This window comes from Scardinius erythrophthalmus, assembly GCF_964197995.2.
Source record: "Scardinius erythrophthalmus genome assembly, chromosome: 4".
Lineage (NCBI taxonomy): Eukaryota > Metazoa > Chordata > Actinopteri > Cypriniformes > Leuciscidae > Scardinius > Scardinius erythrophthalmus.
In genome coordinates, this window is record NC_138224.1 from 7904840 (window position 1) to 7976928 (window position 72089).

The window sequence follows — 72089 nt, forward strand, 5'->3', positions numbered from 1 at the left end:
AGTTGGGGGCCATAATATTGTTTATTAATAAACTCTCGAAGGCTACTATTTATGATTTATTAATAAATAGTCTGTCATGCCTTTTCTTCAGTAGCCTATGCTTATTTAGCACACTCTGTTAAAATATCTCACAGACTTAATTATGCTGTCAGTTGCTTTTTCCAGCCCCAATTGTTAAAAGAGAGCCCAAGTTTTACAACAAGCGCAACTCCAGCCCCCCAGTGCCCAATTTGGGGTTCCTAAAAATAAAAATGACAGTCACAACTGTCGCGGCGCTCGGGGTCCATCCAATCCCCTTCCCCGCCGCGCGCTTCGCCCAATCGGGCGCCGGTCTCACTATCTCGGTCAGATTAGAGAATCACCCATCGCGCTGTTGTATATGGTCATGATGACAGCAGCATACCAGGAGATCCTGCAGACTGACGTGTGAGCCCTGCCGGAGGGGTCTCAGATTTTTAAAGCGCCTCATGCTTCATTTAACCATTCAAGTATATACGAAGCCGCGTCTCTTTTCCCGTCTTTCCTTTTATTTCAGAAAAGTTTCATGCGAATCAAGCAGGAACGAACTTTCTTACACGGCGGTCTAAAAAAAAGTGGCGGCTGGAAGAATTTAAAATTTAACGGAAATAGCGGAAATTAATTCGCTCTGCACTCGTTCGTCCTTAAAAAGTGTTTCGAAGCTGGTTCCTGTCCGACAAATAGTCCAATCTCTGCCTTTTTCCGCAAGCGCTCCCAACTTTCTTCCGTTTTCTTTTCTTTTCTTTTCTTTTTTTCCCCCTTTCCCACTCCCCCTCGCGCTGCAAAAGTCTAACAGATTGTCGAATAACGTTAAGAGGGGGGCACGAGAACATCGGGGAAAAAAACATGATGAGCAATCATACATACTACGACCAGCAGCTGCCGCCGCAGTATTACCAGGGCACCGACAACGGCGAGGACGGAGACGAGGAGATGCCGGCCACGGAGAAGGACCTGGCGGAGGATGCGCCCTGGAAGAAGATCCAGCAGAACACCTTCACCAGGTGGTGCAACGAACACCTGAAATGCGTCAACAAAAAGATCAACGACCTGCAGAAGGACCTGAGCGACGGGCTCAAGCTTATCGGGCTCCTGGAAGTTCTCAGCCAGAAGAAAATGTACAGAAAGTACCACGCCAGACCCAATTTCAGGCAGATGAAGCTGGAGAATGTGTCGGTCGCGCTGGAGTTTCTAGAGAGGGAACACATCAGACTAGTTTCTATAGGTAAGTGCTGTTTCGTTGCCAGAGCCGGATTAACGCAAAGGCAAACTAGGCACGTGCCTAGGGCCCGATTGGCGGGATGGGGCCCAGACAGAGGGACAAAAAAATAAAAAATAAAAAATAAATAAATAAATGTACAAATGTCCTATCTACAATTTATTTCAAAATTTATTAATTAACTAAAAATAGTGACGATGTTTATCTTAACCATAGACTGTTACATTACGTCACATTAACGCCAGCCCATGACTGTACAAAAGTCTACATAGGCACGCAAAGAAGCACAGCTCGTAATGCAGGTCATCGATTTTGGAGTGATTGCAATGTATTTTAAATATAAACGTGTGGGCTACTGTAGATCAGCGTCATTTCTGGAAAAATCATTCACCGCTTTGTTAGTCTACGAGTTTAAAAGAGTGCGAGCGTCATTAACGTGCCCAGACGCGACGCTTTGAATTTGCGCGTACAATGAATAACATCGCGTTGGGAGCTGACTAGTAAAAAAGCTACAAAAGTAAAAGATAAGACGTTTGTATTCAAAGTTAAAAAACCAACACACTGCAACATTTTTAAATGTTTCAAATAAAGGATCTCATATCTATGGGTCTATCTTCTATATTCTGCTGATGATTAGATAATACCCTGACATCATAGCCTATACGAATATTAGTTTAGATTTTTTTCCCTGCTCAGTAGCGATCGTATCTTTCTCTTCCACTTGATTTGTGTATAGCATATTTAAGGTAGCAATGCAATATCTGCCCATAACGCAGCTATGAAAACAATTATAAAAGCACGTTTATGTTCATCTACTGAAGTGGTATTCTGGAACTGTGAATAAACTGAATACACCAGCAAAATAACAACAAGAACAATAACATCTTCATTAAACAAAAAAGAGATTACTTTAGATAAAGTTTGATGTAGTAGGCTACCAGTAAAAAGTCTGGACCCATTACTATTTTTATTGTTTTTGAAAGAAGTTTCTTATTATGCTCTACAAGCCTGCATTTATTTGATCAAAAATACAGAAAAAAAAAAAACAGGAATATTCAGCGAGGATGTGTTAAATATATAAAAGTGATAGTGAAGACTTTTTTAAAACAACTTTTTAATAATCAAAAAATCCTGAAAAAAAGTATCACATGTTATAAAATAAATATTAAGCACCATTTCTAACATTTGATAATAAATCAGAATATTATAAAGTTTTCTGAAGGATCACGTGACACTAAATTCAGCTTTGCATCACAGAAATATATTTTAAAGTATAGTAAAATAGAAAACCATTATTTTAAATTGTAATAATATTTCACTATATTATTTTTCTGTATTTTTGATCAAATAAAATCCAGGCTTGATGAGCATAAGAGACTTCTTTCAAAAACATTAAAAATAGTAATTTGTCCAAACTTATGTACTGTGTAAGTAAAAATATACTAAATTTAAAATGAAATGTTGTATAAATAAAAAAGTTAGGAATCATATTTGTTTCAAGTGTTTTTTATTGGGGGTGGGGGGCCTCCAACATGAATTTTGCCTAGGGCCTCCAAATGTCTAGAACCGGCCCTGTTCGTTGCGTATACATTTGCACTCGACGCGGTGGATTCGGTGAGATTTTATGAAAGTAAAAGTTGTTTAAAACAAAACAAACACAAAAAGTTCTGCTAAATATTTAATTAAGTGACTAGCAATGACCATTTGTGCTGTGGGAATGTTATCATAACGGGACGCGCTCGAGCTGCGAACTGTTGCTATGGTTACCTCATCAGTTGAATTTCTTGCTATATGACTAACTTGTAATTAACTTTTTTTCGCTTGTGAAACGCTGTATCAAAATCTTGAAATGAATACTTGCGTATGTGTATAACGAAAGCCTCCTCAACCGCTTGTTTTGACTCAAGCCTTAATTAAAGTTGTCAGACCACACAAACTACCCATAATTAGCCTGGTCATATGGGGGTATGTTTCCATTTTAACTGTAAATATTGATTCTCATTTGTTAGAATTACATTAATTATCATTTTGGAAGCACTGAAGTATTATTAGATTGTCCACACTTATATATTTTTCTAAACAATAGATCAAACAATTTCCCTGAAGAAAATGTCAATGATTTTTTGCCTTTGTGTAATAGTCTAATTTGCACATTGAAGACATTTTTTTTAAACACGTTTCTTTAATAAATATTAGGGATATATAAAGTTGAACAGATTAGTATAGTACTTGTACATTCAAATAGAAAATATGAATAATTTAGGCCTATTATGATATTTCTTTGAATGTAGCCTACATTCAATGTGATTATAATGCAATTATACGATGTTACACTATGTTATACATCAGAGTAACAACAATGATGTTTCAAATAATCAGATCAGATGATGCTGATAATCTCAAATTGTCAGATGAATTAGCCTGGCTGATATATTGTTTAATTTATACAATTGTCAATATGATTCTTTGATGGTTTATGTGATCGGACATCCACTGCTCCTTATCTTCATATTCAACATGAGGCAAAAACAGATCTTTGAACAGCACTTTACTTACTTCCTAATTTTATACCCCTTTGGAGCATAGTCCCAAACCCAGATTAGGAGCTAGTATGGATTTGTGGACCTGCCTCATTTGGAATAGACAAAAAGATAAAAAATGATCATTGATTAGAATGATTCCTTAATGTGTGAAATATGCGTTAAGAAGGTGTTTTTTATAGTATTTTTTGTATAAATGTCTCTGTATTTAGAGATATTCCAGTCATTTTAGTGGTAGATCGGCAGTCTGATATGAAACTAAGGCATCAACATCACTTCTGTAAATTCGGCTGATTTGGGAGAACTTCCATATGACAGTATCCACACTAGAATTCATTATGTTTTATCATAATGCACCAAATATCAAACATATTAGTAAAAAGCATGATAGCTGTTTCTAGATCATCTTGGCTTCTCTTCCCAGAAATGACCCTGGGATCTGTTCCTGGGTCAGTGGTGGTGTTTTTGCAGAGGGAAAAGATCTAGATTGTTCTGGTGTCTAATGGTGGGTGTCGGGGCCTGGGAGCGTTGCATTCTTTCAAAATAACTGGGCATTATGTACAACAGAAAAAGGGCAATGTTCATAAATAAAGACTTGATTTCACCAGTGACAGAGACTGAATGATAGTGGCTTTTATTTGAAAGGACTTGACAAGGACTTGTTAGGTTTGGGGGAAGGAGCCAACAGTCTCACACGCTGGCACATAACTTTCAGCCCATCTGTCATTGGCAATGAGATAGATCTTTCTAGAATGGCACCTGCCTCTCAGAACCCTCCTTACGCAAGAGTGTAGGGTGAAAGAGGTGCAGGAAAAACTCTTGCACTCCCGTCCAAGAAAGTGTGTGTGTGTGTGTGAACCTTGTCACATGGGGTTGGCCTGCTGCCTCTACAGGAAATACCACTCACCTCATTTCGCTATGCACTCACTCACTCATGCAGATGTGTGAGAATATATAGATTTTAGTGCTGTCAAATCGATATATATATATATATATATATATATATTACATGGCTTGGCTGAATTCCAATGTAGAATCCGCTTCGCGTCGGGTTCTCGTTCAGCCTGTCGGGCTTGTTATTCGCTATAACGACCGCCTCTCTATACATTATCCCTTACATATATATATATATATATATATATATATATATATATACAGTATATATATATATATATATATATATATATATATATATTATATATTTACAAACTGTTATGTTAGATGCGACTAATCCCTATTATTTGATTTGACAGCACTAATAGATTTACATACATATATGCAAATGTTATGTCCCTAAAGGGACATGGTGATGAAAAAAAAGTGAGATGGGAGAAAAAATTATATTTCAATGCTTTTACGTTTCAGGGGAATGCAATAGTTTTGCAAGATAATGCAAATGTTGTGGGAGAGAACACAAAGTTTCTCGGGAGGAACACAATACTTTTTGTGACAGAAAGCTAAAGTTTTGCAAGTAAACGCAAAATCATTGAAATATAATATTTCCTCTCGTCCCGTATTTTTTTTCCATCATATCCCCATAGCGGCTCCGTAAAATACAGCTGCATCAGGATCAGTGATCTTTCCATATGAAAAATACAATATATTATTGTCGAAACATAAAATAATGCTGATATAGGAGTTTTGGGTGTATGTGCTGATGTCTCTGGGACAGGGATCTTCAGCGTTTAGCCTCTGAGTGAGTGATTGATAGGTAGACAGCTGCGCACTGGGGTCCATCAGTAACAGGTGCTTTAAATAGTCCTACTGGCCCAGAAGAAAGCCGGGACAGAGGGGGTTGCTGGACGTTATTTGGATAGTAATTGAAAGAAAGAGTGAGTCATGGGATAGTTGATGAGCACATGTTTGACAAAACTTATTGGAATGAGTATCCCCCCTTTCTCTCCCTTTTCTTGCTTAACCTCAGCTGTCAGATTTTCACAGGCTCTGCAAAAAATATGATTAATAGTTATTTTTAGCAATGTTTTTTGGCAGTTAAACCATATTTTATCTGCATAATATTTGCTTTTAAAGCCCTAAAATAAAGATAATTTAATTTATTAGATATTACCTTGTTGTTGTTGTAGATGAGTAAATCTTAGGCATTTCAATTTAATTGTTTTATTTCCATATGATTAAATATTAGTCTGTCGCTGGCCTACAATCGAGTTTGGTATTTATGTTGTTCTCTATTTTTAAGATGGCTTAAGTTTTTTATTTTTTTATTTAACACATAAATGAGAGGTTGACAACTTTAATGTATATTTATATTATATATATCAATTATTAATTAATTAATTCTTTTATTTTTTACTTAAAATCAGTATTGATTTATTTTCTGTTTTATTTATTTAGTAGTAGGTATTAGTAGTATTGTTATACTTATTGTATAACATTTTCCTTTTTGCAATTTTAACAAAATGTTGTCTTCAGCAGTGACAATATAGCTCTCTCTCTCACTCACTCTCTCTCTCTCTCTCTCTCTCTCTCTCTCTCTCTCTCTCTCTCTCTCTCTCTCTCTCTCTCTCTCTCTCTCTCTCTCCACCCCCCCCTCCGCCCCCCCCCTCTGCCCTCTGCCCCCCCCCCCCTCTCTGAAGTAAGTGTGCTGAAAGGGAGTCCCTAATGACATATGCTGTATCCCGGAGGGGAAATTTCCTTTGATTAAAAGTTAAGTTGTCGTAGCATGTTTCCCTGAAGTGCTACGGTGTCTTTATCAGCACAGTGAGTTATTTTTGCCAACGTCATGCTCTGTTTCTCTGCATGTAACACTTTCCTGGCTCATTAAGCAGATCTTTCCTCTGCTGCTCTTCACTGAGAAGTAGCAGTGGGTTTTATCGATTCCACCCCTCTTGTTCACCTCTGACATTGTTTCTGGTGAATGTTGTGTTATAACTTTTCCTAGGCTTATCTCCAGCTTCAGCTCCGTGTAATCTTTGGCCAGAAGAAGGATTTCCATCCAAAATATATGAGAGTCAGGCACGATAGAAATGACTAGGGCTTTCAGTTTATGAACAATAACAAGCAGTCTTTCTGACCCCCTTCTTGTGTCCTCCTGCTTTCCGCGTATAACAGCATCTTTAATTGTTACCATGTGTCAAAGGCTAGTCAGTCCACTGGAATGTTCAAGCAAGGCCAGTGAACACCCCTACACACACACACACACACTCCCTCCAGAGATTTGACATGGGCCGCTGTGGTGCTTTCTCCAATGTGTCCCACTCGGTTTATTAATATCTCTGGTGAAGAAAGCCTAAAATGTGCTGTTTCTACCGTTACATACAGGTGCATCCTGGGTAGGCGGATATCAGGTGTGCGTGTGTGAAACGGTTGTGCAACAGCTTCCTTTGTTCGTGTGTGGGAAACTCAACATACAGTGTTAAACAAGTACAACAGGCCAGTATTTATTTCTTATTGCTTGTATTTGGATTATTAATTGCCAAGGCATTTAGAGGTTAAACAGTTTATTCGAGAATTATCTCATAAGAGTTTATAGTGCTGTGCTGTATTTTAAAACCATTGGATTCTGATGCTGCAATGATTGAATTCGGTTCATGACAGTAAAAGGCCTCACGGTATCTGCAAGGGCTTATTCGGGATATCGCTTGACACTCACTGTGGATTCTTCGGTTACTGTATAAATCCAACACCATCTTCAAACTCCAGGATCATGTGGGAGATCAGAGAATGATGGAAAGCAGGCGAGGGGAAAAAGGGCGAGTCGCTTTTGATTATGAATGTGGTGCTGGAAGGCTAACCGGGACTTCATCTCTGCTGTAAGTGATATCTGAGCCTCTCCAATGTTTTCAGCTGCTCACAGTGGTGTTTGGATAGAGTTACACATTGTAGAACATGCTCATTTGTTTTAGTGCACGTCTGCAATCCAGAATTGACTGGTTGCTTTCCTTAAAAAGATTTCCCTAAAAAATGAAAATCATTTCATCATTTTATCTCCCTCTTGTTGTTCTAAAACTGTATGACTCTTTCACCAAACACCAAAAATGTGTGTGAAAAGATAAGGGTGACAGATATGTGAGCTTTAATAACAAAACAAGATGTTTTGTTTTGGACCCCATTGACTTTGTATGGGCAAAGAAACAGTTCATAAACATTCTAAAAAATGTTTTCCACTGTATTCCACAAAAGAAAATGTCATAGGGGTTTGGAATAACACGAGGATGAGTAAATGATGACAGAATTAAACTTTTTAGATAAACTATCCCTCTAACATGTTATTTACACTACCATTCAAAAGTTTTGTGTGAGATTTTGTTTGAAAGAAATTAATACTTTTATTAAGGATTATTTAAATTAAATTTAAAATTTTAAATTGTTATATATAAAAAAATTGTAATAAATCCTATTCTTACAAACTCTCAATTCAACAAAGAAACTTGGAAAAACACGTATCACAATTTCCACAAACATATTTATCAGCACAGATAATTTCAACATTGATAATAATAAGAAATGTTTATTGAGCAGCATCAGCATATTAGAATGATTTCTGAAGGATCATGTGACACTGAAGACTGTAATGATGCTGAAAATTCAGCTTTGACGTCACTAGAATAAATTACATTTTAAAATATATTGCCATAGAAAAGTTATTTTAAATTGTAATAATATTTCACAACTGTTTTTACTGTATATTTCGCAGCTTGGGTGAGCTTCAGAGACTTGCAAAACCATAAAAAAATCTCACCAACCCCGAAATTTTGAATGACAGTGTAAGTATGCTAATTATTTGAAATACAGATAGATAGAAAAATATATCTAAGTAATTGCCAAATTAAGGATAAAATCTATGGAAACAATATACTCATATACAGGAGCGACAGAGATGTGAATCTGTCTTCAGAGATGCACATCTCTGTCACTCTATCTCTACGGTAACGGTGCGGCTGTCGAGGTTAACAGTAGGGTCAGGGGTCAAGATCATGACTGGTTTGCCGATAACAGCCATCTCACAGGTGTTTAACAACAGCTATAACTTCTGTGCCCTTGGAACTCTGTCTTTTTTACAGTCCGGTGTAAAGCCCGCATATTTTTGGCCAGCGTAAAGCAGTTCTTCTGTATTGTGTTCTCTGTAAGGCTGGGAATCAGACAGCCCAAGTGCACTCTGGGGTGTTTGGTGTCAGCAGTGTCAGGCGCAGAGGGCTATCAGCGGCGTGATGATGTCATCAGCTGCCTGACCCTGGGTTGCCAGATTGCCTCGGACAAGAAAATCCCTCATCGTCCACATGGTCAAATGTCTTCGCCTCCCTCATGTCCTCCATCCCGCACACAGAAATAGACTGACTAAACCCTGAACAGGACTTAAAGAGAGGTTTATAAATGGACAAATGACTAAAAACATTATATATCCCCGGCACTAACAGTTTAAAGTCAATTCGTGTTTTTGTTTATGGAATAATGCAGTATTTATTATAAATGATTTATCCATTTTTTAATTCATGTGCCCTCATAATCTTTAATCAAAATAACCTCCCCTTCCACTTGCAGAGACATCTCTTCTCTTCTCCGATGACTTGTGTTTTCCGGCGTACGTTTGTTTGAGAAGCCGTTTCACTCAGATGTGTGTCATAGTAGGGAAGAAAAGACTGTCGCAACTTCTCGACCTGACTTATAATAAGAGTAATGCTTGCCTTAGCAAATGCCATTAATATTTTCCATCCATTTCATTGTGGTTTAGTGGAAGAGCTCTTCACCATTTGAACTTCCCAACAGGAAACCCAGATGTGAACTTTCTCCCTCATAACTCTGGAAAGGACTTTGTCTTCTCTTTTCCTATGAATGGTGGACTTTTAGTGGATTCCACTAAGAGATACAGACGTCATTCAGAGTTCTTTTCCAAAAGAAGCTTAACAAGGGCAGTAAAAAGCCCTTCTGACTGATATTTGACAACTTTATCACTAGCCTGGACTGTGTCTTGATGTGTTTCTGTTGGACATCAACATAGAAATGGCTGAGACGTGCACAGCTAATGGCATAGGCATGTTACAGGGAGTTAGTTCCTACAGGAGCATAAAGGATTGTGTGCACGTGTGTCTGACTGTCTGTGTTTATAGCAGTTTGACCTGAAGCGCTGACAGGCCCGTCTCTAAGTGTTTTTAACTCTTCTCATTCTTTCTCTCTGCGCTGGAAAAAAAAGTGCTTTTAAAACTTGTAATAATGAAGGCAACCATTTTCTTAAGTTTAATTTAATATTTGTATATCATTTTTAATAATATAATTATTATTATTAAATATTTGTATAGGCTATTTGTTTTACATCACTTTGCCGATGTATTGATTTTAACCAGCTTTGTATTGTTACAAATGTCGTTTGTTAACAATGTACTCTTCAAACATGGAGAAAGAGTACATTTAAATATATTATCAACTATAAAAAGCTGGTTGAAAATTGGAGAAGTTGTACATATATCAGTGTTTCCCACAAGATTTTGCGAGACTAGTAGGTGGACCACTGTCCTTCATTTGTACATTTTAAAGTTAAATGCATCAAATGAGAATACAAAATGAAGAGGTTCAAAAGTCTTTGCATTGACTTTTACCTGGACTTTAAAGTGGACTCAAACCTCTTTTTAGTTGTGAAATAGTGTCTCAGTCTACATTACACTCACACTGGTGTTTTAGGAAGCCAAACAATTAGAAAATAATACTACTATTTATAATCATACTGTAATCATCTGTCCACAATGTTGGAAATTATGCAAATGTGACAATAAAGCGTAACTTTTGCACGTTGAAGTAAATTCTTCATATAGACACTTTTTAGACACATACACAGTGTGCCTGTCAGTGCTTGTTTACAACGTTTGTACTCTTTTAGTTGAACTCTTCTTGGTAAATGCCTTGGACGTTCTTAAGTGAGCCCTGGGGTGACGGAGTCTGTCCTGATTCAGGCGCACTGGAGGGAGACCGGGACAAAGGCTCCTATGTGCCTGTTCTGGATGGAACTTCAACTCCGAAGCTTTGTTGAGGGATTGGGGGGAGGGAGGGTGACTGCATGCTGCAAGCAGACAGCTAGAATATGTGTGTGAGTGTGTGCCGGGAGTATATCGGGGCCTTTAGGCCCATGAGGGGGAAGGCAGATCTTTGAGCACATCAGTTGTTGGTTCAGGATGCCTGTTAGCAGCTGTGACGGCAGCTGACTGGGTTCACTCAGGAGAAGAGATCGGCTGAGTGCACTGATAACTAGAAACAAAATCACTGTCTTTCACACAGAAAGGTCACATACGAGATCTTCCTCCTCCACTAATTAGTCCACCTCTGCTTTTCTTGTTTTCCTTTTTTATCCATATTATCACTCAAAGATAATAATAAAGTCTAGATAATAAAGTCTATAATAATCACTCATAATATAGACTGAAAAGTTGAGGGAATAAGAATGATTTTTTTTTTTTTTTTGGTGGAAGTACCATTGTTTTTTCTACTATGTGAAAAATAAGCCTCTTGGTTTGGGGCTCCTGAGCACTGACAGACTTATTACAGTGTTTTATCACTGGTTTACATTGGAGACAGGGTTTTTTCTGCTCATTGGACTTGAAGAGGAATAACCAAGAGTTTAACATGTAATGCCAGGAATTTTCTTGAGCACCTCTTATGAAACACACTATGAAAATGAACCTCACATTGTTTTCTGTATATACACTAAAGGCTGGAATTCACAACATGACTTTCGCCCAGATTTTTTCCCCCTGTTTGCAGTCTGGACGTGTCAATGCTAGTTATCAAAAGTCAAAGCCAATCTGGAGATTTTTGGCAGTCAGAGTTGACAGATTTCACACAGAATGCATGTTTATCATCCAGTAAGATGATAAACATGCATTTTTGAACACATCTGAATATGCCTACTTCCATACTATATAGTAGACAAACAAAATGTATAAATGTCAAGTAGTATGTCGAATTCACAGTATTCATAAAACAGTGGGTGAAAAGTTCCCAGATGACTACTACTGCTGGCAAGATTCTGAAATGCACATCCGAAGGACACTTTACAATCCCTTGAGGCCACAGGAGAGGATTTGTAAATGGAAATGGCACCATCACATGACAGTGACAACATGGCGGATGTAGTACTGTAGGTTCCTGCTTCATTCATACTACACACATTCATACTAAATAGAATTTTTTTTTTTAACAGTGGCACAAGTTTCAAAACATATGCTGTACTTATTAATATAGTACGTGATTTCGGAAGCAGCAATATTGATTTTATTTGTTGTGCATCTTGGTGCATCTTTCTGTGTGAGTTTGTTGTGTTGTTGTGTGATCTTCAGTCGTTTAGTGTATGTTGCCCAGTTTTTCTTTGTATCCATTGATAAAGTCAGAAGTATACAGTATGATGCATAGTGTTTTAAAATCTGTTCAGATGTTAAAAGTCGTGTAGTGTACTCCAGACTTTAGAGTCAGAAGACGAGATGTAACAAGATTCACTTGGAATTAGTGCACTTTATGATTAAAGATAAAAATCTGTAGAATTCTATGGAATGGATTTAAGTGAAAGTTCTGAGACTGGTCGTGTAAGGTCATGAACATTTAATGAAGCAGTTTATGGTTGGTTGCCTGTTGCTTAACAACTCGTTCTAACAAAAGCATTGCTAATGAAAGTGTAAGGGGTGGTGGATGTTCAGAAGCTTGTGAATGACATTCCTGCCAAATTCTGGGAAATCTGTGAAGCTTATGGTGGAATTCTCCGTGCACTGATTTAAAGGCCCACTGGTGTCATTGTGTTTAATTACACCGTCACAATTTACCCAGCTGTTCTCATGTCTGTGGGATGAATGAGGTTTGTGTGAGTGTTGTTCCTATTGTCCATGGTCTTCAACAGGTTAGACAGGACCATGTGGAAAAACAGCAGAATGCTAATCACCAATGTCCTTTTTTGGACTTTCAAAGACACACCACCTGCTGCAACACATGTGCCGTATCGCTAGATGGTGTGTGTGTGTGTGTGTGTGTGTGTGTGTGTGTTTTGGGAAGATCTTTATCTTCTCTCGTCTTTCTTCAGGCAGAAGTTCTCCTGGATCACTCTTTGACATTTTCACCAAGTGTTGTATATTTTGTCAAGCATTTTGTTCAACAAGTAGGCGCCACGCCTGTAGTCGTTTCAGACCGTTTTCTCAGTTTCCATATCCATGGTGATGTATTAGTGTGTAAAAATGTGTTTATGTTGAAAGGACGTTGATAAATGAACTGCTCTGTCATTGTCCAGACTCGTTGTTTCTATTGGGTTTCAGCGTTTATTTCTTTTTGACCTTGTGTGTTCTGGTGGAGGAAACCAGTTAATGCCTTGCAAAAATCAACAACATTTAGCAACTCGGACAGGGGGTTTCACATCACACACTTTTCATTTTGTACTCTGAAATAAATTATTAGAGATAACGCTGTCAGTTAAAGAATCACGTAAAGTTAGGTTAGAATCCATTAGACTCTAGAGTGGTTTGACATGTTCCAGTAACGGCTTGTTCTTGTTTCAGGAATAAATGTAATTCAGTGACATGGATTCTCATGTCTAAGTGGCACTTATTAGCTTGTTAAGTAAAAGATGTTTCCTGTCGTCATTGGCAGCAGTTGGATTTCTGAAGTAATGTGTGACCACAAAAACAGGAAGTTCTGAATTAAATTGTGCAAATGCATCAGTGTTAGAAGTGAAGTGAAGTGTGGTGTGATACTGTATGTGCAGGGACTAGAGAGATGTATTATATTATATTATAATTATTTTAATCAGTGACATTTATTATGAAAAGTAAGAAATATTTCACAAAAAAAAAATACATAAGTTAAATATTGGAACCCCCTGCAAACCTTGGCTTCAATAGTGATAACTTGAAACATTTGATTATCTCTGCTTTTTCCGAGAGCATTTATGACACTTTTTTTTGGTGTGAGGTTGATGTGCTGTACATGTGCTGAGAGTCAGTCTACTTTGCCTTTGTGTCTGTCATTCAAATGAAATGTTTGCTGCTTGATATGTGTGTGTGTGTGTGTGTGTGTGTGTGTGTGTGTTCTACAGTATCCCTTAACACGCTTCCATTGTTCTTTGGAGATCCTGTGGAAAATGTGAGTGTTGATGCATTTGTCCATGATGTCTTCATTCCCTCCCTCTCTTTTCCTCATTTTCTATCTTTGCCTCTTGGAGAGGCACAGTAATGGAATTATATTTTCTGGCCTCGCTGGAGAACTGTGAACTTGCCCTCTTGGACAATGGACACATGCTCACACAATGTAATCTGAATATTTGGAGTGTCCACAGCTTCAGGATGTGACTTCAGATTGGTCTGTGTTTTGTGTGCGTCTCCTGGAGAAAGTCTGATAACAGGAGCATTATAATTCCACAGCTACTGGGGGAATCCCTGCTCTCTCTCTCTCTCTCTCTCTCTCTCTCTCTCTCTCTCTCTCTCTCTCTCTCTCTCTCTCTCTCTCTCTCTCTCTCTCTCTTTGTCAAACAGACCTCAGCATACAGTATGAACACTGCAGCTGACTAGAATCCAGAACTACTATAAACCCCCTCACTTTTTTTGTATTTATCATCTTCAGCTCATAGAATGTTAATCAGCAGTAAATATTTCACAGTGAAGACAAATGAAACATGACTTACAAGGGGGTCCGTGTGTGTGTGTGTGTGTGTGTGTGTGTGTGTGTGTGTGTGTGTGTGTGTGTGTGTGTGTGTGTGTGTGTGTGTGTGTGTGTGTGTGTGTGTGTGTGTGTGTGTGTGTGTGTGTGTGTGTGTGACCTGCTTAATGTCTGTCAGCTCCCTAAGTGTATTGTATATAACTCATATCTCCACTCTGAAATTCATGTCATGTGCTCTGCTCTATTATCTCTCCTTTCAAGGCCTCCAGGACATTCACTTTGTGACTGTGTGTTGAAATTGTGTTTTGTTATATATAATTGTGTAGTTTTTTTTACTTGGACAGCAGGATTGTACTGTAGAGCCATGCTGCATTGTTTTATATGGCTTTAAGGGAATAAGGGATTTTTTTTTTTGCCTTTGACTATTTTACTGTTTGGTCAATACATACACATTTATTTATCCAGCTTTTTTACAATATTGCAGCTCTTGTCTTTTCTCTTGTTTATTGTATTTTCATTGATTAGTTTGTCTTTACAGTTGTGAAACAAAATATCCCAGAGCCTCATGTATTATACATTCCCTCTTGAAGCGATGTGTGTGTGTGTGTGTGTGGATGTAGGGTTGAATATTTCCTGAGGCAGAATGTCTCTTCCACACAGAAGCCATTGTCTCTGTCTCTTCTGTCCTAGTGATCATGGCAAACTTTCTGTCTCGAGGGAGACTGCGATGTTTATTTGCTCAACAAAGCAACAGCAGACAATCACCTGATGCATCTAAGCTGTAGAAATTTGTCATGGCGTCATTGGCGGATGTTCATATAATTCAAAGGGCAACTCAGAACGACAGAGATCTTATTAGAAATTTAATGAAACAATAAAGTAAATAAAAATAATAGGTAACAAATATGGTACAACTGAAACTGTGAAAACCGCAATCATTGGAAAACAAAATGCTGTACGTTTTTGGCAAATATATCAGAAAAATTAAGTTGTTTTCAGAATTTGCCTGGAAAATTCCAATTCTCCTGACACTGCCAAAAGTTACAGTGGTTATGAGGATCTCCTTTCTGGCAGGAGACTTTATAGCAGAATACTGGTAAGCAATGTGAATATTTTGGCATTTGCATGTACTGTAAAAAATGAGGCGATATGATCAATTAAGAATGTTTTTTCATTACTTTACCTCATCAAAATAGTTTACAGATATTAACTTCATTATTTAAGTTCTACAAGATTCAACTTGGCAAGATGTACATGAAATGAGTTGGGATGACTTGTTCTGCCAAAAAATGTAAAGCAGCAACAGATCTTAAGTTTTTAAGGGCAAATTTCTTTATAGTGTGTTATTAAAGAATACGCTGAGGGGTAAATTCACTAAACAGTTGCATCACGTTATCCAGTTTAACCACCAATCACAGCGCAAAACTTTGTTGCTGCAGCATGCTTTTTCTTTTATAAAGTTGTCATTCTAAGTGCAAACACACATTATTTTATATGTAAATTAGTCTTGTTACAGATCTGCTGCATCTGCCACATCCTTGCATTCAGAACCAACCTGCAAGATGGGAAATTACAGCATGCAAACTGTATTCAGCACTCAATTGTTGGCATTTTTGCAGCGTTTTATTATTATGTTCTCTAACACCAGTCGCTAAAACAACAAGGGCAGCGCGTGCAAATAGCACTATCAGCCGGCGCAATCAGTTTTTAGTGAATTCCCTCCTCTGAAGAACCTCCAAACAATGACAATACGCTCGTTCATCAGTGTAATGAAGCAATTTCTTTAAGTTGAAAGGAGCAGCAATTATCAACAGCTGGATTCAAGATGAATGCATCAGTACTCGCTGCAGTAACATCACTACATGTGTTTTCCCCCTATAGCTTTTGCCAACAGTGGCTTATAAAATGCTTCCAGCATCTGTTTCATTATTTTTTATCTCGTCTTGTTGGTGTGGCTCAGTGGTGGGAGGATGTGAATGATTCAGACTGGCTTTAATCAGGGTTAGGAAAGTGTTTCATTACTCACAGAGACATTTGCTAGAGAAATACTGCATTCACACATTAGATTGTGCTTGTGGAGCACTGCTGCTCTTCCTTATACTTATTATGAGATGTGCTAAGGCAAGCATCTTTTATTATTTCATTATTTTTCATATTTACAGTTAGTTATTTTGAACAATATTTGAAAATATTTAAACACCAGTAGTGTTATTTATACAATTATAGTGTTTATTACTATTTTGAATTTGCCTTTTTTTCTGTTTTCATTTTCATTTTTGTTTAGTATTTTGCTTTAATTTATTTTTTACTTCAGTTTTAGTTTTAGTAATTTCAGTACGTCAACCTAAACTTATTTTTTTAATAAGTCAACATTTCTAATTTTCGTTTTTATCGAACAAGAAATATTTTTAATACTTTTAGTTAACAACAGTAAATGCCACACATTTTTCTTTAGAATCTAGTTATTAAAAGTGATCTAATTTTCAAGCATTTTGAAACATTTTAGTGAAGATTTGAAATTTTCCTATTATAATCATTTACTGTGATTATTAATCCACAAAATGTAGAAAAAAAAACCCGTAATGTGCCAACAAACTGTTGCCTCATTTTTGAGGGAGACAAATGAGAACACTTTTGCTCATTCTCTAAATGATCCCCTGCACTCACCGTAAGCCATCCCTTCTTGACTCTCTGTCCTTAATGGTCTTTTCCCAGGCCCTGATCCCATATTTGTTTTCCTGCCCATTAAGTGATTGTGCAGTACCCTAGCGGGCTGGAATTCCTGGCCCATGTCATCAGCGGTTCCTCAAAATTCCAAGGGTTCGTTTGCAGCCACTGCACTTTATGTTGTCGGAAGGAAACACTTACTTCTGATGTCTTTCATTAAGTGTGTTTAAATCCAGCTGTTTGCTGGTGCTGTACTGTATTTCAGTGAATGTGCTTTACCTTCAGGACTTTGTTTGTTTTTACTAGGGCACACATTGCTGGGTTTTCTCAGGGTTTGAAAAGATTAAAGTCATTGGTATTGGGAATTAAAACAAACACGCTCTATTAGGTGTTAATCTGTAAATTATTTGAGGAAAAGTAGACCAAATAGCTGTCAGTGCTTGTTCAGTGTATGCTTGCACTGTGCCAGCTATGTGTGTGTGTGACCTTTTATGTTGTGTATGTTTTATATTGTCTGATGAGGATCTTTATCCCCTCTGGCATACAACAACAGCCGTCACACACCTGTTTGCGAGTGTTAACAGCTGAGCTGTGTGTTTGTGTGTTTGCTAATATCTGCCTGTATCTGATCATTTTCAGGTACATTCACTCACTCGTGTCTCTCTCTATTTTTTTTTTTACTTCTCTCTCTTGCTCTTTTTTCAGCTTTTTTGGCATAATAAAAAATGATTTTGTATTATTTAAAAAAAAAAAATTATTTATTTTAAAGTCTCTCATGATTATCAAGGCGAACAGTAATATTGTGAAATATTATTACAATTTAAAATGTTTCCTATTTTAATTGATTTAAAAATGTAATTTATTTCTGTGATGTAAAGCTGAATTTTCAGCATCATTACTCCATGTCTTCTGTGCCACATGATCCTTCAGAAATCATTCAGATATGCTGTTTTGCTGCTCTTGTTATTATAAATGTCGGAAACAGTCGTGCTGTGTAAAAGTATATATTTATATATATATTTTTTTTAGCATTCTGTATGAATAGAAAGAACAGAAATTTTGTAACAGTTTAAATGTCTTTCAATTTTGATCAATTTAATGCATCCTTGCTGACCCCAATTTTTTAACTGTAGTGTGTGTATGAATTAGTAAGGAAGTGAAATAGTAATACTGAACTCTGCCTTCCTCTTTGATACTCTTTATTGTTCTCTTATTCTCTGTTTCTATGCTTTCTTACATTGCCAACTGCTTTCTCCCTGTCTCTTTCTGTTGGGCTTGGCGCTGATGCAGCGGAGTGCACACAAATGTCAACATGCATTCCTTTCTAAACATCTAGAGAGCCTAGGAACCCAAAAACATTAAACCCTGTTCTTGAGAGGGGGCCACAGTGAGCGCAACACACTGAACTTGCCAAATTTACTAGAAAATCTCAAAAGTAATATATCAAAGATCAGTGAAGAATTCGATCTGGAACTTGTTTTATTACAGCAAGATGAAAATGAGAGAGAAAAACAGAAAGTGACCTGGCAGTATTATTCGATTGGAGGGATTGGATTACCCCCAGACCGCTGCGCACATTGCAGCATTTAGTGCAGTCAGCTCCATTGGGGGTTGAAGCAAAGTGTAGTCAGATTCAGCGTCCCGATTAAGTTTCATCTGTGTATGTGTGTGTTTTATTTAAACTGACCTCATTCCACGGATCCAGGGTTAAGTGACATCAGACTTTGGCATTCGGTCAGTGGCTTAGTAGTGTCCATCTTCTTGATTCATATTCCACGCTGTAGTCCAGAGTCTTTGACTGTAGCAGAGCAGTGTAGGGAAAGATTTGGGTAACGGTTGTGTAAAAAGTGCATGTGGCACTTGCCATGAATAACTATAAAAAAGTATATAAAAAACCCTCATTTAGAACTGAATATTATATTACTAAAAACAATTCATCACCCGATTTCTGTTATTTTTGTCTTAATTGTAATAATATATTTAGTTAATATAATTAAATTATGAATTTATTGATTTATTTGATTAAATATTTATAATATTATTATGCTACTTTAGATACTTAACATAATGTGTCTTTACTACTTAGTAATGGGATAGTAATGTGACAACAATGTGTACCCTATGTGAAAATATAAACTTTGACTGAATGAAAGTGAAATACGTGGGTCATAGTCTATGTGTGCATGTGTTTAGTAAGCCATAAGATCCGCATTGAGAGAGTTCATCCTTGCTGTTTATTTGTGCACATCTAAACCTGTGAAAAAGCTATCAACACAGCAGGCGAACGGAACAAACAGTGTTCTGCGAATCTCTCTGAGTAAACAAAAAATGGCACGATGGCGGCCCAAATATACAACACACGCGATGCTGGGGAGGACAGGACATGTGAAAAATAAACACAGGTGTTGCCATTATTTCAGGCAAGGTAGAGTATAGGGTCAGCCTCTCATGTTCAGTCTGTATGCTAAGCTCATATTTGGCCTGAAAACAGTTTTTTTCCCCTAGTGTACATACAGTATGTTGACATGATGGAGTCCTTGCCACTCTTTACCCTAAACTAATACACTGTATTTTCACAGTGGTAACACAGGAGAAATACAAGCCAACCTCAGATTGTTTTATGGTTTTCCACGCAAAGCATTGACACCTTCAGATCTAAAATAATCTCAAAAACCATACAGATTTTCAGCTAGTTGTCTTTTTATGATTTCCAGTATATCCACAAAACATGCTTCAGTGCTCTTGTGTGGAGTAATACCCTTAAATCGTTCTCTCTCTCATTACAGATAGTAAAGCTATAGTGGATGGCAACCTAAAACTGATCCTGGGGCTGATATGGACCCTAATCCTGCACTACTCCATTTCTATGCCCATGTGGGAGGATGAGGACGATGAGGATGCCAGGAAGCTGACACCTAAACAACGCCTTCTGGGCTGGATCCAGAACAAGGTCCCCCAGTTGCCCATCAACAACTTCCACAGGGACTGGAGAGATGGCAAAGCCCTCGGTGCCCTGGTGGATAATTGCGCCCCTGGTGAGCAGAATTCTGTGGTTTATGACCACTTGGCGACAAATGTGTCATGGTACATTAATCACATGTGGTATTAAATGGAAAACTTTGTTCATTAGCTTCATTAAGTAGATTCAGGACCAGGGTCAGTAATAATCATTAAGGCGATGTCATGCAGAATCTGCTTTACCTCAGAAGATGAGAAGCTGGTCGGATAATTACAGCCTATGATCTCACTATGGAAAGACCAGAGCCAAGGGAAGAAGAGAAAGAGAACAATTGGTGACCTCAAAACAAACGATCACTCCTTTCCAAAACATGATTTATAAATCAGATACCTCTGGATAGGTTTGGACTTATACTAGTGGAAAATCTAGAAACCAATGCAGTTCAGAGAGGGTTTAATGGAGGGTCAAGTCCGCTTGGAGGAGCACGTGTCCACCCTTTTCAACTCTATAATCAAAGCAGTCATTCTGGCATTGTGAATGTACTCAGGATGGTATAGGACTTGGCCATATATCCTTTGGAGAATTAGGGATGTGTATAAGAACTTACCTTGATTTCACCAAGCAGAATATGTTTTTAAATCAACATCCTTGTTACGAAATTCGGTATTTGGCAACATTCTTATCAACTTATAATTTTCTTCTGATTTTCTCAGGATAGTTAATGGTAAGCATTAGGATTATGAACAAGGACAAGATGGACTTGATCAAGACTTGAGGACTTAAGGACTTGAGATGAAATAGAATTAAAGACATGAAATGAAGGGAAGGTACTTGGCTCAATTTATTATTGATAGGATCCCTTATTGTTAGGATGGAGGCAGATCTGATTGTAAGAAAGGGCCGGAGTATAAGTCAACAAAATGATTGGAGAAATCCGTCGTTTCACTGGAGGGTCGAGTTCTGATTAAAAATGTAAAAAATAAAAAAATAAGAAATTGAAACTTCCATGGATGACTTGTTCAAAATAAGATAAACAACATACATTTAGAAAATAGATTTTGAAAATTTCATTTCAATTCTTTCACAAAAAGAATTGGTACTAAATGCCTTGATTTGTTCAGCACAATAGCGCAAGTGTTGAAATGTTTTCAACTCCTGACAAGGCATTTTGAGGTGTGTTTAAAAGAGTCAAACATGTTTGTCAAATGCTAACAGCAGTTTCATTGTCCTTTAGTCATAATAGAACAGAGAGCAGGTGTAAATGTGGCGGTGGGTGGAAGGCAGCTGTACACTATGGTCTCTGAGCTGCACTCATGGCTGAGTTCACACCCAGACACATCGGGTCACAATAGATGCCTGCTCTGACATTCAATATCCTTTTAAGTGTAGAACTGGTATTTGACCAGTGTCAAAAACAGCATGTAATATTAAGATTGATTCATCAGTAGAAGCAGTTAAAGGTCATAATTGAAAGGTCTGCTAACTAAAAGTTGGGTTGAGGCCAGCAAGAGGTGATACGTCAACTATTACTATTGAGCAATAAAACAATTACACTGTTCAAACTGCTAGATCAGATGGCTTTCACTGCTGCATTTTTCCTTCTTTACTGACAAGCTGAATGATGTGGCCATAAAACAACATTTGTCTTTAAATTTAAAGGGCTGACATTGTGACCCTGAGGTGAAAGACGTGATATCTTTGCATGTTTCAGGTTTATATGAGTTTGTTGGCTCTGCTAGCTGCTAATGAGCCGCTGGTCTCTGCTATAACTGAATGGAAAGTGTCAGAAGCTAAGACAGCAACCATGCTTAAGTGAAAACACATGCTGCTATATGCCATATTTCCTGCCAACATGCACTTCATTATATTTTTCCTCATGCATGTGTGGAAAAGCATCTCTTAGCAGGAGTAATGTATTACAAAGTATTTATTCAAGTATTTCAGTGTTTATATGCTTGTTACATTGCTTGCATTTCATTTTTTAATTTTTGCTAACTTCATATAAAAACAAATCTTCCACTGACTTGCACTGAAAGAATGTTCAAAATCATTAAAATGATATGATAAAAAATGATTAATCATTTTATGATTTCATTGTGAAATTTGTATCTTAAGTTGTGATTGGTCCTTTTCAAATTAAATAATTTTTTTCACATTTGATTTAAGCCGCATTCACACGCGTATGAATGGAAGTCAATGGAACGACCCCCGACCAATGGAGTGACCCCCCCTTTAGATTATATGATTAATTATTATGTTATATGGAAAGTAAACCATGTTTGGGAAGTCTCTCTAGCTTTTATAACTATGCTTTCCCCTCAAAATAGCTCTATACTTTACTCTTTATCTTGGTATTTCCTTCAGGCATTGCTGCATACAGGCTGTATCTGTGCCCGCATTCACACCTTGTTTACCTCCCCTGTAGTTTCCTCCTTCTAATCTGTTTTCCGTTCTTAACAGTGGTTCTGTTTCCCTTGAGCCACCATCTTGGATCTACAGGGAACTGTAAATACCACTTTTGGCAAGTGTAAATGCATTAAAAAACTAAAATTAAAGGTTTATCAGTGTTGGCAGCAGGAGTGGGCCTGTTACAGATACTCACTGTCCGACCCAAGTATGGGGCCGCTGTGCTGGAGGATCCTAGAAAACAAACCCAGATCTGATATTAACGTTTTGGCAAGCGTTGAGGAGTCTTGTGGTTTCAAGGCTCTCTGGTTCCATTTGAACTAAACACCTCTTGTTCTTTGAGTGTAATCCAGCATATAATAACAGTTTTACTCCAGACGGCACTAGTGTGTGTTTGCTTAAGGGAAGCGTTTGGTGCTACAAGCCTGACCGCGTTTAGGTTGGGAAAAAAAAGGTGAAGTGACGGGAAACTGCACATCTGAGAGCATTTAAGGTCAAGTCGAACTAAAGAACATGGTTTTAATAGTTCCTCGCTGTGGAACAGTGGGCCTGCAGCCCAAGATAAAGCTCAGACTAGTCTCTTCAGTGTACATCCATGCAAAATGCAAGATCATTTTAAAGTTGGACAGTGCATTGTAGTCCTGTTCTAGTTTAGAAAATCAGTGTTTCATAAAGAGTTGAGTAACTATTTACATAAACCTGCTAACTCTTTCTTTCACTCCATCTAAGGCCTGTGTCCGGACTGGGAGACATGGGATCCGAGTCAGCCAGTGGAGAATGCGAGAGAAGCCATGCAGCAAGCCGACGATTGGCTCGGTGTGCCTCAGGTAAGAAGCAATCACTCATATTTATTAGGACTTATGCCATCTAGCCTAATTTCAGGCTGTTTTCTTCTTAAGCGGAGGAGGACTGGCTGTTTTGTAGGTCAGTGTTGACTGTAAAAAGTTGATCTAAGCTACTGAAATGATTTTATGATCCTCTGTGTGTGAGTATTTTTTTTCATACTTCGGAAGGTGAAGTACATGTAATGTCATAATTCACAGTATTATACATGTGTTCTAATTCAAAATGATTAACTAAAAATATTTCACAATATTACTGTTTTATTGTATTTTTGATCAAATAAATGTAGCCTAGATGAGCATAAGAATTTCTTTTTCAAAACATTTAAAAAAAAATTTACAGACCCCAAACGTCTGGTAGCATATAAGATGTTTACTACACAGTCAACAACAGATACAGCAGAAAATGGAACAAACAGATCCATTCATTGTTTGCCAAATGACAGTAACGACAGTCAGTCCTAAAGATTTGAAATGAGTGAATCTGCCATGCAGAAATCTATTCCATCTTATAAAGAATACACTAGAACACAAATTTCGTGTAATTGAGTCAGATAGAGAGTCCACGTCTCTTGAGAGAAAACCACAGGTCAATGAATGCTTTGAGCATGTAGGATATCATTGCAACGGGAGAGGTAGAGCCTTAAGTTATGGGTTTTAATAACATGATGCATATTTCTCTTCCTGTCCCTGTTGGTCTCCCATTCAATCTCCATCATCTTTGTGCTGTGTTAAATACCATTTAGAGCTATTTCCACTTAGCTCTTAACCTTCCAGCCTAGCGTTAAATATAGCAGGACACTTAACCAGTTGGACATGAAAGACGGGACTGAGGGAAGAGGAGAGGCAGAAAATATTTTCCACAGCTTTAAAAACCTTAAGTGCACTTCATCAGATTTGTGCCGTAGACCTTCACAGCGCAGAGCTGTTTATATCTGGCGATCGATTCTGGCAGTAACAGTTCTCAAAAAATATGTCAAATAAAGTCAGTGAGTCGTGCTTCTTCATCTTGTTTTTGCAGTGTTTCTCAGTCCTGCAATGTATGTTCTAAGTGTATCGCTATCTGATGTAGCCATTACAGGGCAATGTTCCCTCTACAAGTGAAATAATAATTTATATCTGGTGTGTTTGGTGAAGAAGACATTCAAAATGTGTTATACTGGTTGCCCCAAGAGCTGGGTTGAAAAATATTGCTCTAATGTCATCCAGGAATCAGGATTGAAATCAGAGATCAACCAATATGTAGCCATCTGAGCTCTAACATTGTACTTATGCCCTGTCAGGTGATTGCTCCAGAGGAGATTGTGGATCCTAATGTGGACGAGCACTCAGTGATGACCTACCTGTCTCAGTTCCCCAAAGCCAAGCTCAAGCCTGGTGCCCCTCTGCGATCTAAAACCTTGCACCCCAAGAGAGCCAAGGCTTACGGGCCAGGTGAGAAGGACAGATGATTTTGACACTTTAGAATGCCAGACTGTGCATGAGATACAACATTTACTATACTTCAACCCACACCTCTGCATCTTTGAATCTCTCTGTAGGTATTGAGCCCAGAGGCAACATTGTGTTGAGGCCAGCTGAATTTGTGGTGGAGACTGTGGAGGCGGGACTTGGAGAAGTGTTGGTGTACATTGAGGATCCAGAAGGCCACACAGAAGAGGTCATCTTCTAACTCATCAAACTTCTTTCATGATCAAAACAAGCCAAATATCTACTTGTACACCAAGCATGTTCCTGGTGGTATTGGCCAGATTTTTGCTGTTTCATTGAACCAAAAAAAATAAAAAAAATAAAATAATAATAATACAATTTAATAAAATTAATAATTTCATTATTTTAATCTCAGTAAACTAAATAAATATGTGTGTAAATAAAATAAAATAATACAAATAAAATACACGTCTTGCATTTAAGTGAAGATTTAAAAGTGTCAACTGAGATTTTCATTGTTTTATTTTTAAGATAGTAAAGATTAGATTATGTGATTATAATAAAAAAATGATAAATTATATTTTTGAAAAGTTTAATTATAAACATTATGCTAAATTATATAATATGATTTACACATTTCTGCTTTCTGTTTATAAAGCATACTTGAATCTTACTGATGGGGCTGTACACAAGACCAAAAAAACGTATGTTTTGACAACTAACTGGTGAATGTCTTACTAATATGTCCTTTTTCGCAGGCTAGAGTAATTCCCAACAATGACAAGAACAGGAGCTACTCTGTGGTCTATGTTCCAAAAGTGGAGGGTCTTCATAAGGTACTAATTAAATAAGCAATCCACAGTGGCTTTTGTTGTCACTTTCCAGTCATATTTTCAAGATTAATGATTTTTGCAATCTTTTTGGGTCTTGATAGCAGTTTTGTAAGATGTTACAAAGGGTGCTTAAACTGTGGCAGATGAAATGGAGTAACTCAATCTGAGGGATATTTCTGTCTTCCTCCAGGTGAAGGTGTTGTTTGCTGGACAGGACATTGACAGGAGCCCTTTCCTGGTAAATGTGTCTAAAGCATTGGGAGATCCAAACAAGGTGCAGGCCCGTGGGCCAGGTTTGGAACCGGTGGGCAATGTGGCCAATAAACCAACGTATTTTGACATCTACACAGCAGGTAATGTCAGGAAAACAGTTTTGTTTGCCGTTTACTCTAAAACTAAAGACTAGATAAAGAACCTTCATGTATTTGTGACCCCTCAGGTGCAGGAGCAGGCGATGTCGGCGTGATCATTGTGGATTCTCAGGGTCGTAGAGACACGGTGGAGATCATTCTGGAAAACAAGGGCGACAGTGTTTTCCGCTGCACCTACGGCCCCATTCTGGAGGGCCCTCACACTATATATGTGACATTCGCTGGCCAACAAATACCCAGAAGTCCTTTCACTGTTCACATCTCAGAGGGTGAGACCCATGTCCTCACTTCCTGACTTAATTCCTTGAAAATATGTAACCTTATTAGCTAGAGGTCCTGCAGAGTTCTTTTACAGTCACAGTCACATTATTATTTAACACCAAATCTGTTAATGCACCAAGAAAACAACAAGTGCATTTTTTGCCTGATCCTTCGACTTGTTGTTTTTTGCTGCATTAAAAGTATTCCATTCTAAAATGTCTACTGCCCCTGCTGAAAAGACCAGCTAAGACCAGCTGTTTTTCCGGTAAAGTTGGTTCGCTTGCTGTTGAAGCTAGTTAGGAAAACTGGTAAAGACATTAGAGTGAAGACTGGAATCCAAAACACAAGTTACAGTAAGCTGGCCTATTCAGCTGGGGCATTATGCACCTAAAGAGCTTATTTTACCCTTCTAAAGGTGCAGTCACATTTACTGTTGCTCGGCGAAATTTCGTGGCCGAAAACCAGTCTTTCTAAGAGGGCAAAAAAGTTCTGCTCACAAATTTCACTCATTGTTGGTTACATGATTTCGCCTTACTGACCAACAGATAGCTGCTGGTTTTGATAGTGACTTCTGTGTGATCTGCGCTATACTGTTGACAATAGACTATTTGCCCGTGAAATTTCGCTAATGTGACTGTACCTTAATGACTTCAGATTGTTTGATTGACAGCATGCTAATACTGGACAACTCCCAGAGAGATCTGCTCTCTGTGGCACTGACTGAGACCAGGTTGTTTGGTTTGAGCTCCGTGCTCATTGCTCCAGGGGTCCACCACCCTCCCGATGATGACGAAACGCTTTATTGTGTTTCCTCTTTCCTTTCGCCTGTGTGTGTTGTTCTAGCTCCTTCGAGCGGCCGGCAGATCGGCTCACCGGTTCAGATAATCCCTCAGTCTATACGCACGCCGCCCTCAGAAAAGGCCAAGAAAGTGCCTCCCCCAACACCACCCAAACCCAGGCGACCAAGTTAGTACGGGCCACCCGGGGGGTGTGGCAGATGCCTGCTCGAGCTTGGCCCCCTCTCTACTGTCTCCTCCCCTTACCCTGGATGTGTCCTCCTGGGCACACCATCTCTGGCTCGTTGGCATGCGCTGTCGCTTTGCCCTCTGGGGCAGCTAAAATCAACAGGATGCTCAGATAGAGACAGGAAGTGATTGGATGAAAGTGTGTGTGAGTAAAAGTGAGAGTGTGAATATGAATAAGAGGAGGATTAGACAAGTGTTGCAAATGCTGCTGCTGGTCTTGTTTTAACTGACTCAGAAAAAGAGCCACCTTTCACTGGTGGGACTGGACGATCACTTACCAGAAGCTCAAAGCACCAGGATCACTTTTGGTTTGATTCTGCTAATATTTTCTGATTAAATAATTCAGAATTTAACAAATTTAACTAAATCCTATTATTAATGAATTAACTATTTAAATAATAATAATAAATACTATTAACAAAAGTAACAAATTGATTTAAACTAAAGATATGAATTAATCAGAATAATTCATTATGTTGTTTAATTAAAAACAGCCTTAGTTTAAATTACTCACTGTAACCTGAACTGACATTGGGTCTGTTTCATACCTGCAATTTTAAAAGCATATTAAGCATAAAGTCAAGATGCCATCACTTGGTTTGGCATCAGAGAGCCAATGGCTGAGTGACCGTCTGAAAGATCATCATCCTCATCCCATTGTCATCATGATCATGATCATCATCATCATCTGTGCAGTTGCTCGATTTGGCAATGTTGCTCCGTAAATACTAACTCAGAGAATGGGAATGCTTTGATTATCTGTCTTAACAACCAAAATATACAATAAAGTAACTAACTCAATTATTCACTAAATTTTTTTCCACATTTTCCACCTAACATTATTTTGTAGACTTTTTGTCTGCCTTTTTATCCAGCGCTGGAAGAAACAGATACTGCGAGAAGAATTTGTTTGATCAGATATGAGAAAGCACTTAGAGAACTTAGCTAGGCTGCTTTTAATAGACATTTTATTGCTCTAAAAGTGCTCATTAGTGGACTTGGTGGGTTAAACACCAAACCCCAACAGTAGGCCGCGTATTTCAAATAAAAAATTGTTTTATTTGAGCAGAATATTGTTAAAGTTTGGTTATATTTTTCACAGCTGGTTCTTGTAACTAATTGCATATATAGTGTTTAAGCCTTTTTATAAGCTCTTGAAAACATACATCAGCTTGTCTGTAGTTTTCATTTTAGTGCTCTCACTACATTCCTAATGGAGTCTTTATGAGATTGCTTATTGCATTGTCATAGGCTTGTAAAGGAAACATTCTGTCTTTGGTTGTTCTTTCTTGCTCGTACCTTTGGCTGGGTCCATGTGCTGGTTCATGCATAATCTCAACTAACTTCGACAACCTCTACGTTCATGTGTGTATGGGTCTTTTTTGCCATCTTTTACTTTTCACCTTGTGAGATAAAAAAAAACTCTCTTTCCTCTTTGTAGCGAGTAACCCAAATGCCTGTCGGGCCATTGGACGTGGCCTGCAGCCCAAGGGTGTGCGTGTGAAGGAGGTGGCCGACTTTAAGGTGTACACGAAGGGAGCAGGCAGTGGAGAACTACGTGTCCAAGTCAAAGGGCCAAGTATGTGTGCAGCTGTTTCTACGCAACAATTGTTAATTTTTATCTGTTTTAATCAGCATTGCTTTGCAAATTAGTTAGTTTGAATGAAATTTTGTGTTTTCAGGAGGTGGCGATGAGCCTGTGAAAGTACAAGAATTGGGAGACGGTGTGTACGAATGTGATTACTATCCCATTTTCCCTGGAAAATACATCATCACCATTACTTGGGGTGGCCATGCCATTCCCCGCAGGTAAGGGCGCTTATAGACCCCTGTACAGTTTGATATCTATTACGCATCACTTAGAAAGAACATATGGAAATCCATTTTAAAAGGATTAAACAGAATATGGAAATTACTAAAGAGATAATCTAGGAATTATGCAGATTATCATGTACAAATTCTCACTTCTGATCAAAATGTGTGTGTGTTTAGCCCAATTGAGGTGATCATAAGTGAAGATGCAGGCCCTCAGAAGGTGAGGGCATGGGGTCCAGGCCTGGAGACGGGCATGGTGGGAAAATCAGCTGACTTTGTGGTTGAGGCCATTGGCACAGAGGTTGGAACTCTGGGTAAGAATCTTCTTTAACCTCATTGAGCCTCCTGAGCTGGTGTTGTATCCAGGGATCTATTATAGTCTGATGAGATGCCTTGGTAATGGTTGAAAACTCACTTCCATGCACAGGTTTCTCCATCGAAGGCCCCTCGCAGGCTAAAATAGAGTGTGATGACAAGGGTGATGGATCTTGTGATGTTTTGTACTGGCCCACTGAGCCAGGTGACTATGCGGTCCATGTCATCTGTGATGATGAAGATATCAAAGACAGCCCCTTTATGGCCCACATCCTCCCTGCAGCCAATGACGTCTTCCCTGAGAAGGTCTAATAATAATGATTGCACATTTGTTGGGAATAATAAATGACAGCGGTGACTGAACTAACTCTTTTTTTATGCAGGTTAAGTGTTACGGACCCGGACTGGAGCCAACCGGGTGCATCGTAAACAAACCTGCTGAGTTTACAATTGACGCCAGTGGAGCTGGAAGAGGACATCTACAGATTTATGCTCAGGTACATTTTCATACAAGTCCCAGATGCGTCATGCCTCATGCCTCACTTCACTGGTACAAAATGTGTTTGTCCTTCTTTTATTCAAGGACTCAGAAGGTTTCCCCATCGATATCCAGATCACAGATAACGGTGACAGTACATATTTTTGCGTCTACATACCCACCAAGCCCATCAAACACACTATCATCATCACCTGGGGAGAGGTCAATGTTCCCAACAGTCCATTCAGGGTGAGAGCTCACTGTCAACAGGCAGATTTCAGCCAACTGATGACATCTTTATGTTGCTGTTTGTCAAGAACTTTCATGAATTGGATCTACAACAGCTCAGCCTTTCAATGAAAGTTCATGACCACATTTTTCCAGTGTTAGATTTCACACTTTCCCTTTTCACGACCATGTTAGATCATAGGTTCCATATTGGATCATAGCTTTATTAGAACCACTGTCTAAAAGCTTTCACTTCTTAGTTTTCCAATATGTAACTATGGTCTTTCTACATTTCTCAGGTGACCATTGGAGAAGGCAGTCACCCAGAGAATGTGAAGGTTCATGGACCAGGAGTGGAGAAGACTGGCTTGAAGGCCAACGAACCCACATACTTTACTGTGGACTGCAGTGAGGCCGGACAAGGTCTGAGCAAACATGACTGCTAACGTTATTTAAACTCATATTTGAAATTTGGAAATTGAGCTTATTTCCTTTTTTATATCTGTTCTGACTCCTTAGGAGATGTTAGCATTGGGATTAAGTGCGCTCCTGGGGTGGTGGGACCTGCCGAAGCAGATATTGATTTTGACATCATTAAAAATGACAACGACACGTTCACAGTGAAGTATACACCTCCTGGAGCCGGACGCTACACCATCATGGTGCTTTTTGCGGATCAGGTCAGTCTTAGTCTATTATATGAAATTATTCGGTTTGTTATTTGAGTTCTAAAAATGTTTTTTTGTTGTTGTTGTTTTTAACAAATTAACAGGAAATTCCCATCAGCCCCTTCCGTATCAAAGTTGATCCATCCCATGATGCTAATAAGGTAAAAGCAGAGGGTCCTGGGCTCAGCAAGACAGGTCAGTTTAATTTCCAGCAACTGAAATTAGAAAAATAGTAGGTAAAAATAGCTCATCTCATCTGCATGTTATGTGTCTCTATCACAGGTGTGGAAGTGGGCAAGCCGACCCACTTCACGATCTACACTAAAGGAGCAGGCAAGGCCACACCTGAGGTTAATTTCACCGCAGCTGGGAAAGGAGAAGCCGTCAGTGACTTTGAGATCATTGATAACCATGACTATTCTTTCACTGTGCGCTACACTGCGTTACAGCAGGTGAGAATGGACACCATGTGGTCACATGCTATTATAAATCTATTATGGTATTATAAAACATCTTGCTCAGTCCTGTTTTTTTGTGTGATCCAGGGTAACATGAGCATATCTGTGTGCCATGGTGGTGACCCCATCCCCAAAAGCCCATTTACCATTACTATCGCTCCTCCTTTGGATCTCAACAAGGTCAAAGTTCAAGGACTCAACACCAGTAAGTCCACAGCAAGTCAAATCTTCAGGCTATTTATGTGCGGACTGAAATAATGACTATGTTGATTGAACATATTGTACATATTTTTTGTGCCTGCGTGTTTAGAAGTGGATGTAGGGAAAGATGAAGAGTTTACCATTAATACACATGGTGCGGGAGGTCAAGGAAAGGTGGATGTCAAGATTACCTCACCCTCTCGCCGGCCAATCCCATGCAAGGTGGAATCTGGAGCATCCAATGAGGTGCACACAGTTAAGTACATTCCGCCAGAAGAGGGGCCCTACAAAGTTGACATCAGCTATGATGGAAACCCCGTGCCAGGAAGTCCTTTCACGGTGGAGGGGGTGATGCCTCCAGATCCCTCAAAGGTAGGAGTCACAAATAGGAGAATGTGATTTGTTTGTTTATATGTCATCGTCTTATTGAACCGTAATTTTCCTGATTACTGTGCAAATAATATCAAATATTTGTTACCTAAATGATCTCATCAGTGTTCTGTTGATGGAGACAGTGCTTTTATTGTGCTTTGGCATTTCGATTCACTCTAGGATCCTTTCTCAAGCTTAAGACTTAAAACAATCCTTACCTCACAAGTCCTTCAGAGAGTTCCTCAGAGACACTAACCAGAGTCAGAATGATCCATCTAAACTAGAACCAGATTTTGTAAAATAACATTTCTTGATCCTCTGTGCAAGGAAATTTCCTGTTTCTATATTCCAGCAATGTTAGTTCCAAAGTAAACTAATTTAATTGTATTTTATTTTATGTGTATTTTTCTTGTTTGTATGTATGCCTGTTCTCTACAGTGCTGGATTGTTCCAGTGAGCGTTTTCTTTTTCCGTGAGCCAGATGCTCCTGATTGTATATCAGTTGTGTCACTGAAGAAGCCTAAAACAAACACAAAAGGCCATTGAGCCATTGTTGAAAATTATCAGAAGACAGTTGGTGTTTATTAATCTGTCTGGGAGAGGTGAACTCAAGTGTAGTGTGCCAAACATGGTACTTCATCCGCATGTGGAATGGCTGCTCCATTCTGTCACTAGGCCGAGGTCGCACTAAGGATCATTAGATAATTTGTCTGTATATTACCGAAAGAGATACAGATCTCTGACCATAAATGGATATAAATGATGCCGTCTGACTTTGAAAAATGTTGTACTGTCCTCTAGCACTGTTAAAGCATGTTGTATCCCTGAATTATTGAAAATTCGATGCACACACAGAGAGGCCATTACAACTTAGGTGTGCATTATTTGTTTAAAATTCCAGAGTTCCTGAATCTATTATTATGCTTACCACATATACCACGTGTACAATTTAATTATATTAAAATATTATATTTTCTGGTTCATTTTCAGGTTAAATTAGTTTTTAATTCCTGATTATCACGTCTCATTTTCACTTCAAGGTGCGAGCCTATGGCCCTGGCCTGAAGGGTGGTATTGTGGGTAAACCCGCTCCATTTGCCATCGACACTAAAGGCGCAGGTACAGGGGGTCTCGGGCTGACTGTGGAGGGCCCGTGTGAAGCAAAGATTGAGTGCCAGGACAATGGAGATGGATCTTGCTCTGTGTCCTATCTGCCCACTGAGCCTGGGGAATATTCCATCAACATCCTGTTTGCTGATGCTCACATCCCTGGTTCCCCCTTCAAAGCCATGGTGCAGTCCGTCTTCGACCCCAGCAAGGTTACAGCTAGTGGACCAGGGTTGGAGAGAGGAAAGGTCAATGAAGCAGCGTCGTTCACTGTGGACTGCTCTAAAGCAGGGGAGGCAGAGTTGACCATCGAGATCATTTCAGATTCAGGAACGCAGGCAGAGGTTCATGTCCAGAATAACAGCGATGGAACTTATTCTATCACCTACATCCCTCCCTTCCACGGAATGTACACCATCACGATCAAATACGGAGGACATGCAGTGCCTAAGTTCCCAGCAAGGGTGCAAGTGGACCCTGCTCTTGATACCAGTGGAATCAAGGTCTATGGTCCAGGAGTGGAGCCCAGAGGTAAGGAGGACATCTAAAATCACACTTGGTTGAATGTGTTTAGTACAATTGTGCTCAGCAAATTCTGCTATATTTTCACAGGGGTACTCCGAGAGGTCACTACACACTTTGTTGTTGACACTCGGGTTCACAACAAGATTGGTGGAAACCACATCAAAGTTCGTATTGTTAACCCATCAGGTGCCAGCACTGATGCGTACATCACTGACAAAGCAGATGGCACTTACAGAGTAGAGTATACCGCATATGAGGATGGTAAGATATCCAGTAATTTTGTTGAATTGATGTGTCATTTTGTAAAACCTGATCATTAAAATTCAAAATTTAATTAAAATTAAAAGCTGAGGTAAGCTGGTATAAGTGTCTGCCCTAATCTTTAATCATTAATTTAACAGGCTATATTGGCATTTCTTTCCTCCCTGAGAATCATGACACACACACACACACACACACACACACAGAGAGAGAGCGGTCTGCTATTCTGAGCACGGCTGCTGTATTGATTGTTCTGTGTGGGGGTCAATGTTGTAAGATGGAAATTCATTCATTGTTCATTGTGTTTTGAGCAGAGCCTGCTGATGTCTTTTTTTCCCATGATACCTTGATAATATTCCATCACAACTATTGACTGAGAGAAGAACATAGTCTCTCTATATGGCCACACACACTCCCTCTTTTTCTCTCTTTTCTTTTTCTTTAAAGGTGGTAGTTCTTTAGATGTGCACCTTTAAAGTCAACCAGTCAAATCAGATCTCGCCAGAATAAGAAAGTACTTTCCAGCTTTATATATATAGAAATGTTATTTTTGTGTTTGGACAGGTGTGCATCTCATAGAGGTGCTATATGATGACGTACCTGTCCCCAAGAGCCCGTTTAGGGTGGCGGTGACTGAAGGTTGTGATCCCAGCCGTGTACGTGCTTACGGTCCTGGTCTGGAAGAGGGTCTGGTCAACAAATCCAACCGCTTCACTGTTGAGACCAGGTACATATTCCTATGAACGTCCTTTGAACATGAACATGAAGGGCTAATTTGGAAAAACCAAGTCTGAAGTGTCAGTATGAAATACATACCATAAAAGATTTTAAAACCAAACTGTGCATGTTAAATAGTTACTTATTCTAAGGTAGTAAGGTGGTCACCGGTAGCGAGACTCTTCAGTAATATCAGTAGGAATCCGCACAATCTGAAGTTTCACATGAGGGAGAAAAAGTTCCCTACGCAGATTTCGATGTTCCAGTTGGTCATGCAAATTTGCCTTTGACCAACAGAAATCTGTTTGATTTTAAAGTGTTTCCTGTGTAAACTGTACTGCATACATCATAATGACAATAACATTGTCATTGGCTAAATACCTTCTATGTCCTATCATTTTAATGATGGAAAATTAAGCAGCACACACTACTGTATATCAGGGTTCCTCAAATCCAGCTGTGGAGGGCCACTGTCCTGCAAAGTTTAGCTCAAGCATGATCGAACTCACTTACCTGGAATTTTCTAGTAACTTTGAAGACCTTGACTGGCTTGTTCAGGTGTGCTTGATTAGGGTTGGAACTAAACTCTTCAGGTCAGTGGCCCTCCAGGACTGGATTTGAGGAACCATGCACTATATGAAGAGTTTTGCTGTGAAAATACTCAATACTTGTCTGTACTGTCCTCTCTTTCAGGGGTGCTGGCACAGGTGGTCTTGGATTGGCCATTGAGGGTCCATCAGAAGCTAAGATGTCTTGTAAAGACAACAAAGATGGCAGCTGTAGTGTGGAGTATATTCCTTTCACTCCTGGGGAATATGATGTCAACATCACTTTCGGAGGCCTGCCTATCCCAGGTATGATGTAATTTCCTTCTGTCTAATTCATTCCATGGTTTGTTTCTGAGTGAACTCAGCACATTAATTAGACATTGACATTGAATTTCAGCAGTTAGAGAACATGAGAGCGCTGAAGTGTTGATTAAGACATTTAGAAGCAAATAATCATGACATTTTGATTTAAAGCTTGAGTATTTCATACCTCAGAGTCTGTTTGGTCATGTTATGAAGAAAAACTGTAACTGTGTAATTTCTGTGGGTGTTTAGGTAGCCCATTCAGGGTGCCTGTGAGGGAGCTGGTGGACCCCAGTAAGGTGAAGTGTTCTGGTCCTGGTCTGGGCAGTGGAGTAAGAGCCCACGTCCCCCAGACCTTCACTGTGGACTGCAGCAAGGCTGGAGTCGCCCCACTGGAGGTGCTGCTGTATGGACCTACAGGTGAAAATAAACTGGAAAAACACACAACGTGTTTGGACAAGGTCCTTGAAGTATATATATGTGCTTCAGTTTAGCGTTTAGAAATTTAATTACTAGAATACCTAGAAAATTGACTTCTCAGGATTCCCCTCTCAGGATTTCTTCTGTTGCCATTTTCAAAGCATTCGGTGGCAATTGACTTGTTCTTGAACTGTTAAATGTCCAGAGTTTGAATTTAATAAATAGCTTTTATCAATGTGGGGCACGTATTACATCCAAGAAACATTTAGTATTGTTCAATACCGTTCAAAAGTTTATTTTATGATTAATACATAAGAATGCATTACAATGATCAAAAATGACAGTAAATACATTTAAAAAATAATATTTTAAATAAATGCTGAATATATTGAAAAAGAAAAGATCTATTGCAGTTTCTATCACAATAAGCAGCACAACAGTTTTCAGCATTGATAATTATAAGAAATGTTGCTTGAGCAGCAAATCAGCATATTAGAATGATTTTTGAAGGATCATGTGACACTGAAGACTGGGGAAATGATGCTGAAAATTCAGCTTTGCCATCACAGGCATAAATTAGATTTTAAAATTTATTAATATATTAAAATACATTTCCTTAGATAAAACAGTTCTCATAAATTGTAATAATATGCCACAATATTACTGTTTTTACTGTATTTTTGATCAAATAAAAAAAACAAAAACCTCATTGACCCCAAACTTTTGAACGGTAGTCAATATTGAAAAGGCAATTCATTTTTAGATTATAAATGACTCTAACTTAAAGAGCACAAACAAGCATCAGAGAGGTAAACCGTGTGATTTTTCTAGGGATGACAGAGCCGGTGAATATCACAGACAACGGTGATGGCACCCACACAGTGATCTACACTCCTGCTAAAGATGGACCGTACACTGTCTGTGTCAAGTATGCAGACCAAGAAGTGCCACGCAGGTGAGCTGGCTGCTTAAAGTATTAATAAAGTCTTAATTTTAATGACATGATGTGTGGTATGACCAAACATAACCAAACTTCAGTGCTGGTCGAAATAAAGGAAGTATGTGATCATTGCATATGTCTGTTCCTCTATTTTCCCCTTTTCAGTCCATTTAAGATCAAGGTTTTGCCCGCTCATGATGCCAGTAAAGTCCGTGCCAGCGGTCCCGGCCTAAATGCTTCCGGGGTGCCAGCCAGCCTGCCGGTGGAGTTCACCATTGATGCCCGTGATGCAGGGGAGGGTCTTCTCACCGTACAGATCCTGGTGAGTGACATCAGCACTCGCTCAGGCCTCTTTTTTGAGATGTTTTAAGACAAGAAGGTTTCCCTTGATGATCACTTGTGCTTTAAAAGCCAATGTCCTGCCCTCCGCTTCCCTCTGCCCTGACCTCTGACCTCTTCCCTGCTGTCGCTGTAGGGTCCGGATGGTTGCAGGCAAGAGGCCTCTGTGTATGTGGAGGACTGGGGTAGGAGGGTGTGGGAGAACCACATTGTAAAGGGCACCATCCCCTTCCATATTCTTAGGAAAGGATGTGTAAGGCGGCCCCTCCTTTCAGCCTCCTCTTGTTGTTATAACTCACCGTGTCTGGCGTCTCTCCCATCAGCCTTGGGCCCCTAAGCTGTACACCCTACCCCAGTTCCCCTGCTCCTTTGACTGCTTTTTTCCCTTCAATTATTCCCTAGTTTTTCCTTAGTTATTCCCTAGTTCCTTGTTTCATATTTGTTCCCTAATAATGGGAACAATTGGGAATAATCAATCTATCTATCTATCTATCTATCTATCTATCTATCTATCTATCTATCTATCTATCTATCTATCTATCTATCTATCTATCTATCTATCTATCTATCTATCTATCTATCTATCTATCTATCTATCTATCTATCTATCTATCTTGTGTCCTCTCGGTTCATGCATACCACATTCAATGACAATTAAAAGCAAGAAGTAACTTGGGAATTGTCATTTCTTGAGGATTATCCTTGTTTTTTATAATCATACTACTTCCCATTCTAAAAAGGAAGGGAGAAAACTTCACTTCAACCAAAACGGGTGTTTCCAAACAGCACACGAGCAAAAGCATCCAAAAACATTGCGCAAAAGTGGCGTCTATGGATGTGAGAGTGAACCTTTCTCCCAGGCAGCCATACTTGATCATTTTGTGCCTGTCAAGGGGACCCTTAATGTTGCCCTCTAGTGGTCACTGTGGACTGACCTGTCATTAGATTTAGGCTAAACCCTACATGTGGTTTTCCACTACATGACTAACAGTCAAAAATGCTTGATATGTAATATGAATGAGTAATATTGCCTTTTAGCAACTACTCAAAACTTAATAGAAAAGAGGATTTCCTACGAATATATCCTACTCATTCGCATGAACACACTTTAACAACTCATTCCTTTTGCAGGACCCAGAAGGAAAGCCAAAGAAAGCCAATATTCGGGATAACAGAGATGGAACGTACACCGTATCCTATGTCCCGGATATGACAGGGCGCTACACTATTACAATCAAATATGGCGGGGATGAGATTCCATACTCCCCCTACCGCATCCATGCACTGCCCAGTGGAGATGCCAGCAAATGCCTTGTGACAGGTCAGTTATAGATGTCTATGTCACACCCCTTTCTGGCCTTTTATAGTGATGTATTGCTGTTCATTACTGTTATTATTAGTGTCTTGTGGTCTATTGCTTTATAAAAATGCAATCTCAGTTTATTTTTAAGACCGAGCATCTTATGCACACCTTTATGATCATGAATTCTAACAAATCTTTCTGTTTATGTGTAGTGTCGATTGGGGGACACGGACTGGGTGAGTTACCTCTTTCGATCTTTGCCAGTCTTTTATCTGGGATCAGTTTATTCGAATTCCCCATTTGAATTCGCTCCATAACTGTGTCTCTGTCTGATTGGTGTAGAAATTTTTATTGTAATTGGTGTAGAAAATGTATTATAATCTTTAATATAATTGCTTTGTGGCTGTACCATGGTCAGGCTCAGGGCTCGGACCCACCATTCAAATTGGCGAGGAGACCGTTATCACTGTGGATGCAAAGGCTGCTGGGAAGGGGAAGGTCACCTGCAAAGTGTCAACTCCAGATGGGGCAGAGCTAGACGTGGATGTGGTGGAGAATGCGGATGGAACATTTGATATCTATTACACTGCTCCAGAACCTGGGAAATACGTCATCACCATTCGCTTTGGAGGAGAGCACATTCCCAACAGTCCCTTCCATGTGGTGGTAAGCACCTCTGTATTATGTATCTGCATTATCATTTTTGCATATTATAATAATCCTAAATATTTTGTATATGTTTGTGTACAGTACGTACACTACCGTTCAAAAGTTTGGGGTCAGTAAGATTTTTGTAATGTTAAGTCTGTTATGCTCACCAAGGATGCATTTATTTGATCACATTCCATGATTCTTTGATGAACAGAAAGCTTAAAAGAACAGCATTTATTTGAAATAGTAATCTTTTGCAACAATATAAATGTTTGTACTATCATTTTTGATCATTTTATTGTGTCCTTGCTGATAAAAGTTCTAATATCTTTCAAAAAAAGAAACCTTACTGACCCTGTACCTTTTTTTTTACCCAGACGATCATAAATAATTCCAAAATATGGCTACAGTGCATGGTGTGTTTTTACAAAATAATCATTCTCCCAAATAGAAACTGTTATTGTACTTCATTCATTGAGAATGAATTTAACTTAGCAATTCAATTCCAGTTCAGTGGGTCGAATTGAATTAGCTGCATGTAAATGTGTGTTCTGTGAAGCCCTAAACATGTGACCACCTCCTTCTCCAGGCATCTGATACCATCCCTATAATTGAGGAACCGTGTGATAAACTGCAGTTACAGCAGCCCTATGCCCCCTACAAGGGTTACACCCCTCACTGGGTACACACCACCCGTAGCCATCAGATAACATCCTAAATGCTTTCTGCTCCTCAGCCTTTATCATTATACCTTTTCATTTCCTCCATCTTTGCAAAATTTTCCATGAGCTTTGCTGCTGACATCTGTTTAACAAGATATTAAAACGGCTAGTTGGCTGATCATGCATTCGTAGAGTTAATGAATCGGTTGCTGATCTCCCATTGCAGAGGCGGTGTTTTGCACAAGTCTCTTTTATTTGGCTTTGTAGCTGCTGCTTTTATTTCATCTATTGCAGCTCAACCAGTCAGGCCCTTGTCTGTTTTTCTTTCTTTTTTTCAGTCATTAATCCTTTGCATGCACTTTCTAATCACTATCCTTAGTTAGCAGTGCAGTGATGCTGAAATCTCTTTTTCTTCCAGGCCACTGAGGAACCAGTCACTGCAGTGGATGCCATGGAGCCAATGCTCCGCCCATTCAATCTTGTCATTCCATTTACTGTGCAAAAAGGGGAGATTACAGGTATTAACACTTATTAATTAATAAAAAAATCATTAATAACAATAACTAATAATAATTTAATAATAAACAAATAGATAATCATTAGAGGTTCTTGCAAAGGCAAAAATATTTTAACAAACCTTTTTAGACCCTGGGCCAGTAAGCAACACCCTGATAACCAACCTATTGTGAAAATGAAGTAGCCTACACTTTGACATGCTGTTTTCAAAGAGTATTTATTATAGAAATAAAAGATTGTACTTAAGCGCGAACTGAATGTAATGTTTTCAGACACTTAATTGTTTTTTTTATACAAAAGCATGACAAAACATTATTAAAATATAATGATTTAAAGTAAACCATTACAAAGTGCACTTTTTAAAAGTGTACTTAAAGGTGTTAAGAAGCATAATCATGAAAGTACATTTATGTGGCCTTTTAATTCAATCATATTATATTGTCTGCCACTGCAAGTAGAGTTTAAAAAAATATATATACTGTATGTTTAGGATTTTAAGTACACTACACGTGCACATTCGTTACAATTAAGCAAACTTCTTTTTCACTTGGGCCTTCACAATTCTGTCTTTTTCCAGGTGAAGTACGTATGCCTTCTGGTAAGACCGCCCGTCCCAACATCACTGATAACAAGGACGGGACGGTGACTGTCAAATACGCCCCCACCGAGAAGGGCTTGCATGAGATGGACATCAAATATGACGGGAATCACATACCAGGTACCCAAACAATCAGACATTTGCACTAAAATCGGGAAATGTAATAGTTATGTTATCATTTGTTCTGTTAAATAATGTCTGTATTTGACATGGATCATCTGGAAATGTCTTCCTACAGGAAGTCCACTGCAGTTCTATGTAGATGCCATTAACAGTGGGCATGTGAATGCTCACGGCCCTGGTCTGAGTCACGGCATGGTCAACAAATCTGCCACCTTCACAATCGTCACTAAGGACGCTGGAGAAGGTAACACACAAACCAAGCCTGGCAGCCTCACAGTCGCATTGCATTAGTCTCACTATCCACATCTTGACTATTCTCCACATCTTTGACTATTCTCATCTTCTCTCAGGAGGTCTGTCTTTGGCAGTGGAGGGCCCCTCTAAGGCAGAGATCAGCTGTAAGGATAATAAAGATGGCACCTGCACTGTGTCCTACCTGCCAACGGCCCCAGGAGACTACAACATAATCGTCAAGTTTGATGACAAGCACATTGCTGGAAGCCCCTTTACAGCCAAGATCACAGGTTGGTGTTTGCGTGTGCCCAAATATGGCTATGAGTGAGAGAGAGAGGATGAACAAGAGAGGGCAAAGTTATGTCTCTCCATTATGTCTGTGAATCACTAAATTAGCTGGCGTGTGTATTTATGTGTGTGCGCATGCCATCACACCTGGAGAATTTAACCACATCTGTAAAATGCTTCTAAAAGTAGTAGGCAGAATTTTTAGAAACAGGAAGCAGCTGTTTCCCCCCTCCTTCAGTCTCACTCTCACTTTGCCCCTCAATTTCTCTCTGTGACGGAACTGGGGTTGCACCCGCACAACGAATGCTTATTTTAATAATTAGATCATATTTTCTAATTGTAATAAATAAATAAACAAGAACTACTTTCATTTTCTTTCTATTTTCGAAAGAAGCCTCTCATGCTCACCAAGGCTTCATTTATTTGATCAAAAACACAGTAAAAACAACTGTTACATTTTTTTTTTTTTTTTGCATTTTAATATGTTTTAAAATTAAATTTATTCATGTGATGGCAAAGCTGATTTTTATTTATATTTTAATCATTCTAATATGCTGTTTTGAAACATTTCTCCTTCTCAAATCAATGTTGAAAACAGTTGTGCTGTTTAATATTTTTGTGTAAACCATGATTTTTTTGATGAAAAGAAATTCAACTTTATGAGTTAGAGTACATATATATTTTTTTTTTTACAATTTGTGTCTTTACTGTCACTTTTTATAATATTTTTTATATTACATATCTTTTTTTTCTTTTTACATTTTATAAAAAATGTTTTGTATGTTTTATTTTATAAATAAATGTATGTTTAAATATACATACATACATACATACATATATATATATATATATATATATATATATATATATATATATATATATACACACACTACTGGTCAAAAGTTTTAGATCGGTAAGATTTTTTATGTTTTTAAAAGAAGTCTCTTCTGCTCATCAAGGCTGTATTTATTTGATAAAAAAAGTCATATTGTGAAATATTATGACAATTTAAAATGACTGTTTTCTATTTTAATATATTTTAAAATGTAATTTATTCCTCAGATGAAAGCTGAATTTTCAACATCATTACTCCAGTCTTCAGTGTCACATGATCCTTCAGAAATCATTCTAATATGATGATTTTATGCTCAAAAAACATTCATTATTATTTTCAATGTTGAGAACAGTTGTGTAAATTTTTTCTTTTTTAAATTCTTTGATGAATAGAAAGTTCAAAAGAACAGCATTTATTTAAAATAGAATATTTTCTAACATTATAAATGTCTTTACTGTAACTTTTGATCAGTTTAACTCATCCTTGATGAATAAAAGTATTGATTTATTTTATTTCTTTCCCCCAAAAATAAAATTAAAATTCTTACTGACCCCAGACTTTTGAAGGGTAGTGTTTAATGTTACAAAAGCTTTCCATTTCAGATAAATGCTGTTCTTTTGAACTTTCTATTCAAAACTGTTCTCAACATAGATAATAATCATAAATGTTTCTTGAGCATCAAATCATCATATTAGAATAATTTCTGAAGGATCATGTGACACTGAAGCCTGAAGTAATGATGCTGAAAATTCAGCTTTGATCACAGGAATAAATTACACTTAACTATATATTCACATAGAAAACAGCTGTTTTAAATTGTAATAATATTTCACAATATGACTGTTTTTGTTTGTATTTTTAATCAAATAAATGCAGCCTTGGTGAGCAGAAGAAACGTCTTTTAAAAACATTAAAAATCTTACAGATCTAAAACTTTTGACCGGTAGTGTATATATATATATATATATTTATTAAAAGTTACTATTGACTATGGCTTCTCACTTTATTCTCTCACATTCTTGATAAAGGCGATGACTCCATGAGGACTTCTCAGCTGAACGTTGGCACGGCCACAGACGTGTCTCTGAAGATCACAGAGACGGACCTGAGCTCCCTGACCGCGAGTATCAGAGCCCCATCTGGCAACGAGGAGCCCTGCCTGCTGAAGAGACTGCCGAACAGACACATCGGTAAGTCACTCATCAAGCCTGCCAGCACCTACCTGCGTCATGACTGAACTGATAAAGCAACCTGTACAAAAGCCAGATCATATTATGTTTAGGCAGGACATGTTGAAGGGCCATAAACCATGATTTGCAGGTAGTTTTAGTGGGAAGGGCATTCTTTTTCTAGACAGCATTTAACTGGACAAATGTTTATGTACACTCCTGCAAATAAGAATAACTAATAATTAGGTCTGTTTTTCCAGAAGGGAAAGACTGGGAATGTAATTATAACACTTTCAGAAACTAGACTAATTTTTGGAGTTTCCCAAAACAAGAAAGTATGAGTCCTCTGAAACACTGAAACTTTCTGATCTAGTGATGCCTTAGGATTTGTCTCAAAAACGTTATTTGAGACTGAGAGCTCCTTCCTGTGATTTCAAAGAGAATCAACTATAAGCTCAGAAAAGGCTTTTGATGTAAAGCCAAAACCTGAGGCCTATCACTTTTGTTAGATATGATAGTGCTACCATAAAAAACTCTGATTAAACCTGAACAAAGACCTGTCCCGTTGCTCTTTTCCTTAGGAATATCCTTCACTCCTAAGGAGGTGGGAGAGCATGTGGTCAGTGTTAAGAAGAATGGAAAACACGTGACCAACAGCCCTTTCAAGATCATGGTGGGCCAGTCTGAGATTGGAGATGCCAGTAAAGTGAAGGTGTTTGGAAAAGGTCTGATTGAAGGACACACCTTTGAAGTGGCTGAGTTTATCGTGGACACCAGAAGTGCAGGTAAATGGTATTCTAGGTGTCCATTATGCACTTAGTCCCAAGGTACACTTCAGTTTTGACTCAAACGCTTAGTGCATGCGCACTTTCGAATGCATAGTCTTTAGGTTCACTGAAAAGTTGAGCTACTTTTGCGCACCGTATTGAAGCATGCATAAATCCCACTTGGTCTGTACATTAGGTTATGGAGGTCTGGGTCTGTCTATCGAGGGGCCAAGCAAAGTTGACATTAATTGTTCGGATGTGGAAGACGGAACATGCAAAGTGACCTACTGCCCAACCGAACCCGGAACATACATCATCAACATCAAATTCGCAGACCAACACGTGCCAGGTACTGCACAGACCTCAAACATGTGTGCTTTCTGAAGTGGCCGACTCTCAAACTCTTCATGTCGTTCCACAGGAAGTCCATTTACAGTGAAGGTTCTGGGCGAGGGACGAATGAAGGAGAGTATTACCAGAAAGAGGCAGGCGCCCTCTATCTCCACGGTGGGCAGCACTTGCGACCTCAACCTCAAGATTCCAGGTGAGCAGAAAAGGAATGAGATGCTTGTCAAGTCTCGAGTCAACTCTTTCTGAAATTGCATAATGCCTAGTAGGTACTACATTTGGTTTGATTATTAGTTCATGACTGTTAAACTTATGTTTTGTATAGTATGAATATGGGTAGCAAGAATGAAATTTGGACATACTACATCCACCATGTTGTCACTGTCATGCGACCTACCAGCGTCAGTTGCGTTGCTTCACAGCCACGCACATCTCTTTTACTGTGGCCTCATGGGATAGTGAAGTGTTCATCAGATGCACTTCAGAATCGGAAGTAGTAGGTCATGCGGGTACTTTTCGCTTACTGTCCTATGAATTCGGACATAAAACTTGTCTCACACCTATGTTCTGTTTTATGCCTACTATGTAGTTGGGAAGTAGGCATATTCGGACACAGGGTTTGTCTCCTTTCCCACTTGTTTCTCACTGACTCCCACTGTCATGCCACTTCCTGTCTCTCGAATCAGAGCGGTTCCGTTTGAAACTGTATAGAATTTAATTTTAGATAAAAAAAAGAATACGTAATTTGTTTCCATTCTACTCGGAAGCTTGCATTTCCTGTTTCTCTTTTTTCATTGCTTCCCTCCTTCTTCCTTCTCCTCTTTCCTTTTTCCTCTGTCTCCCGGGTTCCTCTCCTGTAGGGAACTGGTTTCAGATGGTGACGGCTCAAGAGCGACTCACCCGTACCTTCACCCGCAGCAGCCACACCTACACACGCACAGAACGCACAGAGATCAGCAAGACCCATGCAGGCGAGACCAAGAGAGAAGTGCGGGTGGAAGAGAGCACCCAGGTGGGGGGCGACCCCTTCAGGAACGTATTCGGTGGATTTCTGGGCAGGGAGAGCCTGGGACCCTTCAGCAGCGGCCAGGGCCGACAATCAGAGGGTGTGTGCATGTGTGTGTGTGTGTTGATTGCTGGTTAAAGGGAACTTTTTCCTTTTTACCCGCCTGAAATGTTCCAAATCTGAGAGATTTGAGGGTGAGTAATTGATAACAGAATTCGTTTTTGAGCGAACTATCCCTTTAAGTTTTGCAGCTCTTACAAGTTTCAGTTTGTGTTATTGTACATGTGTGTGTGATGAAGTCATGGTATGTGTGTGTTTATGGGGTTTTTGAGCGGGAGTGAACGCACTCTTTCCACTGCAGACATTTATGACAGGAGAACCGAGCTGGAAAATCTGAGCAGCCGTCAGCTCTGTGGCCAGCTCAGCCAAAACATCTTCTTTTATAGAAGAAATGCCTGAAATTTTATGTGGAATGGTTTATACGTGTGCCTGTCTCTTTTCCCTTCTCTCCCTCTCTTTCTCATACACTCAACGCCGTCCCTCTTTCTCTCTCAGGTGAATCAGGCACACAGGAGATGACCGCACAGGTGACGAGTCCCAGCGGGAACACGGATGACGCTGAGATCGTAGAAGGAGAGGACAGCGCCTATAGTGTGCGCTTTGTGCCGAAGGAGATGGGCCCCCACACCGTCAATGTCAAATACAGGGGCCAGCATGTCCCCGGAAGCCCTTTTCAGTTCACTGTGGGGCCCCTTGGAGAGGGAGGGGCCCACAAGGTTCGGGCCGGTGGTACTGGACTGGACAGGGGTGTGGCTGGAGCTCCAGGTAAGAGACAGGAAGCAGTATTAGTATTGATATTGTTAATTAAAAACTATATTTTAAAAAATCCGTTAATTTATGTAACTCTGAAATAAAATAAAATGTAGGGTTAGGTTAGGGTTATTTAAATAAAGTATTAGATTAAAAATGTAAAAATAAAATAAAATCAAATTAGAGATGTTATCTTGGAAACTAACTGAAATAAAATAAATTGAAGCTCTAAAAGTACTAAAACTGAAATAAAATTATAAAAAAAATAACATTTTTTAAAAAGCAAATAACAAAATTGCTAAAAATTACAATTTAAACTTTTAAATAAAAAAAGATATATAAAAACAAAACCTTATTCAAAATATTAATAAATACTATAATTTATATACGTATATACTATAAGTAATCCTAAAACAACACTGACAGGAAGTCAGGCACTGTTTATCTGGGATAGTGCGAACATTACTTTAGACCACTGAGGTCTACCAGTGTTTTTTTTTGTTGTTGCCATTAGCAGAATTGTTTTAAACCTTTTTTTAATATGTGATTTTTAGCTGAGTTTAGTATCTGGACTCGTGAGGCGGGTGCTGGTGGTTTGTCCATAGCGGTTGAGGGGCCCAGCAAAGCAGAGATTTCCTTCGAGGACAGGAAGGACGGTTCCTGTGGGGTGGCCTACGTAGTACAGGAGCCTGGTAAGTGCTAGTGCTGATTTTCAAATACACAGATGTGTTTTACAATCTCTCATTCTCTCATTTCATTTATTCATTTCATTTCATTTCAGGTGACTACGAGGTGTCAATCAAATTTAACGACGAACATATCCCAGACAGCCCTTTCATCGTTCCCATTGCATCACTGTCAGATGACGCCCGCCTACTTACCATCACCAGCCTGCAGGTGAGTGACTCCAGATCAAACACACTCACGCAGAGAGGCCTCGTTATTCTCTGTAGCGGCGGGACAGGTGAGATTCAGGGACTCTTGAGAGCGGATGGCAGCTTATTTATCAACACACTCTTTGAGAGACTGTGAGAGCACTTGATGGAGAGCACAGAACAGCTTATCATAAGATGAGACAAGTGTACTCGCAGTTCCTTTCACGAAGGGAGTTTCTCTGGAAAGACAAAAGAGCATGGCAAAGTAGTTTTTATGTTGGCCGTTGTGAATATGCTTGCTGAGAAAGACACATCTTTACATACTCAGCTTTGAAATGCTGAAGGGTTAGATGAAATACTACGTCTGCCTGGCTCTCTCAGCAGGAGACGGGTCTGAAGGTGAACCAGGAGGCCTCGTTTGCCGTTCAGCTGAACGGAGCGAGAGGAGCGATTGATGCGAAGGTGCACACACCGTCTGGAGCAGTGGAGGAGTGTTACATCACTGAGCTAGACAATGGTGAGCATATGGGCACATACTCACGCATAGAAAAAGACAAGGGAATTATTTGATCTATAATTAATTATACGATTTTATGTATTTTTATTATTTTATTAAACATTTTTTATTATAGAATTGTATTATTAATATAATATAGTATTTTTCAAATATTATATATATCAAATATATTATTTAATATTTTATTGTATTAGTTAAATATTTTATTTCATTACTTTGTATATTATTATTTACATATTATTTTTGCTTTATATATTATGATTATTATTTACATTTATAGTATATAAATAATTATGTATTAAGTATGTAATATATAATGTTATCAAACCATTTGTATTATATTATTTTGTTATTTTTGTATTATTAATATGATTTATATATATTTTTGTTATATATTATTATTATCATTATTATTATTTATATTATCTAAATATTTGTATACATGAATATTTAATATATTCTTTTTAAAATCCATTATTTTGTATTATTTTGTCATGTTTTTCTTTTTTATTATTATGTTATATAAATATGTTATATTATATTAAACCATATTATACTTTTTAAATTATATTGCATATTCTTCTTCTTCTTATTATTTACATGTATAGTATATAAATATTTATGTATTATGTAATATATTATTTTATTTTGTACTATTATTTTTTTATATTGTTTTTGTTGTCATTATTTGTATTATTTGTATTTATATTATCTAAATATATGTATACATTGCTTAATATATTATTATATATTATTTTAAACATTAATTTTCATTATATTATTTTGTATATTATTCAAGTTTTTTCTTATTTCTTATTATTATTATATTATATAAATATGTTATATTTTTTTATTTTGTGTATACAATAATAATAATAGTAATAATAATGCATTTTATTTATAATGCCTTTTTCTCATACCCAAAGCGCTACAAAATCTGAAAATTAAGGTAAAATAGAGAAATGCAGACATAATATAATACAAGGAAATACAATAAATACAGTAAAACAAACAATAATATAATGCAACACCCCACAAATTATGATCACTGTAATATTTAAAGACACACTAGAACTGATGTCAGTTTAGAGTATATGGATATAGATTGGATTTGAACTGTTTGTGCAGATAAACACGCCATACGGTTTATTCCACGGGAGAACGGCATCCACTCCATTGATGTCCGTTTTAACGGGAGTCACATCCCAGGCAGTCCCTTCAAGATCCGTGTAGGGGAACCCGGCCAGGCGGGAGATCCAGGAATGGTAACTGCTTTTGGGCCCGGATTGGAGGGGGGAACTACAGGTATGACACCAACCAACCAAGCAGCCAATCACGAGTGTTAAGACACAAACGCACGTACATTCACTCAATACATCTCATCCTTCACAGGTGTACCCTCGGATTTCATTGTAAACACGTGTAACGCTGGGTCAGGAGCTCTGTCGGTTACCATTGACGGCCCATCGAAAGTGAAGATGGATTGTCAGGAATGTCCAGAAGGATACAAGGTCACATACACACCCATGGCTCCCGGCAGCTACCTCATCTCCATCAAATATGGAGGACCGCAGCATATTGTGGGCAGTCCCTTCAAAGCCAAAGTCTCCGGTGAGACATCACACACTACGTTAGACTATGCGTTTTTTGCTCTCTACGTATAGGACTGACACAGAGACAGGTGTGGTGACTCAGGACACATATCTGGAAGGTTGTCGGGACCTTTTTATGCATGGTATTCAAAAAAAGCTGCTTGAAATCACCTTAAAATCAACACCTGAAGCAGTGTCGCAAAAAAAAAAAAAACATTCAGCATATAATCTCTTTTACAGTGACTATGTTTAAGATCAACTTTTTACGTATGAATTTAAAATGAATAGTTAATAATGAAACAATGAATAGTATTTTTTTATCGAAACACTTTTTGTCATGTTAGCTAATGCATTAACTGATCCTTTTGTAAAGTGTTACCAATATTTTAATGCACTGTTTGGTAAAACTTTCATGTTAAAGTTTTAATTGCTGGTGTGCCATTTATTGATGTCCAATGTGTATATTATACACAGTGGATTTGAAACCACACAAGCTTACAAAACTATGAAAATGTGTGAAACTTTGTGTTTGACATGGTAATGATTTGAAGGGAAAACTACCAAATGGAACAGCAACTCATCTTTCATGAAGCAAATCAATAAAAAGCAATTCACTCTTCCAGGCGCACGTCTGTCCGGCGGACACTCTCTACACGAAACGTCCTCGGTTCTGGTGGAAACGGTGACGAAATCATCCTCGGTGGCCGGATCTTTCTCCACTCTGCCAAAGTTCTCGTCTGATGCCAGTAAGGTGGTCTCCAGGGGGGCCGGACTCTCCAAAGCCTTCATTGGCCAGAAGAACACCTTCACGGTGGACTGCAGTAAAGCAGGTACAGAACTTGTTCAAGCATTCATGCGTGTATTTGTACATAATGCAACATTTACAGATGACTTTTATTTTTGCAGGGACAAACATGTTAATGGTAGGAGTGCACGGGCCAAAGACTCCCTGTGAGGAAGTCTACGTCAAACACATGGGCAACAGAATGTACAATGTCACATACACGGTGAAGGAGAAAGGAGACTACATCCTCATAGTCAAATGGGGTGAAGAAATGGTGCCCGGAAGCCCTTTCCACGTCACAGTGCCTTAAAAGACTGTCTTTAGATCCTCTCCACTATGCAAAGACTCTACTGATCGTCCTGGGAAAGAGACGGGACTCACCGACAATGCCTTTTCATGACATATTAACTCACTGTGTTTTACAAATAATCAAGAAAACGTTCTATATCTGCATACGCTTTATCCAAAGTTCATTATGTGTTCATTTCACGCTCGGTCATGTATCTTAACTTTTTTTTTAATGATGTTATTTTAGATGTTGTGAGACTAGAGAATGTTTGAAGCAGAAGTGAATGATAAAATGGTTTTGCACTGCCCAGCAGTTGCTGTTTTGAAGATGCTACATGCTAAATCACGTCCACCCTGTTACCAGTCAAGTTACTGTCCGGACCATTTACAGACTTAATTTAACAGCTGAGTTATTTAATCTTTTTTTTTATTATTATTATCTAATGCTAAATCTGGTCTTATTTTTATGATGGAATAACATCATTTAGTCTCTGAGTCTGGACTAGGTTTGCACCCGGTCCTTCCTGATCAAGGGCTTAGTTTGAGCAGGGAAAGCCTGATATTTTAGTCCTAGTGGACTAGGTTTAGGCTCACACTGGGTCTTAACCGGTCCCGGGTGGCCCAGCACCCCTGCAGACTGGGTTGTGTGATTGGTTGAGATTTTTTTTTTTTTTTTTTTTTACCAAACGGTGTAGCAAAAACCGTTCAGCATGTGAATGTTTGAAATCCCACAGTTTTTACAGTGACTATATTAAAGAGCAACATTTTATAGTGATTTTATATGGATGAATTTAAAATAGAAATGTATGGAGAAACACTAATTGTTTGATATTTTATTCTACTGTTTGGTAAAACTGTGCTGGCATATTAAAATTTTAATTGATGATGTGCTGTTTATTGATGTCCATATTATATTATATTATATTATATTATATTATATTATATTATATTATATTATATTATATTATATTATATTATATGCATCTGTAGTTCCTGGACAGAATGTTACAGTCACCCTAAATATATAACGTTTTTTATAGACAACTTAAGTTAACCAAAATAATAAATGGAGATACAATATCATATCACGTGTGCCATATATTAATAAAACTAGCAATAAGTAACGTTCAAAAGCATTTTCTCCATGACTGTAAGTCGTGTGTTTGTTTCATTCGCAGCCTCTAGAGGGCGATCTTACACTGTTTCAATGCCAGGTGTATTTAATGAGGTATTAGATAATTAGAGGCTCAATCACTGCATGCTGGCCGGGAGAAAAGCTCTTTCAGGTCAGTGTTTGAGCTATACTGATTTAAAATAACAATATTTCCAATGAATCCCAGATAAATACATGAAAGATGTTTCAAATAAATAAGCACAGCAGTCTTTCTGTTATCAAGTGTATCAGTATCTTGAGAGAGATGAGCTTCCTCTCAGTTCTCATCACTAACACACATTAAACATATCAGGAGGAAAGAGGCAAATAAGAGTGGAATGGTGTTCCAACTGAGATTAATCAACCAATACACTCCGGGAATGTAACATTTCAGGGTCTGAAGTGTATCAAATATGTGTGTGGTGTAATGTGAAATGCTCAAATTATCAAGCCCTTGAGGTTTCTTTCCAGTTTAATGAGCAGAACATAAACGCATAACTTTGTTTTCCTGATTCTGATCTTGCCCCATAATTTGAATGTGTAATATTCCCAGCCTATATATATTCTGCTCTTCTATCATCATATCAGAGGCCAAATAAATATATAAAAAAGCTGGAATATGCCAGTCACTTTATATAAGTATTGCTCGATATGGGCTTTCATATTGATCGATGACCATTTTGTTAATGCAGGAATCAATGCAACATGGATGCGAGGAAGAGGAGGATAAAGAGGATCGCAGAACGACCAACTACTTCCTCGGGAACGTTGGTTGAGTTAAGAGCCATTGCTGTCTTTGCTCATTCACAGGTGCGCGCTCTGGAGTACTTGATTCTGATTGGTCAATCGCGGTTTCCTGCGGTCAGATTTTTCTTACGTTTCCTAATGATTCTACTTTCATCTTCCACTCTCTCTTGTTTCGTACAAACGCAATAGGGTATATGTCGAACGCCGCATTACGAAACCGGAAAACAGAACGCATCGCTTCCGGTTCAGGTCTTTTGTATGTGCTTCATGCATTTTTTTACTGTTTTACTCAAGATAACTTAAACGGAGCGAGCAAAGATGATCATAACCAATGTCCCTCGCATGTGAAGATCGATATTTAAAAGTAAAAAAAAAAAAAAAATCTTCACACTAACGTTTAGATATTTAAATAGAATAAAAAGCTAATAACAAAGTGAGATAGGTAGGTTAGCTGATTACCTTAAAATTCCATAGATATCGGCATCAGTTCATACGGCTGTTAACACTTTCTATGACAAGCGGATGCGATGAGACCAGGTTTCCGGTTTCGTCATGCAACGTTCGACATATACCCTATTGCGCCATCTATCGATTGTAGTGAACATTACCTCATTATAATAGGCCGTTCACACCAACAACGAAAAGTATCTTATATCATTAGCGTTCACGGCACGCCAACAGAGGACATGCTTAGCGCGCGCTGCAGTTATGTAAAACGGGTGAATTCTGATTGGCTGTCAATGTTTTTATCATACGATATCGATATCGTTCCTTTGTGTCGGCGTTATAGCTGGGATACACTGCGCCATTAGCAGAATTAAAGTTCATACATACCTACCTATAATAACTATATTAGCATCAACACAACGATAACGTTCTAAGTGCGCGCTGCTGTGAATGCTCTAGTTCTGGGGTGCGTTTCCCGAAAGCATCGTTGGCCAACTATGGTCGCAAGTTAATCGCAATGTCCATTAAACTCTATTGGTAACGACGGAACTTGCGACCATAGTTGGCCAACGATGCTTTCGGGAAACGCACCCCTGATTGGCTGTCATTCATCAGCTGGATCTGAACGTGATTCCAACAATATCGTTCCTCTGTGTTAAAGTTGTGGTGTGGATTGAGCAACTCTCGTAGATTTTAGAGCGATTGTTAAAACTTTGTAGGCGTAGTTATTGGTATCATAACTTGGTTTATAGTCCATTTAGTCCCAGTAAAATTAAAATGCCAGTACTACTTTTCTCTGTAGAGGCACACGTTCAAATGCTGAATTAAATAGGTTATGTATGTATATTCAAATTACAAATGGGAGTAAAAGGTTTCTTCATGTGACTGGCCCCTGTAGGCTCACAGGTCAACCTGATCCCTTTATTTTGCTTTTCATCTCCTTTTGCGCTCGGCCTCTGCAATATCCATCCCTAGAACTCTCTTTCTGCAAATAAAGAGATAGATGGCCAGTGGCGGCACCGTCACCTCATCAGTATGTGAACATCCTACTGAAAGGTGCTTGATCTCTACTTTCTTTTTGTCCCTGGGCCAGGCCTCCAGGAACGGGCTACATAGAGCCCATCTTAATGAGATACGGGGGATGACAGGAACCTAATGGATTCCTGGTCATTTGCAATGAGGATGTAAATGGCAATAAAGGCTCTGGGGCTCTGGAATTAAAGCTGCATATTTCTAACACTGAGTCGCAGTGGAGTCGTTCAGAAGGATTTCCCGTTATAGTGAAAATGGGACAGGAAGGGAGAAAAGCCATTTAAAGAGAGCGGGAGCGAGAGGGATTTCAACACCTGGTTGTGTGTGTGGGACAATCACTTAGCAACGTAAATGACCTTGCACCTGTGGATGGAGGCATAGTGGGGCGCACCGTCCTTCCTTTGACTGTGTTTGATTTAGTGGGCTTAATCTCCAGTGGATTGTGACGCAAACCGGTGAGGGTCAACAGCAACGAATGCATTTTACTTTTATCTGAAAAGATGGATAGATAGCGAGTGTGATTTATTCATAAAATGGTTTTTCAAAGAAGAAATTAATATTATGGATTATGGAAGCTTGTTTCTGCCACAGAATAAAAATGAAAGGCATTTGCGAGATATAAATGCACTTCTGCAAAAAAAAAAGAAAAAAAAAAGTTCAAACCTGTGAGATAAAAAGTCACAATTACCTTTTTTATTTTAGTTTATTTTACAAGCTTCCATATAATACTGAGTAAAGGTGCAATCACATTAGCAAAAGGTTGGCAAAATTTTCTGGGCAAAACCATCCACTGTCTATTATCAATAGTGAATGTATGCACAGCTCATAGAAGTTACTTTCAAACCAAGCAGCTGTCTGTTGATCAATGGGACAATTTGCAAGACAAACCGAATCTGATGCAAAATCTGCCAGGGAAAATCTTTCCTCACGGAAAATTCCTGATTGCGTGCATTCCTTTTGAAATGACTGCATTTTCACATCCGGTACATGTGGATTCCAGATGTGGGCCGGGTCTGGGCCGACACTGTTTCTACCACGTAGAAAGAGTCAGTGAAATATCCTCTATAGTAATAATGTCAAAAACTACTGTGTTTTACTGCATTCACACCATGTCAGGTAGCACAGAAGTCAAGTGGTACCAATCAGAGCTCTTTTTACCGAGTTGGAATTACGGTAATTACGACATGGTGTGGATGCACCTTGAATCTGCAGTGGTCAGGTGGTACAGAGGTCATGTGGAACCAGTCAGAGCTCTCTTGAATCTTCATAGGTCAGGTGGTACCAGTAAGAGCTCTCTTGAATCTTCAGAGGTCAGGTTGAACCAGTAAGAGCTCTCTTGAATCTTCAGAGGTCAGGTTGAACCAGTAAGAGCTCTCTTGAATCTTCAGAGGTCAGGTTGAACCAGTAAGAGCTCTCTTGAATCTTCAGAGGTCAGGTGGTACCAGTCAGAGCCCTCAGAAAATTCCCAGTTTACAAGTTGTAATCTTGTAATTCCGACATAATGTGAACGCACCTTTAACCTCAAATGTTTTCACTTGCTTTGGGTTTTTATTTTACTATTACTATTGTTTTTACTTAGTACCAGAACTTTTAGAATGTTTTCTCATCCAAACAAATTTGAGAGTTGGTGTTTCAGTTTATGAACCTTCTAGATGTAAAGCTCTACAAGAAATTCGTTTAACATTTTTTTAATAGACAGGAGACATTTAATGGATTTATGTATTCATTTTTACTTATAACCATTGGAGAGAAAAAAAAAGTTAGTTTGAGTGGTTAGAAAAGACATATCGCTTTTAGAAACCACCCCTAACCCTAAGTATTTGTCAAGCCAACATAATTCCGCACTGTGTTCATAATAGCAGAAAGCACTATGATGGATTTCAGGAACCATTAGCAGTGGGGTCTTTTCATTGTGCGTGCGCAGTAAGACAGCACTACTAATGGTAATGGTAGGTGTCGAGGTGGATGCTGAAGTGTTTCCTCACTTTTCCTCAGGCGTCATGGCAACCCTGTTTAATAGAGGGGGTTGGTTGTCTTATCAGAAAATGCAATCTGCTGAGTTTACTGGGGGAGAGGACAGATTGCGGGCATGATGGGAAATTTCCATCACCTGCCTTTTCACTTACAGTTAACCACACGTCTAAATTTGAAAGCGAGTGCACTTCCAAAGATAAACACCCTTTGGGCAACACTGATTAATTCATATGTGCCATGCAGCCAGGGTTCATTTTATGTATGAAAATATGTGCAGCACATGTGATGTTCAGGGCTCTCCGGAGGCCTGCGTCTGGGCTGCTGAAGCCACAGAATACCAAAACCTCTGCCGGAGTCATATCCATCCTAATCCATGCTAATGGAAAGAACACTATCTTCAATTTTTCCCTCATGAATCATGAATAGGAGTTTCAGTTGATACTCTGGGAGCAATGCAATTCTGTAGCAGAAGGAGGGGTAAATTATTAAGGCTATGATACAACAAACCATCTATTAAGTCTGCGTGTGGAAATGTGTTTCTGGGCATCTTATATATGCGTGCATGATGCATGCATATGTATTTATGAAATATCTTGTTTTGCTAGATGTGTGATAATGCGGAAAGTGATGCAAGTGCAAAACGTGAGTCCTCTGTCCACTTGGTGGCAGCAGACGCTACATGAACACGGTTGATTGAAAGTTAGAATTATATGCTATTATTACAGTAATATTTATCAGAGTGATCTTAAGGAAACTGAAAACTGTGCCTCAGATGGTTAGAGATTTGGACCTTTATAGCTAAAACCTAAGTGGAGAATTGACTAGGAGGTCATTTACAGTATATGAACATCATCACAAAAATACTTAGGCTGTGTAATAGTGCAGTCAAGTTCTTTAGATGTTTACCATGGTACTGAATGATTACCATATTCATATAGGTACTTTTCCAAAGAATTCCCACTCCAACATGATCATGCATTGGCACCTTAATTAAAAATGCAAATACTGCATCACACACAATATTTGAGGATAAAAAGGTCTTCTAGTTATTAGCCATTAATATTCCTGACGGCACGTTTGCATGATGGTGATTAACGCTTTGGTTTTTCCCTCCCTCGGGCCATCTGGACAGCAGTTAAATGGACCACTGCAGTCAGCCCACAAACCATCTCTCCCGCTCATTTTACCCTCTCTGATCATCTTGACTTGATTTCAAGACTTTTTTTTTTTCTCCGGCAAACTCAGTGAGCTATGAGATTGCAGAGCCTTCATCAAAACCATAACTGGCTTCTGATGGAGGCATTCACGCTCTTGCGTTTGTTGCTTTTATTATTATGTGTATTATTCGGCTGTACAGATGATTTGCAATTAATACTATTCAGAGTGGGAAGGAAGGGGGAGGTGGAGGAGGAGAAGACCAAGGGATAAAAATACTACTCCTATTTATATGAGCCGGAATTCTAATCCAGGAGGAATGACGCATCGGTCCAACCCATTAACAGACCAAAGGATCCAAGCATCACTTTTTTCTCATCTTCTATTCTTCTGTTTCCTTTTATAATATCAACGACACTCGCTTTGAGGCGTTCACACCTCTGAGTTGAAATGCATGGCTAGATTTCACACTTCTAAAATTAAACAAAAACATGTCTATTGCTCTCATCTTCCCAACATTAAATATCTTCCTCTGTTGATGTGTCTCCACTTAACTGTCTTTCTCTCTCCTCCTCCTCTATATAGTTCTGTCTCTTTTATCTGCTAACCCAGTTGTTCTGGACAAAAGTAGAAACCTTGAGGGAAGTGGGCCACTAGTGCAGGCACTGCACTACTGTATGTGCCTTTCATTTCGGTTCACACAGTTCTTCTCAATGGCGTTCCATTCTTCTATTCATACGCGGAATTGTGTGTTTTAATGCGTGCGACCCAAAATGTGAGGGGCATTCTGTGCTTGTGTTTGTGAATGCATGCAATTTGCGTTCCTCAGGAAAAGAAACTTTTAGTGAACAGCTCACCCATCAACCATGATTTGCTTCTGGACATTCATAGAGCATTTGGTTGAACGAAAGGGCTGGATGAGAGAAATCTCAACCTCTTTCATTTTCTTTTTAAATGCCTTGCATTTGTGGATATGGACATAGATTGATATAGATAGATGAATAAATAGATAGATTTTCACTTTATGCATTTGGCAGACGCTTTTATCCAAAGTGACTTACATTGCATTTCAAGTACATATTAACAGTCTTATCAGTTCTTGCTTACCCTGGGAATTGAACCTTTGACCTTGGCGTTTCAAGCGCCAACGCTCCACTGTTTGAGCTTCAGGAGAGTTAGATAGGTAGACTGATGTAGATGGATGGATGGATATATGCAGAGGTGGAAAGAGTAATAAAATATTCTACTCAAGTAAAAGTACTATTACTACAATTTTTTTTTTTACTTAAGTACAAGTAAAAGTACCAGTCGAAAAATCTACTCAAGTAAAAGTAAAAAGTAGCTCATTTAAAATTTACTCAGAGTAAAAGTTACTGAGTTACTTTTTTAACAGCGGGGTGGGTTGGGGAGTCCCCCGAGTAGGGTTGTAATGGTATGAGATTTTCACAGTATGATAACCGACTCAGAAATATAATGGTTTACGGTATTAAACAATTATTAAATATAAAAACTGTATTATTAAATTATGGTTATTATTATCATCAGTTAAAATGACAGTTAAATGGATGAAAACAGTTTTTTTGGAAACATTTGTTTGTTTTGTTTATTCAAATTTCAATAAAACATGTCTAATCAACTAATTTCAATAAGTGATTATGAATTAGATTAAAGGAGTAACTACTACTCCTTTCAAATTCTTTAATTTTTGATTGATTCACTTCCGTTGCAAAGATCATTAGTTATTAACTTAGGCGCCGCTAACACGACACCGCTTTAACAGAAAACAGAAAACTTTAATGTGTTCTGGCCGTTCATTTGCACGACAACAGTGTTTGGAGCTCAAGAATGTAAACCTTGAAATAGGTTCCAAGGTGCAAGCTTTGAAAATTTTTGAAAAACGCTATCATCTCTGTGTGAACTTCAAAAACGTGAATCTGTGAAAACGCTGACGCCGTGCACATGCGTATTACATGTTTAATCTATAGGTAGGCTATGTGCATTTGAATGTGTGCATGCGAGTAGTCTTTCTTTGCAAATTACTTGTCTGGCCTGCATAATACAAAACAAAAATGTCGCTTCCGTGTATCCATGCAAACTGGAATCATTTTTTTATCTGTACAGAGGTGAAGGAAGCCTGTGATATTAATAAACACCTTGACGCTTCCTAGCTTGATAATGGCTGTGGATTGCAACCATCAGTTTGAAGCTCGTAAAAGTGCATGTATCCATCATAAAAGTGCATCTATCCATCCATCCATCATAAAAGTGATCCACACGGCCAACGGGGGGTTAATAAAGGCCTTCTGAAACAAAACGTTGAGTTTGTGAAGAAAGATATTCATATTTAAAACTTTCTAAAGTAAAATAACTAGCTTCCGGCCAAACGAACATATGGATTCGACTTAAATCTAAAGCGCAACTTATGCGAGTAATGCGACATACTGCTGATATTTATGCTACCCCAGGACGCACTACACTACTTCTGATGTCATGAGTTGCATAAGTTGCGTTTTAGGTGTAAGTAGACTGCGTATGGCGTACTTTTTGAGCTTTAAACTGATGGTTGCAATCCACTGCCATTATAAAGCTCAGAATCATCAGAGTGTTTATTAATATAACTCCGATTGTATTCGTCTGAAAGAATAAAGTCATATAGCCTACTAGGATGGTTTCAGGGCTGATAAATCATGGGGTAATTTTCATTTTAATGTGAACTACTCATTTAACAACTTATTTTTTATCATTAATAATTTATTAAAATGTTCAAGAACAATAGACTTCTATGAAATGTATTTCATTCATAAAAATCCTTTTTTCTTTTTATGATTTAAAACAAATATATTATCCAAATCGGTGGTAATCAAATAAAAGTTTAACATATTTTTTTTTCCTTTTATTTTTTGGCAAAGTGCTGCAAAACAGATTTTCTCAATTAAACCATAGACAAAAAAAAAAAAAAAAAAATCCTTAAGTAATGTTTAAATAAATTGTATTATTATTGTTGTTGTTAATAATATTATGAGAAGTACATTCTATTGTAGGCCCACAATAGTTATATAGCCTATTTATGTCATCATTTCTTCTGACGTTAGTTAAACCAAACTTTTATTTTGATGGGTTGTAGTGAAGTCCTGTTTCAGAGTGTATTTGACAAGGTTTTTCTCAAATAAAATGATGAAAATGCTCGCTGGGCGTTCTCTCAGAGCAGCTTTGGAGATGTTCATGTTTTCATGTCCTCGTATTGTTTGTGAGATGCTGAAAACACCATTAGCGCGTCGCGTACTTGAGTATGTAGTAGACGAAACGGCTCGTCTCATTCGCACTGATTCACACAGACACGCAGATTATACATTTATATAGCAGTCTCTTTTGCCTTAATATATAGCCAACAGACCATGTTGCAATTTGATTTATTGTACAGGTTTACTTTCATGTGTTTTACGTGACATCTGCCTAAATTCCATTTTCATGATAATGAAACTCCGGGATTCCCTCTGCATCACCTTAAATTATAAACGGGACATATCTTAATCTGCACGGAGGGATGGTGTTCCCGAACATGTTCTATGTGTTTCCTCCTTTTGCAGCCAATTTGCGTCCACAATTTTTGCAAAATGAATATGCTCGAGCCTCGAGGACAACTACGCGTTCGTTTTTCTATATCCAAAGTATCCACATACTTACCAGGGGTTCGCCTCACGTGTGTGTGTGTGTTGTGGTTTTTGCGTGTCTGTTCTCCCGCCCTTCAATCAATCAATGCGCAGTTTCCGGAGCGCGATGTTTTTCCCATAGTAGGCTATTTCATTATTGTAATAGTTTTTTTTTTTTTTTTACTCAGTAACGGATATGATTTAAAATGTAGCGAATTACAATACTTTAAACAAAACATACTTAAGTAAAAGTAAAATTACAGATTTTAAAAACTACTTAAAAAAGTAGCAATACACAAAAAAACTACTCAATTACAGTAACGCGAGTAAATGTAATTCGTTACTTTCCACCTCTGGATATATGTGACCCTGGATCACAAAACCAGTCACATGTCGCACAGGTAAATTTGTGGCAATAGCCAACAATACATTGGATGGGTCGAAATTATACATTTTTCTTTAATGCCAAAAATCATTAGGATATTAAGTAAAGATCATGTTCCATGAAGATATTTTGTAAATTTCCTACCGTAAATATATAAAAAATTTATTTTTGTGAGTAAATGCAGCACAATCGCGAAACATAAATGGACAACTTTAAAAGCGATTTTCTCAATGTTTGATTTTTTTGTGCAAAACTTTCAAATAGTTGTATCTCGGCCAAATATTGTCCTGTCCTAACAAACCATACATCAATGGAACGCTTATTTATTAATATTGTATAAATCTCAATTTCAAAAAATGTACCCATGTGACTGGTTTTGTGGTCCATGGTCACATATATGTAGATAGATAGATAGAGATGGATATAGATGTAGATAGATATCGATGGATGGATGGATATATATATAGGTGTAGATAGATAGAGATGGATATAGATGGAGATGGATGGATACTCTACAAAACCTACATACTCTGCTCTTGTTCACTCTATTGTCTCATTATGTCTGATATGTTGCAAACCCTGTTCATGTTTCTGTCTGCACCTTGCAAACATTTGCCACCTCTTGCCTGTGGGAGCTATAAATATACTTTTTTCTTTATTCTGCACATTTGACACCTGTCCTTACCAGTCTGTCACATTCATTTGATGACAGATATCTTACAGGTGCACAATCACCCAACCATATTGAATTTCATTCTTTAAGAAACACAACAGAAACAATGATTTATATGTGAAATTGATCTCTGTACAAAATCAATCAAGCAAGAGCAACAGGTGCGTGTCAGGGACATACTGTAATATATAGCATGCTAACTTAGTAGAAGAATGCTAAATGTAAACATGACACTATATCAACTTTTTCTCATTTTGTGTGGATTCATAAGGAATCATTGTGCATATTCGAAATATTTCCCAGCTTTACCGTGAGGGCCAAGATGAGTCTTCAATATTTGTTGTCCCCGTGAGGCTTCTCAGCTGCAGCACAACTCCTCAAAGTGTTTGTCCTTTATGCATAAACTACCCAACATGCATTATTCAAATGACTGGAGTTCCAGCCACAGCCTCATAACCATATACAAACTCCTCAGTCTGCTGAGCTGGGAAATAAAACCCCTCTCTCTCGCCTTCCCACTTTGTTCTCATATAAATGACAGGAACTATAGTAGTCTACCGTGCACAGGTTTTTTTTTTTTCCGGTTTGGCAAATTGGAGTATTTGAGCCTTAAAGGGGGGGTGAAGATTAAATCTCCTGTTAATCTTAAATACCTATAGAGTAGTATTGCATCCTTCATATCTCCAAAAAGTCTTTAGTTTTATTATATTTATAAAAGAAAGATAGGCTGTACCGAGTCTTTCCAGAAAAAAACGAGCGTCTGGAGGCGGGCCGTGTGGGCGAAGCTAAAGCTGTGTAACCGAGCTAACAACACACAGAGACATGTGAAGCAGTTACTCACCGCCTGCGACCGCGAACCTTTATCATTGTGACTGCTCGATCCTTAAGCATTAGACGATCTGCAAATCCGTCGATCTGGGCTTTGTTTATAAAACAATCATCGTCGAAATGCAGGGAACAAACAGTCTACACAACTCCGTTGATGCTCTGGAAAAACAAACTCCATCCACTGGTCCCTTAACGCCGGGTTCTTTGGGAATCTGTGCAGGGTTGTCTTGCCCTGGCAACCAAAAACCCACTTCTTTGGTGACATTGACTTCCAAAAGCTGAGCAGAGCGCTTTGATGAGGTAACGTACTGCTTTCGCTCTCTTCTCTCTCTGTCTGGTCTACGAGTGCGCGCGCGCCCGCGGAGAAGTGCCCTTAGGACCCATATAAGGAAATTCCGCCCCAGCTGACGTCACGAAGACCCATACTCGAAAAAAACTTTCCGAAACTTGTGACAAACCGGAAGGACAATTTTTGGCACAGAAATACTCCTTCAAACGTACAATTTAATTTTTGAAACTTTGTCCATGTTTAGCATGGGAATCCAACTCTTTAACAGTGTAAAAAACTCAGTATGCATGAAATAGCATTTCACCCCCCCTTTAAGATTTATTTATTTGGTTGAATGGGAACCGTTTAGTGCAGGGCTTTTCAAACTGGGGTACTAGGCTACAAAGTTGAAAGAATTTTGTATTTATTTATAATAAAACATTTGATTAAAAAAAATGTAAATGTAATAATGTAACCCAATGGAAGCTACAGAATGTAACTGTTATGATAGACTAGATTATTCCCGCTCTCGTTTGAGCCGCAGACGTCTGTGTGTTTAACACACTCATGTCTGCTGTGCCAGTCGTCGGGTCAGAGTAAGGTATCTGTTGAATCACCAGCTCTGTCCCGTTTTGGAGTAGAATAGCATGTTCAATTAACATCTGTGCTAAGCATTGAATGTGCAGTAATTGTTAATTACTCCAGCGTCTTGCTCAGGTTGAGCCTCGGCTGAGTAAATTGCTGTAATTCTTCAGTCATTTTTCTATTTAATCAGGTGAGCGTCTCGCCACCTCCCGGTCCCAAACCGCAGCGCTCTCCCCCTTCAGCGGCCCGTAATTGGCCTAATGAAGAATCCAATCTCAACTGGCATCACATTAGAAACCTGTCATTCTCACTCACCCTCTTCTCTATGTGTCTCATCTCGTCTGTTTATCAGCTCAAAGCTATGATGCTCTTTTCAGTGGGGATGAGCGAGGGGTTAAAGGTTAAGAGTAGCCTATACAGTTCATTACTGGGGAAAAAACTCTCCTTAGATGGCCAATTACAACCAACTCGAGGAGGACTGAGTGAGTGTGAATGAGACCTGGAATGATTTCTGTAGGATCACGTGACACTAAAAGGCACACTGAAAATTCAGCTTTGCACCACAGGAATAAATTACATGTAAGACAATGCAAAAGATAAAATACCTCCAAGATGAATATTACAGGTACCCGATCATTTAGCCCATGGGTGTTTGTGTGACTGGGAAAAGCTGCCAGTCTCAGCGGTGGCTGGTGTGTCCAGCCAGTTCCACATCATGTGTTACCTTGCTATCCTCCTGTTCTTTCTGTCTCTCTTGTCCTTGCTCACATCTATCCTATTTCTACAGATGGCATCTGATTACATCTCATCCACTCCACTCTCTGATGGCGAGCCGTAATCACACTCCTCAAAATGGGCACCGTAGTTAGGTTGCCATGCTGTTCTCAAGTGGACACACCACAGACACATAGAAATAGACTCACCCTTCCCCAGAATCAACTCAAGAGCTGTTCCCCATGACATGCGTGTTGTTTACCAGCCTCTGCCCGTAATGCCAGATGGTTGCCTGGTACATGTGCCGATGTAGGACTAGGACTGATGATCTCATCACTGTTGGCTCCAGGGGCTTTCATCAGGTGTGGACTCATGGGATTGACAGGCCTGCGGTCTGTAGCTGATGAGGAATATTGCAGGTGTGCGTGTGTTTGGAAGGGGCATAATTACCTGCGTGATGGACGTTTGTCCCGTTATCTTTTTTTGAAGTGCTTTGGACTGGCTGCCGCCCCATGGTGCCAGGCGGAGCTTACACACACTCACACACACACACTCGCACACACACACAAATTAAGGCCGTCAAAATTAGTTAATTAATGTTTGATTTTTTTTCTGTTGTATTTTGAGTCTTGGACTGTTCTAGAGATCTATCAAGTTGAACGGGTGTTTTTTTATGGGTATTCAAAATTTTTTTTTATTATTATTATTATTATTATATTTTTTTAATAATAATAATTCATTACATTTATATTGCGCTTTTCTCGGCACTCATTCGTAAAAACATTGATAATTAAAAAAAACAATAAGAATAAGATGACAAAAGAGAGTAAAAAATATTATCATGATGATAATACTAAAATAATAATGTAAATTAATACATTTATTTTAGAGCAAATATATATTTAATATATCTGATATATATATATATATATATATATATATATATATATATATATATATATATTTAAATTCAGGTCATAAGACATTTATGTCGATAATTTAATATGAAAAATTATTATCATTATTTTCATATTTTCTATAAATTATTATTATTAATATAATTATTTTTACTATTATTATTATTATATGCATGTTTTTTTAGCTTTTTAAAAACAAGTTCATAAAGTGTGGTATTTTCTTATTTAATTGCATGTTTGTAACCTGTGTTGTTATTAGTTATGTTATATGTTATGTTATATCTAATAAGTTTTTGTTTTATTGCAGTTTAAAGCTAATGTTTATTTACACTCTAAACATAAATCGATTAATTAAGTAAGACAAATATAAATATGAGTGGGCTATGTATACATTACGTGCAACATTTTTTTAATTAAATAATTTTATTTAATTTATATAATATATAAATATATATATATATATATATATATATATATATATATATATATATTGTATATTTTTAGAAACCTGTGCATTGTCTGTTATATAATCAGTGTTTTAGTACACAGTTTGTTTCTAATATTATAACCCATTGACAGCCCTAAATATACATATATATACGTATATCCAAAGTAAAATTAGGTCACTGCAGTTGCTTCAGACTTCCCAGCATTCTCTCCGTGTGAGGGTTCAGAGGATAATGGTGTGTAATTAGACGGGGGTCTGCTCGTGCTTTCCCAGGTGACACTGACTCATGGAGGGCCGCATCGGGCTCTTAATGGATAGCTTGTTTGTGTGAGCGTCAGGCTCCTGTGCTCGTCCTTGGGTGGGTGAACGGCTTCTCCTGCCGCTGAGGACACTTACAGTTCAATGGGCGTATAATGTCCGGACATGCATGAGCGCATGCGTTTGGTGCAGCAGGTGTCTGTGAAGGTCACTTTTAAGTGTGCTTGTAGGGTTGGACACACAGTTACGCCCCTCTTGCACAGTATTGGCATCTACAGGTCCTGACAGAGGCCTCTGGCACTTGATGGTCCATCTGTCAGTCTGTTTCGTGCTCTTTCTGTCTCTTCCTCTTTCCCGCAAGCGGACAGATTTTTCAGTCGCATTCGCGCTTCTCCTGACAAGCTCTTTTATCAGGTCTGAATGTAATGTACTTTCCCCTGCACTCTCTGAGCTCACCTCTCCATCTCAATTCATCATGAAAGAGAGAGAAAACAGAATGGGAGGGAAGAAAGGCAGATGATAAGAAAAGACAGACAGTTTCATAGATGGATAGTTAATCTTACTCAAGGACACGTGCTTCCTGTTCTCGCACCCGCTAAACATTGCTCAACAAACCCTCACCAAAACTCTTCTAGTCCAGTCGAAGCTTTGCTCCGGCTGGCAGATGTTGTAACTTTCATTTCAAAGTGCTTTAATTGACATGACTGTTTACATGACACTGTTTTCAACAAATTTTTTAACATTTAAATTTACATACGGCAAATTCTAACATCGCCATCTACTGGCCTGGCATGAATAATACAGCGTTTTTAGTCATTTTCGCGGATCCGTGTGAACGGGGATCGTTTTGACAACGTTGTTGTCTGTACGCAAAACTTAAAAAAAAAACACAAAGGGAAAACTTTTTTTAAAGTACGTCGTTGTCATGTAAACAAACCTAAATCAAAGCGGAGACAAAAAAGATAAAAAAAAATATTATTATTATTATTTAAATTAAAATGTGTTGTTCTAAAATGATGGTACGTAGCAGGTTTTTATAATTCCAAATTTTTCATTGCATTGTATTTTTCATTTTTATAGTAGATATTCTAAATATAATATTTAAAAAAATACTGAGCAGAAAAAAGTACTAATTATTTTATTTTATACTATTTTTTTCTGCTCTGCATACTTTTAAAATATTATTTGTAGAATATCTAATATAAAAAATGAAATAGGCTACAATGCAATGAAAAAATTCGGAATTATAAAAATTAAAAACAAAAGTTTTATTTGCTACATACCGTCATTTCAAAACAACAACACTGCCAGTGCCACCTTATTTTAATTTAATATAAATAATAATTATTTTTTTTGTACAAATTATCATCATTATTATTGGTTAAAACATTGTTGTTTTCTCTGCTCCACATATGTTTGTTTGTTAAATATTTATTTGTTATTATTAATACAAAGTAATAATAATGATGATGGTGATTCATTCAGAGTTTGTTTTATTGAATTTACTTTTTTACTTAAAGAAAAATCTTTTCAAGTTAAACATCAATCACAAAATTCATTATTACAGTAGATGTTTTGCCAGTGGAAAAAAAAAAAATATATTATTATAAAAAAGAAAAAAATAAGTCGATAACAGTTTTCATTTTGGGGTGAATAATTTAAATGTCTTTCACATCTGAACACATCTTCAAAAAGTTTGAGATTACTTGTCAGGCCTTTGTTAAACAAGTTTCACAGCTTCTGAGGAAGGCTAACCTTCAAAAAAACAAATAAAATAATAACAATAATAATAAATTGTGGGGAAAATTGAGTTGTTTGGCCTTTACAGTTATCTGCGAATGCGCTTCATCTTTGGTATTGAACATGGCAGTTCAGGTTGCCATGGTTACATGCCAGGCCCAGACAACAGTCGTCAGGGAAGGAATGCAGATACGAGAGCTTGACGCATTAAAAGGCTTTTAAGTGTGGAAAATGCACGTCTAACGCGGACTCTGTTCGTATACTTTAATTGGTCAGAACAACCGAAGGGTCAATCTGAAGGATGTATCCGAAACGTTCCTTTAAGAGAAGGATAATGAAGAGGAAGGGTGTAAAGAATAGAGCTTTCGCCTACATAACTTGTAAACACTCTGAGGGCAAATGTTGTGCAGTGCTTTGTTTCGTGCCATTGAGCCTGTTAATGACCCGTCATCCGCGTGCTACTCCGTGGGATGTTTTTCATTTGTAAATGGTTTTCCGCTCATCTGCGTCGTTCCCTCCTTCCTCAAACCGTCCTCCACCTCCTCCTTCCAGCTTCTCCACCGACTGCATCGACCGCTTCCCTGAGAATATCTGTTTAAGGGAGCTCTCTAAATTGCTGTACAAATTGGATACTCTTAAGCTTCCTTCAAAGGAGTTGGCTGTTATTCATCAATATAGGGAAGTGGGAATGAGGTGGTCTGTTTTCTGCTATTAGCTTTGAGGAAATAAGCCCTTTATTTGTCCTAGGTTGTATTTTAGAAATAATAGGTTACACAGAGACTAGAAGTTTGATGACCTAAACTGAAACCAGTGTCGCACCACAGGTTTTGCTTATCAATGTGAGCGGAAAGGAACAGATTTAGAAAGTAGTTTTCTTCCAAGTGTTTTTCCTATTGCAAAAAGCAGAATTGGTGTTTTTCCTATTGCAAAATTCAGAATTGGTGAAGAATAGGCTAATTAAATGTGTAATTGACACATTTGGATTTAATTATGTATTTTTAATTTTTTTAAACTATTGTTTTTATTTTATATTCTCTATTGTGTATTCAAATTGGATTTGGTTAATGGCTTATGTCTTTATTAAAAAGAAAATTTAAATGTCAGTGTTTTAAAAATGATGCAGATTTAGTTCTCTCCCTCTCTCTCTCTCTCTCTCTCTCTCTCACACACACACACACGTATATGTGTGTGCATACAGTACGTACCTAGTACACATGCACATACATAACATACACACGTACAGAGTACAGACATTCACCCATAAACAGACAGACGTCCGTCTGTGTGTGCAGAAAGTCATACTCAGACATAAAATAAATAAATACAAATCAGCATTAAAAAATAAACAAAAAAATTATGCAGAGCACATCATTTTTTTATTAATAGATTTATTTTTAATACATTTGTTCTTTAAATTTTTACATGCCTTATGTTCAGAATATTAAACAAAAATCTAAATATCAGCATTAAAAAATGATGCAGAGCAATAAAATAGCATTTTATATTGACAAAAGTCTGATCATGCTCGGCTCATGTTTACTTTGGACCTTTCTAAATTTTTTCCAGTAGCAATTCCTTAATTTTTTCCCAAAAGTTTCTGAATCACTTTTCCATAAAATGTGTATTGTGATGCATGTATATATTTATCCATTTATTGGCATCATAAATAAGCAGCCAGTCTAACGATTTCTTGAGCTGAAGATAAACTATTACCCTTGCTAGATGCTACAAAAGGCTTATAAAATGCCTAAAAAAAGGGCGCTCTCAGCCTCTCCACTATTGGAGTTCAGAGGTCAGTGTCAAAATGCCTTCAGCCAACGCCTGGCGTTTCAACACTGCTGATATGACTGGCGCAGTGAGGCCTGCAATTTCTCCTAATCAGGATTTCCATATTTCCATTTTTCATGAGAATGAGATTTTCCAGAGGGCTGATCTTTGATCCTCTATGCTGGTCTATGAACTGAAGAAGCAGATGTGTGAGGTTTGGCCACGGTGCTATTGTGTTTGTTTCAGTTTGTTTTAATTGGAGGAAAATAAATCCAAAGACTTAACAAGGCCAGTGAAAACCATGGCAATGCCTTTAAAAAAAAAGATATATATATATATATATATATATATATATATATATATATATATATAATTATATATATAATTTTTTATTTTTTTTTCTGTGTGAAATATCTAGTCTTATGCATGTAATTTGAAATCCCCGTCTCATTGCCCTCAGGTTAAGCTCTTAATTACATAAGCCATTTAACATGGTTTAGTTCAATCAGAAAGTGTTGATTAAAATCTCAGTGGTATAATCAGTTTTGGCTGGAATGATTTCATGCATATGAGTGTTTTGTGTAAAGGGACTGCGTGGGGTAGAAGTGAAGCATTCAGATACGAGCAACCGTGATCGCAGCGCCCTGCTCAAGGTCACTGTCCGATTGTTTCAATTTTGCACTAACAGTAACCATGACGACAGTCACATTGTGCGTTTCTGTTTTTTTTTAAATGGCTCGACCCAGTCTGTGTGTTTCTGCTCTGTTCTAAACGCTAAATTGTGACTTTTTAAATTTACTGACACGTTATAATTTTTAATGAGCTAAACAGTGGTCTTTTTGAAAGTGATTTAATACTTTGTGCCTAATGAGAAGTTTCTCTATGGTTGCAAAAAAAAAAAAAAAAAGTAATAATTTTTTTTGAAGAAAATTATTTCCTAGGCACATGGTCACTGCTCATTTTCAGGTAGAGAAAATGAGATTTTTCTTTGATTTTTTTTTTCTTTAATAAAGACATAAGTCATAAGATGGTCACTGCTCATTTTCAGGTAGAGAAATAAAAAAATAAAATAAAGTTACGTTGCCTTAAATTCATGTCTATTTGCTATGAAGTAATTTTTGTTCTAGTGTAAATCTGAATAATAATATTAATAATAACCATGTAAATAATAATAACCAAATATGTATATATGTGGCTTTGTATGAGTGAATGGTGGTTAGTAATTGCATGTGTGCTTTTGTGCTGCATGTTTGGGATATTTAGTGATGGTAATAGTGGGCACAGCTGTGGGGATGCTGTCAATGGATGCCATGTTTTCTATTGTCTGCGTGGCATCACTCAACCAAAAAAAGCAACAAGTGGGAGTTATAGACAGCAGGGCCTGGCATTGCACACTCTACCCATAATTAGCCTGTTCTGTTAACAGAATCCTGACGAGGGAAAAACAGCCTGCGCTCTTCCTCTAAATTACACAGTATTTAGATCATCCCAGGTTCACTGAGAATTACAGCGATAACACAAAACTGCAGAAGAACACTTTATTTTGCAGTGTACTTGTTACATATGTTACATGTAGCCTACTTACCATAGTAATAACAGTAAATTACATGCAACTAACCCTCAACCAAATCCTAATCCTACCCTAACCCTATAGTAAGCACATGTAGTTGCTTAAAGGGGACATATCATGCTAAATCCACTTTTTTAGCTCTTAAATGCATTTTGTTGTATATTTGGAGTGTTTAGAAGTACAGAAAAGTTCAAATTATTCTCTTTAGGTGCTTCGTTGATATCTTTATATTCTGTTTTGGTCATATTTTTCAACCTGCTCTGATTTTTCTGTCATCTATGACGTTTTGTGAACTATTACGTCACAGTATTTGCAGCGGAACTGCCAAATAAGGACATCCGGTTTCTTTCATGGTTTCTTTCAACACATCCGGGTTCTTTCATGCGTCCTCTGTACTTGCGTTCTTGAGAATAGCGTGCCGCACGAGTGCTATTTTTAGACCGCAAGGCCGCGTGACGTCAGCAACGTAAACCGGAAGGGGGTCAACATAGAAGCGCGCTCGCTTATGATTCATGCTAGTACTGCTTGTTTTCTGCCGGTTATCCCTCAAATAAGAACATGCCGAGTAAACACTGCTGCTATGGAACTTGCAGAAACGACTCCAGACACTATGACCGTCCACATATGAAGGATGTATTCTTTATTCGTTTCCCGAAGCCAAAAACCTAGAGGGATAAATGTGAACGATGGGTCTAAGTTACGCCCTAGACATTATTTTGAATGAATGAATAACTCTCTCTCTCTCTCTCTCTCTCTCTCTCTCTATATATATATATATATATGTATGTATGTATGTATGCATGTATGTATGTATATATATATATATATATATATATATATATATATATATATATATATATGTATATATATAGTTACTTGTAGGTGCTACTACTGCCTTGAATGACATTTATCATAAAAGTCATATGTAGGCCTACTTTCTTAAAATACTCTTATTTAAATATGTAAGACATGTTCAGCCTCTGCCTTTTTCTAGCAAGCCTGGTCATGCTACAGGTAGGCCCTAGATCTGACAGATTTACTTTTTCTGTAGTAAGGAAACAGCCTTAGGGGGGAGGGTAAAATAATTGAGAGAATTTAGATTTGATATTAATTAAAAATTAAGTGTTGTTGGTTGTGACCAAGTAGCATTAGCGATCGCTAAACAAAAAATAAATACATTAATAATAATAATATAAATTACCCCCAACAACTGTCAGACGTAAGACAACCAGAGGACATAGTATATATGACAGACAGGACATAGGGTGGTAAAAGATTGTTGAAACTGCAAAATGTCACTGTCAGTGGCGTAAGGCGATGTTTTTTGGGGGAGAAATTCTGTCGATAACAATCTACCTCTGGATCAGGTCGGCTCTTTTTCCCGTCTTTTTCAGCCCTCTACACTCAAGCCATCTCTTCAATTGAATATTTGTATGTTCTTCTACTTCTATACCAGTGAATTTGGCACCGGGGACATCATTCTCGGACAGAGTTAGCAGGTTTAGCTCAGTAGACATCTCGTCCGTGAACTGTTTACATGCGTCTAGCATGAGTGACACGCGCGAGT

At 38.1% G+C, this 72089-nt stretch overlaps 1 protein-coding gene across 10 annotated transcripts; it reads left to right on the top strand.

Annotated features, from left to right (window-relative positions):
* The first annotated feature begins 399 nt into the window (after positions 1–399).
* flncb (filamin C, gamma b (actin binding protein 280)) lies at positions 400–51097 on the top strand. Of its 10 annotated transcripts, none has more exons than XM_081364462.1 (49): positions 400–1243; positions 19809–20057; positions 23117–23214; positions 24513–24663; positions 24771–24889; positions 25419–25496; positions 25684–25846; positions 25933–26133; positions 26969–27091; positions 28592–28729; positions 28833–28959; positions 29143–29279; positions 29393–29586; positions 29664–29777; positions 29864–30007; positions 30286–30409; positions 30506–30666; positions 30759–30849; positions 30937–31106; positions 31200–31317; positions 31423–31685; positions 32726–33323; positions 33405–33578; positions 34143–34305; positions 34989–35149; positions 35399–35566; positions 36398–36521; positions 36672–36828; positions 37977–38166; positions 38361–38384; positions 38567–38814; positions 39389–39481; positions 39880–39979; positions 40555–40695; positions 40814–40942; positions 41049–41222; positions 43084–43245; positions 43806–44009; positions 44188–44340; positions 44413–44535; positions 45200–45445; positions 45901–46170; positions 46710–46847; positions 46937–47052; positions 47412–47547; positions 48676–48852; positions 48940–49158; positions 49763–49969; positions 50046–51097. In XM_081364462.1, the coding sequence occupies exons 1-49, from the start codon at positions 865–867 to the stop codon at positions 50231–50233; spliced, it is 8325 nt and encodes a 2774-aa protein (XP_081220588.1). In that variant the 5' UTR covers positions 400–864; the 3' UTR covers positions 50234–51097. The 10 variants fall into 10 exon arrangements, with proteins under 10 accessions (XP_081220588.1, XP_081220590.1, XP_081220596.1 ...); XM_081364464.1 differs by having other exon boundaries at positions 47415–47547; XM_081364470.1 differs by lacking the exon at positions 45200–45445.
* Positions 51098–72089: the final 20992 nt, after the last annotated feature.

Bases quoted from the DNA above. Each gene is read 5' to 3' on its own strand.
- flncb (XM_081364462.1), top strand. From the start codon at position 865: ATGATGAGCAATCATACATACTACGACCAGCAGCTGCCGCCGCAGTAT. The intron at 29,280-29,392 runs GTAAGAATCTTC...TTCCATGCACAG, and splicing joins CACAGAGGTTGGAACTCTGG to GTTTCTCCATCGAAGGCCCC. The intron at 48,853-48,939 runs GTATGACACCAA...CATCCTTCACAG, and splicing joins ATTGGAGGGGGGAACTACAG to GTGTACCCTCGGATTTCATT.